At 55.6% G+C, this 68,554-nt stretch overlaps 2 protein-coding genes across 2 annotated transcripts in view; one reads left to right on the top strand and one right to left on the bottom strand.

Moving 5' to 3' along the window:
* The window catches only part of LOC126037484 (uncharacterized), a 20,184-nt gene extending 15,634 nt beyond the window's left edge, over positions 1-4,550 (top strand). The window contains exons 9-13 of the mRNA XM_049797807.1: positions 1-26; positions 505-605; positions 1,127-1,231; positions 1,502-4,082; positions 4,464-4,550. The exon at positions 1-26 is cut by the window's left edge and continues 112 nt beyond it. Coding sequence (XP_049653764.1) covers positions 1-26; positions 505-605; positions 1,127-1,214 — 215 coding nt within the window. The 3' untranslated portion in view covers positions 1,215-1,231; positions 1,502-4,082; positions 4,464-4,550. The remainder of the gene's footprint in view (positions 27-504; positions 606-1,126; positions 1,232-1,501; positions 4,083-4,463) is intronic.
* A 20,162-nt stretch (positions 4,551-24,712) lies between these two features.
* LOC126037495 (electroneutral sodium bicarbonate exchanger 1-like) lies at positions 24,713-35,641 on the bottom strand. The gene is made up of 10 exons (XM_049797831.1): positions 35,433-35,641; positions 31,022-31,135; positions 30,522-30,683; positions 29,656-29,907; positions 28,780-28,848; positions 28,063-28,236; positions 27,826-27,963; positions 27,250-27,350; positions 26,625-26,729; positions 24,713-26,354 (listed from the first exon to the last, which is right to left on the bottom strand). Exons 2-6 carry the CDS (start codon positions 31,085-31,087, stop codon positions 28,177-28,179), a joined length of 609 nt encoding a protein of 202 aa, XP_049653788.1. The 5' UTR covers positions 31,088-31,135; positions 35,433-35,641; the 3' UTR covers positions 24,713-26,354; positions 26,625-26,729; positions 27,250-27,350; positions 27,826-27,963; positions 28,063-28,176.
* Between the last annotated feature and the right edge of the window lie 32,913 nt (positions 35,642-68,554).

Below are 68,554 nucleotides of genomic sequence, written 5' to 3'. Positions count from 1 at the left end.
GAAATGAAGCTGGAGAAGAAGAAGAGGTAAGGCTTGCTGTGTCCTCGGGGCTGGACATCTCCGTGTGTCTGTGAGATTGCCTGTTTCTCTTACAGCTTGTCTGGAAATGTTGGGGGAAGATCAGCACTCAATCGAAATAGATCCCAATAGCCTGTAACTTTTGTAACCTTTGTTTCCTCAAGTAGCAGTGAGCTGAACGCTTGAATACAGGTGTAATTTTTAAAACGAGTCGTTTTTCACAAAGGTCATTATCATTATGATGATTATTATTAGATGCTGCTGCGGCTGCTGCTGCTGGCAAGACTTGCTCATAATCATGTTTTGAACACACAGTCCCCCTGCCCCGAAATCTTTGGAGTGAACGGTTTCTCCCCTGCTGCACTAATACCTATAGCTGCCAAGGGGCAGAAGCGGAGGGCAGACTGCTAAGTTTGTGCTGGGCATTCAGCTTATCTCCACTTTGATCAGAGACAGAGAACGTGATTTGTCCCTTTTTTACATCAGGAGTCCAGGAGGGCCATGGAAGCTGCTGCTGCTGCAAGTTCAGTTCAGCTGAACGTGGGGAAGACCAGTGACGTGGATATCCCAAAGCAAAGCAGTGACGGGTAAAGCCCCACCAAGCGCCAGGACCCCCGGCAAGATTAGCTTGATGGTGTTTGGCAGAGTTTTCTCCACTTGCCTCTTTGTGGGGCATCCCACAGAAACCAGCAGGCAGCTTGGTGGGAAAATCGAATTCGGGGGCAGGGCTGCAGGAAGTGATTGCAAGGCTCTGACCGCAAGCAGAGTGGCTGCAGCACTCGCGTTTGACCCCCAAACCTTGCCTCATCAGTGCTTTTACGGTAGCTGGAGATCCTCATACTTAACACATGAGGAGTTGCAGGCGTGATCTGTACCAGCAGTGGCTTAGGAACCCGGACCGGGGCTAAGCCCCAGCAAGAGCCTTTGCACAGAGCTGTTGCTCTGCAGCTCCCCGGCTTGCCTCCCAAAACTCCTCATCCAGCAAAACCTCCCACGGTTATGCAGAGCTTTGATTCTCGGGGCTCCGCTGCTCCTCTTGCTGATGCTAATGCCCTTGGTGGCATCAGTTCCCATAATCACGGATTGCTATGTAAAATATTTATTGCAGGACTGATCCTTCTGAAATTGTTATCCTGGATGAAATGTCACAAACGACCATATGGAAGGCTCTCACTTTGAAGACAGAAACCCTTTGAATCCAGGGAGGAAAAAGGTAAAGGATTGCATGTGATCGTGACCGTGCTCCTCTGCAAGCGACGGCGCACGCCTACGCTTTTCCCATGCTTTGGCCAGCAAGGCTGAGCAAACGGCCTGTCCCTGGGAACAGGCAGTGAGGACCGTGGCATGCAAACCAACTCCTCTCTGCTGGGGTGGTCTCCCAAACAGGGCTGAATCAGCAGCAGCTGGCAGGTCTTCCACTGATGATGCTCTCCCTCTTTTTCTCTTCCCTTCGCCTTTCCCCACTCCCGCTTTTCACGTTTAGGAATCTTGACTTTGAAGGAGAGGAGTGAGAGCATGACTCGGGGATGTGCCAACGCAGACAGAGGGAGAAAGCGCTTTGTTTCAGTTGGAGGATTCCCATTAAAGCCATGCAGATGTTTTCAGTTATCCTTGGTGTGCTTCAGGCATTCAGTATCTCTAGACCAGCAAGCTGAGGGGAACGTCACAGTCAAGGGGAGTTTGGTGGTGTTCAGTCTGTGTGCGTACGTGCGTGTGGGGGTGTGGGTTTGTAGTGGTAGAGGGACTGCTATGGCTTTATCATTCAGTGCTCTTCTTTTAATACCTAATTCCTCCTCTTTGTTTTCCTTCTCTTTTTTCCAAATGTAAACTGGGAATGTCCAAAATAATTTTCTGTTATATTTGATGCATTCTCCACTTTCTTCTTGATCACAACCGGGTTTTTGGTCTGGTTTGGGGTCCTGGCTTTAATTCATTCTTATGTCTCTTACTGGTACGAGAGGGATGCCCTCTGTGGCAGGGCAGCATAGAGAGCGTCCAAGCAGTTGGCCTAAGGTGAAAGAAAAGCATTTGCTCCCTGCGCTCCAGTTTTACCTCTCTTGGTTGGTTTGGTTTGGGGTTTGTTTTTTTTGCTTTGGCTCTGCCATCAGCCTGGGAGCTGCAAAATGCAGAACTGCCACCTTCTTGTCCCCTGGCTGTAAACTGCATCTAAGGGAGCACTTCAGGTATTTGATTTTGAATACACCATATGGTCACAGGAGCGGCCAGATGAGACCTGGGGCTCTGTGTCCCTGGGCTGCTCCCTCTGTTGTTTCTCCACTTTCCTTCTGTATTGGATCTGGCTGAGTTGGAGTTCCTTTACCCCACAGCAGCCCTCGTAGTGCTGTGCTCTGTACTGGTAGCTAGAAAGCTGTTGATAACACAGCAGTGTTTTGGCCATGGCAGACAGCCAGAGCACACCCACACACCCAGACATCCAGGCGTCTTCCACATGGAGGCCACTTCCCACCTCGGCTGGCCAACGCAACACGCTGCCTACCTTCTTCAAGGACGTCAGCAGTTTGATGCTGACGAAGCCCATCTTGTTCTTCTGGACATGTTTCAGGAAGAAAGCATCCTTGGCCAGGTTCTTGTCAGAGAGGTGGAATTCCACCCTGGACACAACCCTCCTGGCCAGCTGCCGGTCAGGGACGGGGTAGCTGTAGTCCAAGAGATCAGCCCCCAGAACATCGCTCGCATCGCAGAAGCTCCCGGAAAAGCAGGGACACGGGTGTGACTTGGTGGCCTTTGGGATGTGCAGCACTGCCCGGTCCCAGCCACAGCAGTGCAGATGGCAGAGTCTTGAGGAGCGGGGTGGCTCAGCTGCGCTCTGAAATGAAATGGAGTTTTATGCTTTTAGAAGCGCGCTTGCCTTCATGCCCCCAGCATCGGTCCCTGCCACAAGTTACGCAGCACATGGCATTGCACAATCTTGCAGCCAGAGGTGCCTCACGAACAGAGCGCAATCTCTTTGATTACCAGGATACAGGCCAGGAGAGATCTTTGGCCTCCGGTTCACGGCAGTTGTCCCGACTCCCCCAGGCCACACACTGTTCACACAGCGGGAGCGAGAGGCCTGTGTCCTTGGTACCCTTGGGGTGTCCTTGCTAGTGCCGAATCCTCCAAGCACGAGGAGGGGATGTACTAACCCCATCCCTGGGATCCCGTAGAGCGCAAACAGCCCCAGCGCCCTGACACCGGACGTTGGGCAGAATCCAGTCCTTTTCTGGGAGCACGCGGCAGCGGGTACTGTCTCCTCCGGGGTGTCACGCACCCAGGGAAAGGGCCACCCCCTCCCAGGGGGATCCAGAGCTGCTGCTTTTCCCAGCAGGAGACTGAAAGACCTGACAGCACTACTGGAGCGAGGGCTGGGGGAAAGCGTGCCACCAAGCAACATTGCATGACCTTCCTTCATGCCCTCGACGTCCTTTTTCCTATTTCTGCCTCGCTCCGGTCAACGCAGCGAACAGAAGCGCGGGCAACGGTCACAAACGCATTTGCCATCTGGCGCAAGGAGGCTGTGGCTGCAGCTTGGTGCCCACTCGGCTCGGCTGAATCAACTTGTTCTTCTTCCCCCACCGGAAAAATACTGTTGAAAGCCAAGAGCATTTGCACCCGCAGACCCCGAGAGCCGCCTGTAGGCCCCGGGGCCACCCCAGCCTCCCTTAACCCTTTCCCTCCCCAGGAGGAGCTGGGGAGGCTCTTGGGGGTGGGGCGGAACACAGGGAGCCCCCGCATTCCTTCCGGGGAGACACCAAAGAGTCCTTGGTAGCTAACAGCCAGAAGGGACCATGGCACGGCCACCAAAGCAGCTCCCACTGCCTGGGCCCTGGGGCCCCCCAGCGCTCCAGCTTTTCCAGCCATTCGTGCTCCCCAAAACCTTCTACCCTTGAGGTAGGGACCGACCCCAACCCCTGCAGCCCAGGGATGCTCTTGGAGGACAAGAGCAGAGGTGACCGCCGGCCATCGCTCCTGTCTCATTCTCTCAGGCTCAGCCAACCCATGCCGCCTGCCCACACGGGAGCAGCCCTTCCCTGCAGCCCGGGCCCCCCAGGCACCACCAGCAGGTATGGCACCCCAGTCTGCTCTGGCCCCTTCGCCATCCCCATCACACCCGTTCCCCCGGCACTTTTCGCGTGGGGGTTCAGCAAGCCCCGGTGAGCATCCTTGCCCTCGCCCGGGCGGCGCGTGCCCAGTAAAGCCCATCTGCAGAGAATTCCCCAAATATTTGGGGCCACCTCTCCCCTTTCACCTCCTAGATGCCAGTCTCCTCCCCGATTTGCAACCCTGTCCCACCGGCACAGCGGCTCACCCCGTGGGGATCACCCCGGCCACAAGCTCCCCACGCCTCTGGCCCAGAGCTGGGGGATGTCGGCCATCGGGGCCGGCTCGGCGGGTGCCCCTGGACAGTTCCCCCGGCCCAGCACAGCTCCCCCTCACCCACACAGGTCTGCAGAGGGCTCCATGTGGCTGCCTCTTCGACCCCCGGGTCTTCCGCATCCAGTGGACAACCACCGACCTGCCTCCACCGGCCACCGCCATGCTTGGCCAAGGCGCCGCTTCTCTGCCGGGTGCTGCCCTGTGGGGTCCCGGGGGCTGCGGGGCCCCCCAGGGCCAACCACGATACCTCACACCCTACAAAAACCAGAGGAGTGGGGTGGCCCCAGACCCTCTGGAGCTGCCAGTGTCCATCCCTGGCTACCAGCACATCAAGGGGCAGCTGGCACAGATCAACATCGCCAGCACAGCCACCCCTGTGGGGGCACCCCCGGGCAGCGATGTCCACACCAGCCCCTGCGCTGCCGCCAACAACGAAGCCCTTGGGGACACTGCTGGCAACCTTGCAGTGTCCGAGGAGATGCTCCTGGAAGAGACCCTAAGGCTCTTCGGTTGCGCCCTGGATAGAGTGGGGGTCAGCCAGGATGCTCCCAGCAGAGGTTCCGTGCCTGAGGATGCTGCTGGCACCAGCACAGACACCCCCGACCACGACTTCAGCTCGCTCTCGCTGCCTGAGGAGATGCTCACCCCCGACTACTGCATCCCCGAGCTCAGCGACGCCATGCTGAGCCTCAAACTAGTCAACGGCGGCGGGATGGAGCCCCAGGAGCCGTGGCAGGGTGCGGGGATGGACCTGCCACCGTCCCCACCTGCCACGGCAGGCAAGCGGAGGAAGAGGCAGGCGCAGAGCTCCTTGCCAATGGCACCCAGCAAGCGCAGGGCTCTGGCAGCCAACGTGAGGGTGTGTGTGTGTGGGGGGGATTAGACAGGGGTGAGAGGGATGGAGATGGCGGGAGTGGGGGGTGGGAGAGGAGGGGTGGGGTATATGGCAGGGGGGGTGGGCGGGGGTGGCTAGGGAGGGGTTAGACCAGCTTGGATGGGACCTTTTCTCTTGTCTTTTTAATTAAAAGCTCCTTCTCCAGAACTGCTCGGTGCCTGTGTGGGACGGGGAGGGAGCACAGGGGACCCCAAGAAACAGCCCCCAAGAGGTGCAAAAGCCCCACTGAGCCCCAAATCTGAGCCAGCAAGCCACGAGGGGAACCCAGCCACCCCCAGGGCCCAGTCTCCACCAGCTGGGCAGGCGATGGTGGGGGGGTGGGAACGGGAACAACTCCCCTCTCCCCTTCCCCAGGGGAAGCAGCCCTTTGGTGGGGAAGCCAGGACAGACAGGTCCCTGCAGGACTCACGGACACGGCCCCACGCAGAAAGCAGCACAGAGCCCCTGCGACAACGACAGACCTTGGGGGCCGGGGGGGACACGGGCACACACGACAACAAGGGCTGCAAGGCCTTCGTCTTGAACACCACCAGCGTCCCCTCCAGCGGGGACAGGGCTCGGTGCACAGCCCTTCAAAGCCTCAAGACCATCACGGCCTTCCTCGGGTCGCACTGACCTCAGCCCCCAAGAGCCCAGCTTTGCCTCACTGACACAGCAACATAACCCCAAATCACCCCAAGAATGGCGAGGGAGGGAGCTGCAGGCCAGGCAGGGACCCTCCTCCGCTTGTCTGGCTGTGCCTTGGGCAGCCGCAAGACCAGGAAGCGGGGAGAAAAAATCAGAAGGGAAAAAAAAAAAAAAAATCACTGCACCGGCCAGAAAGTGCCTGAAAACTTCATCCCTCTTCATTGCCCATTTCCCATGCGAGCTCCACAACCTGGGAGCAACGCAGCCAATAGAACCTTCGAGAAGCAGACTCACAGCCTGCTGCAGCTGGCCCTGCTCGAGCAGCCGAGGTGGGCTGGATGATCTCTAGAGGTCTCTTTCAGCATCCATTCTGTGCTGCTGTGACTCTGTCTCTGTCGTGGTTTAACCCCAGCCAGCAACTAAGCACCACCCAGCCGCTCACTCACTCCCCCCCCACCCAGTGGGTTGGGGGAGAAAATCCGGAAAAAGAAGTAAAACTCGTGGGTTGAGATAAGCACGGTTTAATAGAACAGAAAGGAAGAAACTAATAATGATAATACTAATAAAATGACAACAGCAATAATAAAAGGATCGGAATGTACAAATGATGCGCAGTGCAATCGCTCACCACCCACCATTCACACCCAGCTCGTCCCCGAGCAGCGATTCCCCCCCCACTCCCCAGTTCCTATACTAGATGGGATGTCGCATGGTATGGAATACCCTGTTGGCCAGTTTGGGTCAGGTGCCCTGGCTGTGTCCTGTGCCAACTTCTTCTGCCCCTCCAGCTTTCTCGCTGGCTGGGCATGAGAAGCTGAAAAATCCTTGACTTTAGTCTAAACACTCCTCGGCAACAACTGCAAACATCAGTGTTATCAAGGTTCTTTGCATACTGAACTCAAAACATAGCACTGTACCAGCTACTAGGAAGACAGTTAACTCTATCCAAGCTGAAACCAGGACACTTTTAACCACTTAACATTCCGTGAGAAATACTGCAAGAGCTCAAGAAGAAAGAGCAGAAAGACAGGAGACAGGTGAAAGCCTAGAGCGCCAGCTAGACGGAATGAAAGACCCTCTTCCTTCTCTGAAGCTTCAGCAAGGCTTCCTTCACCTGCTTGTTCCTCCGACTGTCAATGACGGGGTTCAAACTGGGGCTGACGAGACTGTAGAAAAGGGAAAGAACTTTCTCCCTCCCAGAGGAGTTACCGCTCCTGGGCCCCGCGTACACGAAGATGGCGTTTCCATAAAAGACACCCACCACGGTCGGGTGGGAGCCACAGGTGGAGGTGGTTTCGTGCCATCCTGGCACAGAGCGGATGCGCAGATCGGTGGCCAGGCTGTCCAGGGAGCAAATCGGGATTAGGGCTAAAGGGAAGAGGAAGAAGCACACACAAACAGCAAAGATCAGGACTTTATTGGCAGGAGCGGCAGGGCAGGCCAGCTTTGAGACAGCAAGAATTTCACAGGAGAAGTGGACAACCTCGCAGGGGCCACAGAAAGGCAGGTGTAAAGCCAGAGAGGCTTGCAGTGTACCAAATACAAACACCAAAGCCCACAAAACCGTGGCAAGGGTGAGGCGCAGCCTCCAGATCACGATGAGGGCATAGCACAGGGGACGGCAGATTGCCACATAGCGAACGTGAGACATGATGGCCAGCAGCACGCACGCCGTAAGTGCAAAGATTAAATAAAGATGGCTCTGTGCCCCACACCCAGCAAAGGAGGGGGTTCTGCCTTGTCCAAGGAGGCTCCTTAGCATACGGGGGACATTGCTGGAGGCGTAGCAGATGTCCGCGATGGAGAGGTGGCAGAGGAAGAAGTACATGGGGAGGCAGTAGTCCAGGCAGATAAGCAGAAAGACAAGTGCGTTTCCCATCAGAGTGGCAGAGCAGAGGGCAGAGAAAAGGCCAAAGAGGCAGCGCTGCAGGGCTGGGGTGCTGCAGAACCCCAGGAGGACGAATTCTGTGACCGTCGTTTCATTCTGCACGCTGTGCTGGAGGTGAGGCAGCACAAACTGCGACCACGGAGATCTGGAAGCGAAGGAGCAAGGAAAAGGAAAGAAAAAGGAGAGTTTTCCTAAGAATGTTGCGCAGGAGGAACCGCTGCACCGGCTCACCAGCGCCTGGTTCTGCTTCCCCAGCATGAATGACACGTCTGTCCAGGGCACCTCCCCCAGCACCCAAAACAGACTGCACCCCTGCACAGCGCAGCCCACCCTGCCTGCACCCCCCCATCACTCCAAACCACGCTACACCCGCACAGGCTGCACAAACCTGAACGGCACCACCCAGCTGATCACTGCGCCCACCCCACGGCTGGACCTCCCAGACAAGTGGCCCCCAGCCCCTCACTGACCATCCCTGACCCATCCCTGACCCCATCCCTGACCCCCTCATCGACCCCATCCCTGACCCCCTCATCGACCCCATCCCTGACCCATCACCAGACCCCTCTCCCCCTCCCCTTTCCCCCTTCCTTCCTTCCTTCCTTCCTTCCTTCCTTCCTTCTTCCCCCGCTCCCCCGTTCCCGTCCCCTTCCCGCCCGTACCCACCTGCCGGCCCCGCCGCCGCTGCCGTCCGCCTTGCTCCCCGCTGCTGGGCCGAGCTCGCCGCAACGGCCCGACCCGCAGCCTCCCGCTGCCCACCGGCCTCTCGCCTCACCTCCCGCCCGTCCCCACGCACCGACCCCTCTGTGCCCACGCCACCTCGCTCCCGGCCCCACCACCCCGGGCGTAGCGCGTCCCCCAGCACCCCGGCCCGGGCCCCCGCGCCCGCTCAGACGACCCAGCAGGCCCGGGCTGAGCCCAGCGGGGGCGTAGGCCCTGGGGAGGGGGGGAGGGGGGACTCCCCCCCTCCCTCGTGCCAGCGAACGGCCGATGGAACCCTGCCGCCTGCCGCGGCAGCCGTAACCAGGGCAAGCCAGCAGACCCCAACGGTCGCAGATCACTGTGGCTGAGCGCACAGGAAGGCCTCTGGTGTCCCGGTGTGCCCACCTGCCTTCGAGCGAGGGGAGCCCGGCGGGCCTTGTCCTGCGCCTCCTGAGGACGAGGGAAGAGCCTCGGCGTGCCTGAGGGGCTGGGGGCTGCTCCCCGGCTCGGCCTGGCCATAGGTGGGGGTGGCACCAGGCCCTGGGAGGGAAGGGACAGAGGACAGAGGGGTGTCTGCGACAAGGGGGATGCCCCCATACAGACAAACCCCAGCCCCATAGCGGGAGGAGGAGGAAGAGGGAGCCAGTCCCGTCCCCCCAGGGCGAGGAGGGGTCCATGTGCTCTGGGGCAGCCAGAGGGCTTCTGGGGAGGGGGGATCAGGGGGCTTAGGGGAGTGACATTGGGGTACTTTGCGACACCCTGTGGCAGCCAGCCCTGCTCCCGCAGTGTCTGGGAGGACAGTGTTGGGACAGGATGGGAGCGAGGAGCCCCTGAGCACAGCCACCTCTGCCCCCACCACCCCTGGGGTGGCAGGGGGTCCTCCTCACCCCTTTCCTCCCTCCCTCCTGCAGGATGGTGGAGAGACCCCCTGGCCACGTTAGGCAGGCCTGGGTGGAGAAGGCTGGAGCTGCCCCGGCTCCCAGATCCAGGCCAAAGCCCCATGAGATGTCCGAGGTCCAGCTGCTGCGGGCAGGTGAGTGTGCGGGTGCTGTGGAGCAGGGGGCTCCCCAGCCTGCCCTGCCTTGTCCTGGGCCAGGCTCACATCCCCCAGCCAGGCTGGCATCAGAGCTCCCACAGCGCAGTGGCCGGGAAGGGAGCTCTGTTCTGGCGTTCTGGGACAGGGACTCTCCCTGTGCCCTGGTGCCAGCGCATCCCTTACCAGACCACAGCAGGGCCCCCTCCCTGTGCTGCCCTCCAGCATCACACCCTCTCTCCTGGGGCACACAGGGGACACCGGTGTCCCAGCCTTGAGCAAGGGCTTGTGGCATCCCTGGGAGCTGGGCAGAGGGCTCGGGTTTTCCCTGCTGCTTGCCCCCCAGCCCTTCCTGCTCTCTCTTGGCCAGATCTGTGCTGCTCTGCCTTGGCTTTGCCCAGGGAGGAAGACAATACCCTGGACATCATTCGAGCCTTCCTCAGGAGCAGACCAAAGGTATCCGTGGCCACTTCTATGAGGCTGTGCCCGTGTCTCCCAGCCTGTCTTTCGGCCCCTGTCCCGTGCTCAGGAGGTGCTGGGGGCTGTGCTGGGCCCCCCACCTGGCTGTCTCTCCCCCCTGACACTGTCTGTCTGTCTGTCTCCTCCCTGGCTGGCAGCAAGAGGCCCAGAAGCTGAGGTTTCTGGCCTCCATCTGCACCGTCTGCAGCACCACCAGCGTGGACACCGCTGCGTGGGACATGCTTTACTTCTGCCAGCCGGAGGTGGTGGAGACCATCGAGGTGAGGGGACGGCCAGTCAGGCTGAGGCAGGGGCAGGGGCAGGGGCAGGGGCAGCAGGCAGCGACACAGCCCCGGGGGCAGATGAGAGCTTGGCCAGGCAGGGGGGTTGCGGATGAGCACTGCTCCAGGTCTCCATCCTTGGAGATGCTCCAAAGCCACCTGGGCGGCCTGGCTGGATGTTTGCAGGTCCCTTGGCCAGCCTGTGGCTCTGTGACGGGCACAGCCCTTCCAGCCATGGGGCTTGGGACCACTGGGTGCCAGGATGGGGGCACCTGGGCTCTGCCAGCCCCACAGGCTCTTGCTGGGCGAAGGAAACTGCCCCATCCTGAGCTGTCCCACGCTGCTGTGCTCCCCAGGTGCTGCTGCAAGAGGAGCCCGCTGGCCCCCAGGGCATTATGGTGCAGCAGCAAGCCATGCTGGCCATCATCTCCATGAGGTACCTGCCCCAGCCCCCAGCTTGGTGGCCCCGATGGCACCGGTCCCAGGTGGGGGGCATCCCCAGTCGTGGGTCTGAGAGGGAGGCAGAGAACAGGGCAGGGGGTGCCACAGGGTTTTCCCCGCAAAGGCAAGTGCCAGTGTGATGGAGGGTTGAGGGGTCCCCCATGGCATGGGGCTCAGCTCAGGTCTCTAAGCCCAGGGTCTGCCTCCTCCTCTGTCCCCGCAGCAGAGCGGGGCTGCTTCTGCAGGAGAAGAAGAACAGCCTCCTGTATGCCTGCTTCTGCAACATCTTCCACCTGCCTCCTCAGGAGGACACTCAGGGCCCTGATGCTTCACTCTGCTCCAAGGTGTGCCAGGGGGTGAACCATGGGGAGTTCCCTGGCTGCGAGGCCCCTTCCTGGGCACCGCAGGGCCATGGCCGTCCCCTGCCAGGCTTCCAGGGCTGCCCCCAAGACTCTGTCCCCCTCACAGACCCTGGCCACGATGGACAGCATGCTGCAGGTGCTGGTACGCAGTGCCGGCACCCTTGGCATCGTGGAGCTGCAGAACATCTTGGAGGTCTGACCTTGGCACAGGGTCCCCATGGGCAGTGACCCCTGGCTTGAGCGGTGCCCACCCCCAGCACCTGGTGCAAGGAGGGGGGCAGGGAATGTCTCTCCTTACCAGCCATGCCCCCCCCCCACCCCCCTGCCTCCTGGCTCCCGCCAGAGCCCCTTCTCCTGCCCCAGCCCACGCCACCTCTGCAGCCTTGCCCGCTGCCCGTCCTCCCCAACACTGCCTCCCAGATGGACCTGCCTGTCTGGCAAGGGGAGCCCAGCCCTGGGGCTTTCCCCCTCCAGCTTCACCATGGGCCATATCCCAGAGCCCCCACCACAGGTCCCCAGTGAGGTGGTCACCCCAAAGCCTTGGAGTCCTTGGGTGGGAGGCAGAGGGATGTTTTTTGGTGGGGAGTGAATGGAAGGCAGCAGAGGCAGCAGCAGAAGCGGGATGCAGTGACCTGCCTGCCCGCAGCAGGTTGCTGTGAGGGGCGAGAAGGACACATGCCCCATCCCAGGCACTGCCCCAGAGCAAGCCTGGCTGTGCCATGCTGTGCCATGCCACCTCCCTGGCACACCAGCAGCTTTTCTCCTCCCAGCTGCTGCTGCCCTTCACCGATTCCCAGCTGGCAGAGGTGCAGGAGAGGGCCATGGCACGGATCGCCAGGCTGGTGAACTTCATCACCACCTACTCCCTGCCGCAGGTACCGAGCTCCTGGTCTGGGCAGCCCCAGTGCCCTGTCCCTGTGCCCCTGAGCCCCGGCACCTCCCAGGGAAGCTGGGCACCCAGCCAGCAGGTCGGGAGCAGGGGTCTTTGCCCTGCCCCTGTCCTGTCGATGCTCTCTCCCAGGGCAGGGCAGGGCAGGGCAGGGCTGCCCCGGGCACAGGCAGGAACCTGGGTCCGGCAGCCCTGCCCTGCTCTTGGCTGCTGCCTAGCTGCTCTGGGAGCAGCTGGGGCTCCCGTTGTGCTCACACTGCCTCTCTTCCCCCAGGTCTGCCCCTGCTTTGCCCAAGCCACAGTCCGCAGGCATCAGCGCTCCAAGACACATCAGTTTGTAATGCTGGGGAAGCTGGTGGGGCACCTCACCCTCTGTTGCACCTGCAAGGACAAGGGGATGCGTCCTGAGGCTGCAGAAGCTCTCTATCACCTGCACACGTTTGTCCTGCAGCAGAGAAGTAAGACAAGCTGTGTCGGGCTGGATCCCCCAGGCATGGGCAGTCAGGGGCCACTCTCCTTGACGAGAGAAAGCCTTATCCAACCTGCCTGCCTGCCTGCAGTCTGAAAAGTCATTTTGCCTTGCCCCCGCTCACAATAGCCCTGGACCCTCCCTGGGTATCTGCTCCCTGGACCTGTCTGGTGCCCTTTTTCTTTGCCAGCAACTTTTCTGCCCAATGCTCTCAGACTGCACTTCCACTTCTGCACCCTCTCTCTAAGCACCCCGTTTTTGCTCCCCCCCAGGCAGGTGGCCCTGGCTGCATGGCACAGAGCAGCTGCAGCTCCAGGAGGACTGGCAAGCAATGAAGCCCTGGCAGCTTTTGAAAATCAGCCACACCCGCAAAATCTTCTTGGTAAGAAGTGCCTTTGGCTCAGTGTGAGTGAAGGGACACCCGATGCGTGGGAATGACAGGGGCTCACGCTGTTCCCTAGGCAAAGGCCCTCAGGGAGCTTCAGTCCCCTGCGGGACCCTGATGCCCACCATCAGTCTCCTCCCCAGCGCAGCCTGGCTCCGTGCCCCGCTCTCACTGCACAGTCAAGATGCTCTGGGTGAGGCAATAAATCTCCCCTCCTCTCCTTCATCCTGCAGATGTTCACAAAATACCTCCAGTCCTCCGACCAGGCAGACATCATCCTCATGGCTATCAAGAGCTTGAGACACCCAAGCGCCTACAGCATCAGGCTGGCTGCCCACATGGTGGATGTCCTTGTGGCGGACCGTGCCTTCCAGCCGGGGCAGGTGAATAGCCCATGGGTGGCACAGCTGATGCTCCAGCCCACTGGGGGACTGTTCCTCCCCTGGCTCTGTGCCTGGCTAGCACTGACGCCGTCTCGAGCTGGCATACCGCACTAGGAACGGAAGCAGCTCCCAGTAGGAGCTGGGGAAATGGCCGCGCTCACCATGCTGACATCCCCACTCCCACCCGTGTCTCCCCTCCAGGTGCTGAACGTCGTGTGGGCCATCTACAGAAGCCGGCCCTCCGTCAGGGCGGTGGTAGCCCGCAAAAGCCTGGACAGGGCCCTGGTGGTGCTTGTGCGCAAACACCCCAGGGAGTTGGTGGCCAGCCTGCTGCAGTGCTCCCCGACGTGCACCCGGTAAGGGGACCACCAGCCTTTGGGGGCTCCTCTCACACTAGGAGAGGGGCCCCAAGACCCTCCCGAGGGATTTCAGCCCGGCCATCCTCTGGGGTGTCCCTGCTGACAGAGCCCCGTGTCCCTGCAGTGTCGCCAGGGCCATGTGGAGGACGATGATGTCTGACCTCCGGGCTGCGGACAAGGTGCTGAGGGAGCTGCTCAGCTTGCTGGTGAACCAGTCACTGCGCAAGACCTCCACCTCCACCAAGGACAACCCGCGCATCCTCTCCCTGGCTGTGAGTTGCTGGACGAAGCCTTGCTGACCTCCGGGGCTGATCTCAGCTGTCCGGGGCCCCTGCTCCCCTTCCCTGCCCGCCCCAAGGCTTTACCTCCCCAGGGATGAGGGGACATCTCAGCGTCCGGGTGTCTTCTGCAGGCAACCAGGGCGATAAGCGAGATCCTCCTGCAGTCTGTCTGCCTCTGGCAGGTGGAGGCAATTTTCCCCCAGCTTTTCCTGGCGCTGCTTTTCCAAGCGTCATTCACCACGGAGCTGACGCTGCAGGAAGTGCACATCTTCTGGACGGAGCACCGACAGGATCAGCTCACTCCCATCAGGTGCTCCATCCCTTTCCTCTCATCCCTGCCAACCACCCGGAGCCAAGCCAGGGTGGGAGCTAAGCATTTCTCCTTGTGCAGGTCTGCGGTGCAGTCCCTGAAAGTGCTGCTCTGCAGCATGGGTTTTGAGAACCAGGTACTGGCCATCGAGGCGCAGGGTGGCTGGGACACCCTGCTCAGCTCCCAGACCCACCTCATGGGAGTGCGCATTATCGCCAGGTGAGAGCCCCTTCTCCCTGCTCCTTGGGGACAGGGTACCCCATGCCACCCCCTCCCTTGGGGCTGATGGCAGTGGGGTCCCCATTACTTGGAGAAAGTGGTACAGACTGGCGATGTCCAGGCTGGTGCAAACCCCCAAAAGATGTGCCTGCCTGGCTCAGGCCTGACAGTGCCTCCTTCCCCGTCAGGGAGATGATGAAGATGCCAAGGCGCCTGCGCTCCGCCATCTTCTGCCATCTGGTAGAGCTCCTCAGGACAGAGGACCCCACCTGGCAGATGGTCGCTATGGTCTTCTTCATTGAGGTGAGCCTGATGGCACCACTCCAAGCTCCCCCCGATGCTCGGTTCTCCCATGCCCACCACTGTGGGGAAAGCTGGGGCAGTGGGTGGGCTCTGGTTGGTACCATGGAGGAGCAGATGAGCAAGCAATGTGCTGTGGTGTGGGGCACGGGGACTCTCTGCAATCCCTGCTGCCTCTCTCCGTCTGGGCTTGGTCTTGCCCTGCGTCCTTGTCCTGAGCTGATGGTTGGAGCCAGCACCACACCTCACCAGCTCCCACTGCCTGTGTTTCAGATGCTGGACTTTACCAACATCAGTGAAGAGCTGGTCCGTGCCCTGGAAATCTTCCCCATTTATCTGCAGAGCCAGTGCCTGGGGATGCCCAGCCTGGTGCTCAGGGCCATCCTCAGGCTCACCGAGAGGCCTGACACAGTGAGTAGGGGGCAGCCGGGACAGCAGCCCAGGGTGGAACAGTGGGTAACGTGGCAGCTCAGGCTTTCCTGGGCATTGTGGGCTGTGCTGGCTGCTGCCAGCTCTCCTGCCTCCCCGGCCCTCTGCCCCATGGCTGTGCCATGCCAAGGAGAGAAGCAGCAGTGCTGACGGGAACGGGCTCCCACTGCCAGCACGTCCCAGCAGGGATGCTGGCGGCAGAGCAACCGGCCTGAGTGTGGGGTCTGCAGGGCCTGGCCGTGAGGTGTTGAGCCCCAGGGTGAAACACAGCAGCCATGGCAGGGGCTGCTGGCAGCTTGGGCAGCTTTCCAGGCAGCGCCAGTCACCCACCAGCCTATCCAGGGGGGTCTGGTGGAGAAGGGGGCAGCCGAAGGGCTGGCAAGGAGCCAGTGCTGTCTGTCCTCCCCCTCTGTGCCCTGCTCTTCCCATGGGCATGCTGGTGAGCCCTGTCTGCCGGGACCTTGCCCTCGTAACCTGCACTGCCTGCAGAGAACCCAGTGGGCAGGCCGGTGTTCGTGGAGAGGGTTTTCACCCCTGTGATCGGTGGCTCCTTTACAAAAAGGAGGTGGCATGTCTCACACAGGAAAGGAAAGCCCTTATCCTGCTGCCGTACGTTATGGACCAGCTGCTGGATGATGACAGTGATGCCAGCGCCGCGGCCCTGCCCGTGCTTGGCAACATGCTCTGGCTGCTGGAGGGGAAGAGACTCAGCCTCACTGCCCTGGCACTGGCTGGAAAGCTCCTGCTGCTTTTCAACAATGTAAGGCTGGGGGAGAGCCCCATGTCCCCCTTCCTGGGCACCTCCATTCATGCCTCCCACTGCAGCCCCTGTGCTCTGCAGGGGGATGCTTTGCCCTGCAGTCCCCAGACCCCGTTGCTGCCCTTGGTGGCTCCGTGCTGTGTCACAAACCCCCCACCAAGGACTCACTCCGGCTCGGCCTCCCTGCCGCAGCGGGGGACAGTGGTGGCAGGATGGCAGCAGGCGTGCTGAGCCCCACCAATGCACACCCTGCTCTGGCAGCATCCTCCAGCCTTCTGCAGGGCCTCCCTCTCTGGCCCTCAGCCCCGGAGACCCCAGTCTCCCTGGGCAGACCATCTGCATGCCGCAGCTCGCTGCCTTTTGCAGCAGGGCTGCCTGCAGCCATTTTGGGGATGTCTGTCTCCATGTCAGCCCCTTGCTTGCCATGGGCTTGTGGCTGAGGTCCTCCTCCCCTCTTCCCCCAGGAGCTGGACACGGTGCGGGAGCTCTCCATCCATCTCTTCCAAATTGCAATGGGGCTCGTGGTGGGTGCTGAAAAGAAGAAGATGAAGAAGGTGGTGTGGGACAGCCTGCTGCCGCTGCTCTTTCACCTGCATGACCAGGACGAGAGTGTGGCCAAGGTGGGATTCCCAACCTGACTGGTCCTTTGGGGAGGGCAATGCTGACACTGCACTGTGAGGTCTAGCTTGTTGAGTCCCTAGGAACAGGCAGAGCCCCCCTCCCTGCCCACTGCTGCCTTTTTCCTCCTGCTGCCTGGTGGATGGGGAGGTGGGTCCCTTTCCCACCCGGCTCCCTCCACACAGCCCCTGGCATGGGTCCCTGCAGCCCCAGAGACTGGACTACGGCTCCGCAGCAGCCTGGGGCCACCAAAGCTGAAACGCTGAAGCCCCGACAGGCTTCCAGCCAGAGAGGGTGGCTGCCCTCCTCTTCCCCTGGGGTGCTGAACCTGCTGGCAGCATCAGTCCCCAGCTGGTGCGTCTTCCCTGCATGGGCCAGGACAGGCTCTGAGCCCCACCAGGAGGGAGGACACAGGGTCCTGTGCCCCCCATGGTGGTGGTAGCATCTGTGCTGCTCACCAGGCCTCCCAGGAAGCCCTCCGCAGCGCTGGCCAGTTCCTGAAGTGGAGGCAGCTGGTGCGACTGGCCGAGACGGCGCAGGCATGGAGGATCTGCGAGTGCTTGGTAAGCATAGCCCAAACACCCCTGGGATCTGCCCTGGGTAAGCCCTGCCCGTGCCCAGCAGAGGGGACCAAGGGCAGTGTCCCCACAGCTGCATGCACCCTCCTGGAACAGGCTCTGCTCCAGGCTGTCCTCACCTCCGGGGTCCCAAAGGGGACCCCGCCACCAGGATGGCACCCTAGCATTGCCTGGGAGCCCTCTGCTCCCTCCGAACCCCAATGCGGAGAGCGGAGAGCTGGGAATGTCCTGCTGGGGAGAAGAAGGGTGGTCCTTGGTGGAGGGATGGCCCAACGGGGGGGCCATCTCTGTGCCAACTCTGCACCCTTCTCTCCAGCTGGCCAGGAAGAGGAGCAGGGCCACGTACTACCTGTGGAAGAGCCAGACCTACCTGCGGAGCCCGCAGGAGTCCCTGCGGCTGGAGGCTGTCAGGTTCATCGGTGAGCCCCTAGCCCCAGGGTCCCTTTCTCTCCCAGGGTCCCTGTGTCCCAGTGCAGGACCTGTGGGGCACCCCTTCACTCTCTCCCACTCCTGCCTGCACAGGTAGGGCTGGCAGGAGGCTCATCCATCCCCTCCCCGATGCTGCACCCTGGGGTCAGCCCTCCCCAGGGAACTGTGTGGCCAGACAGGCTGGCTGGTGGGTCCCTGATGGCCAGTGGGTCCCTGGCATGCTGTGTCCCCCCAGGACTCCTTGGACGGGATGTGGATGAGCACAAGAACGAGCACAAGTACATCAGAGAGAGTGAGTGAAGGCAGCGGGGAGGAGGAAGGACCTTGGCATGGAGCTCCCCCCCCAGCCTGGGCAAGGGGGGCTCTGCTCCCAGCACATCTGTGGGAAGAGGGGTGTTTCGGGAGGGGCGTATTCCTAACCAGCAGCTTCCAGCTGAGCCATCTGCCCCCTGGTTCCCTCCTGGCCCTGGGAATCGTGAGGTGCAATGTGCCCTGCCTGGAAGGGATATGGGGCTGTCACCTCACCTCTGCTGCTTTGTCCCCACAGTCCTTCAAGGCCCAAGCAAAGACACCAGCCCCTTGGTCTCCTCCCTGGCAACTCAGACACTCCTCATCCTGGGACGAGGAAGGCTGAAGTCGAGGTTTAACCTACCACGGCTGAGTTTACAGATGACGAGGGCACGGATGAGGTCACACTCAGTCCCCAGCGAGGACTCTGCTCAGGCAGAGACAACGCTGGAGCCCCAGCCCTAGGATGCTCTGCAGGCTGGGGTATCTCCTCTTCCTGAGGTCTAACAGGAAAGGAGACACCTCAGCTGGAGGAGGACACGGCAGCCTCCGGAGAGTGGCAGGACAGCCACTCTTTCCAGTGGTCTAGGACAACGCCTGTCCACGCGCTTCATCTTTGCCACAAAGCACCAGCTGCTCTGCTGGGCTGTTGAAACAGAGGGAAGGAGAAGGCCACGCCAAAGCTGAAGCCAAAGTTGAAACTGAAGCCTTCCCTCCCCTCTGCGGGGCCACGCCGGGGCGAATCCCTTTTTCTGCCTCCCACCGTCCAAGGATCCTGTGCTGCTTTGGGCTGACGTGGCCGAGCTCGGGAGCTACAAAGCCACCAATGCTCTGACTCCAGCAGCATCCTCCCCTCCACGTCCCCAGCAGGAAGGGCAGCTCTGCCTCCTGCCCGCACCGCCAGCTGCGCAGCCACTCCTGCCTGGGGATGTCAGAAGTCACAAGAGCCAGCAGGCCCGGGGGAGTTGTGGTAGCAGAGGGCCCTGCTTGCCACAGCACTTTGCCATCTCCTTCTCCAGGTTCGGGCACCAGGATGTCATCACGGGGCTGGACAGCCTGAGCCGGGAGTGCTGTGTGACGGCAGGGGGCCGGGACGGTACCGTGCGGCTCTGGAAGATCCCGGAGGAGTCGCAGCTTGTGTTTTACGGGCACCAGTAGGTCTGGGGCGGGAGAGGGGGCTGCAGGCAGGGGCGTCAGGCTGGGGCAGCGGTGTGCAGGTGCCAAGCATCACTAGGAGCCTGCCGGCACTGTGGGGATGCTGATGCCCCGGTGAGCCCTTGTCTCCTAAATAGGATCCCAAAGCATGCTCATAACTGATGGCAGTTGCCCCTTCTCTTCACAGGGGCTCCATCGATTGTATCCAGCTCATCAGTGAGGAGCACATGGTGTCAGGCGCCGATGACGGGTGAGCACAGGGCCGGGGTGGTGCCTGGGGTGCGCAGGCGGTGCCCCCCTCGGCCCCCTCGCCCCTTCCCTCCCTGGCAGGTCCCTAGCCCTGTGGGGGCTAACGAAAAAGAAGCCGCTGGCACTGGCCCGGCAGGCACATGGCATGCAGGATGCCCAGGGCCTGCAGCAGCCATACTGGATCTCAGCAGTGGCCGCCCTGCGCAACAGGGACCTCCTGGCTACAGGTGTGTGGCAGCTGCTTTGGAGTGGGGGTGTGGAGAGGGGGGCGTCCTGCTCCCTTACCTGGGTGGGAGTGCACGGCAGTCTTCTCTCTCTGCCCCAGGCTCCCACAGCGCCAGCGTGAAGCTCTGGAAGTGCGGTGAGGGATTTCGGAAGCTGGAGCCCCTCTGGGACATCCCGTTGGTATGGATGGGGAGGTGGGGGATTGGAGCTGGGCTTGGGGCATCTCTGGGCGGGGGCTCCCCTCCCTGGGCGGCAGGAGGAGGCTGCCAGAGCCCCTCACCCTGCCCTGTCCCCTCCAGGTGGGTTTTGTTAACAGCCTCAAGTTCTCTGCAGCCGGTGACTTCCTGGTGGCTGGCCTTGGACAGCAGCACCGGTACTGTCCCCCCTCCCTGGTGCTGCCCAGGGGCACAGCCCCCCCCTGCTCCTCCAAGGGCTTGGCGGAGGGTAGCCCCCATCTCTCTCATCTGCAGGCTTGGCTCGTGGTGGAGAGTCAAAGAGGCCAAGAACAGCATCTGCATCGTCCCTCTGAAGCAGAGGGCTGCAGCCCCCAGTCCCGAAGCCCCTGACAGCCCTGAAGCCCCCGACAGCTCCTAGCCCCTGGCCCCAGAGGCGCTGGAGCCAGGTCACCAAACCCCTGTCCCTGGAGCTGCGCCCCGAGTCCTTTGTGCAACCATCTTCCTGGAGCCGGCAGGACGTGAGCAGGGGGTGTCGCATGGCCCCCTGATCCTGCTGGCCCCCCTATCATGATGTGGCTCTGCCCTCTGCGAGGCTCTGCCCCTTTCCCTCAGGTTCAGCCTGACCTGAGCTCTGGAAGAGTCTTATTTAAAAAAAAAAACAAACCAAACCCACTTTATTTACATAAATTACAAAATAAAATAATCACACTTTTGCTCACACTAAGAATCTACTCTTAAAAACGCGGTTGGGCTCAGCACAGCAAGGAGCCACAGCAAGGTCGTTGCTAGCAGAGCCTTGTGCTCTTAACACAGCGTTCCATTTTTATAGCTCTCATTTTTGTAGCTTAAACCATGATAGAGACAGAGTCACAGCAGCACAGAATGGATGCTGAAAAAGACCTCTAGAGATCATCCAGCCCACCTTGGCTGCTCGAGCAGGGCCAGCTGCAGCAGGCTGTGAGTCTGCTTCTCCAAGGTTCTATTGGCTGCGTTGCTCCCAGGTTGTGGAGCTCGCATGGGAAATGGGCAATGAAGAGGGATGAAGTTTCCAGGCACTTTCTGGCTGGTGCAGTGATTTATTTTTTTTTTTCCTTCTGATTTTTTCTCCCCCCTTCCTGGTCTTGCGGCTGCCCAAGGCGCAGCCAGACAAGTGGAGGAGGGTCCCTGCCTGGCCTGCAGCTCCCTCCCTCGCCATTCTTAGGGTGATTTGGCATTATTTTGCTGTGTCAGTGAGGCAAAGCTGGGCTCTTGGGGGCTGAGGTCAGTGGGACCCGAGGAAGGCCGTGATGGTCTTGAGGCTTTGAAGGGCTGTGCACCGAGCCCTGTCCCCGCTGGAGGGGACGCTGGTGGTGTTCAAGACGAAGGCCTTGCAGCCCTTGTTGTCGTGTGTGCCCGTGTCCCCCCCGGCCCCCAAGGTCTGTCGTTGTCGCAGGGGCTCTGTGCTGCTTTCTGCGTGGGGCCGTGTCCGTGAGTCCTGCAGGGACCTGTCTGTCCTGGCTTCCCCACCAAAGGGCTGCTTCCCCTGGGGAAGGGGAGAGGGGAGTTGTTCCCGTTCCCGTCCCCCCCCCACCATCGCCTGCCCCGCTGGTGGTGACTGGGCCCTGGGGGTGGCTGGGTTCCCCTCGTGGCTTGCTGGCTCGGATTTGGGGCTCAGTGCGGCTTTTGCACCTCTTGGGGGCTGTTTCTTGGTGCCCCCTGTGCTCCCTCCCCCTCCCACATAGGCACCGAGCGGTTCTAGAGAAACAGCTTTTAATTGAAAAGACAAGAGAAAAGGTCCCATCCAAGCTGGTCTAACCCCTCCCTAGCCACCCCCGCCCACCCCCCCTGCCATATACCCCACCCCTCCTCTCCCACCCCCCCCACTCCCCCCATCTCCATCCCTCTCACCCCTGTCTAATCCCCACCCCCACACACACCCTCACGTTGGCTGCCAGAGCCCTGCGCTTGCTGGGTGCCATTGGCAAGGAGCTCTGCGCCTGCCTCTTCCTCCGCTTGCCGGCCGTGGCAGGTGGGGACGGTGGCAGGTCCATCCCCGCATCCTGCCACGGCTCCTGGGGCTCCATCCCGCCGCCGTTGACTATTTTGAGGCTCAGCATGGCGTCGCTGAGCTTGGGGATGCAGTAGTCGGGGGTGAGCATCTCCTCAGGCAGCAAGAGCGAGCTGAAGTCACGGTCTGGGGTGTCTGCGCTGGTGCCACCAGCGTCCTCGGGCACGGAGCTCCTGCTGGGAGCATCCTGGCTGACCCCCACTCCATCCAGGGAGCAACCGAAGAGCCTTAGGGCCTCTTCCAGGACCATCTCCTCGGACACTGCAAGGTCGCCTGCAGTGTCCCCAAGGGCTTCGTTGTTGGTGGCAGCGCAGGGGCTGGTGTGGACATCGCTGCCCAGGGGTGCCCCCACAGGGGTGGCCGTGCTGGGGATGTTGATCTGTGCCAGCTGCCCCTCGCTGTGCTGGTAGCCAGGGATGGACACTGGCAGTTCCAGAGGGTCTGGGGTCACCCCACTCCTCTGATTTTTGTAGTGTGTGAGGTATCATGGTTGGCCCTGGGGGGCCCCGCAGCCCCCGGGACCCCACAGGGCAGCACCTGGCAGAGAAGTGGCGCCTTGGCCGAGCGTGGCGCTGGCCGGTGGAGGCAGGTCGGTGGTTGTCCACTGGATGCGGAAGACTCGGGGGTCGAAGAGGCAGCCACATGGAGCCCTCTGCAGACCTGTGTGGGTGAGGGGGAACCGTGCTGGGCCGGGGTGGCTGTCCAGGGGCACCCGCTGAGCCGGCCCTGATGGCCGACATCCCCCAGCTCTGGGCCAGGGGTGTGGGGAGCTTGTGGCCGGGGTGATCCCCACGGGGTGAGCCGCTGTGCCGGTGGGACAGGGTTGCAAATCGGGGAGGAGACTGGCATCTAGGAGGTGAAAGGGGAGAGGTGGCCCCAAATATTTGGGGAATTCTCTGCAGATGGGCTTTACTGGGCACGCGCCGCCCGGGCGAGGGCAAGGATGCTCACCGGGGCTTGCTGAACCCCCATGCGAAAAGTGCCGGGGGAACGGGTGTGATGGGGATGGCGAAGGTGCCAGAGCAGACTGGGGTGCCATACCTGCTGGTGGTGCCTGGGGGGCCCGGGGGGCCCGGGCTGCAGGGAAGGGCTGCTCCCGCGTGGGCAGGCGGCACGGGTTGGCTGAGCCTAAGAGAATGAGACAGGAGCGATGGCCGGCGGTCACCTCTGCTCTTGCCCCCCAAGAGCGTCCCTGGGCTGCAGGGGTTGGGGTCGGTCCCTACCTCGAGGGTAGAAGGTTTTGGGGAGCACGAATGGCTGGAAAAGCTGGGGCGCCGGGGGGCCCCATGGCCCAGGCAGTGGGAGCTGCGTTGGTGGCCGCGCCATGGTCCCTTCTGGCTGTTGGCTGCCAAGGACTCTTTGGCGTCTCCCCGGAAGGAATGTGGGGGCTCCCTGTGTTCCGCCCCACCCCCAAGAGCCTCCCCAGCTCCTCCTGGGGAGGGAAAGGGTTAAGGGAGGCTGGGGTGGCCCCGGGGCCTACAGGCGGCTCTCGGGGTCTGCGGGTGCAAATGCTCTTGGCTTTCAACAGTATTTTTCCGGTGGGGGAAGAACAACAAGTTGATTCAGCTGAGCCAAGCGGGGACCAAGCTGCAGCCGCAGCCTCCTTGCGCCAGATGGCAAATGCGTTTGTGATGGTTGCCCACGCTTCTGTTCGCTGCGTTGACCGGAGCGAGGCAGAAATAGGAAAAAGGACCTCGAGGGCACGAAGGAAGGTCACGCGGTGTCGCTCGGTGGCATGCTTTCCCCCAGCCCTCGCTCCAGTAGTGCTGTCAGGTCTTTCAGTCTCCTGCTGGGAAAAGCAGCAGCTCTGGATCCCCCTGGGAGGGGGCGGCCCTTTCCCTGGGTGCGTGACACCCCGGAGGAGACGGTACCCGCCGCCGCGTGCTCCCAGAAAAGGACTGGATTCTGCCCAACGTCCGGTGTCGGGGTGCTGGGGCTGTTTGCGCTCTACGGGATCCCAGGGATGGGGTTAGTACATCCCCTCCTCGTGCTTGGAGGATTCGGCGCTAGCAAGGACACCCCAAGGGTACCAAGGACACAGGCCTCTCGCTCCCGCTGTGTGAACAGTGTGTGGCCTGGGGGAGTCGGGACAACTGCCGTGAACCGGAGGCCAAAGATCTCTCCTGGCCTGTATCCTGGTAATCAAAGAGATTGCGCTCTGTTCGTGAGGCACCTCTGGCTGCAAGATTGTGCAAGGCCATGTGCTGCGTAACTTGTGGCAGGGACCGATGCTGGGGGCGTGAAGGCAAGCGCGCTTCTAAAAGCGTAAAACTCCGTTTCATTTCAGAGCGCAGCTGAGCCCCCCTGCTCCTCAAGACTCTGCCATCTGCACCGCTGTGGCTGGGACTGGGCAGTGCTGCACATCCCAAAGGCCACCAAGTCACACCCGTGTCCCTGCTGCTTTGCCGGGAGCTTCTGCGATGTGAGCGATGTTCTGGGGGGTGATCTCTTGGACTGCAGCTACTCCGTCCCTGACCGGCCGCTGGCCAGGAGGGTTGTGTCCCAGGTGGAATTCCACCTCTCTGACGAGAACCTGGCCAAGGATGCTTTCCTCCTGAAACATGTCCAGAAGAACAAGATGGGCTTCGTCAGCATCAGACCACTGCTGTTCTTCAAGAAGGTAGGCAGCGCGTTGCGTTGGCCAGCCGGGGTGGGAAGTAGGGGTAGGAATGCCTACTTTCTAAAACTCCAAAATGAGTCTTAGAGAGTTTCTTCGACCGGCTTTTCGGTATCATGGGTCCCCATCCCCGAGTCCCTGCTGAGCGTCCCCCCCAGCAGACTGCTGCTGGCCTGAGAGCTGCTGCCCCTGGAGCAGGACGTGCTGCACAAGGACCCCTCGGCCCCCTCCTGGCCCGGCAGCAACTTCAAGCCCAGCAATTTCAGCAATGCCTTCACTGGATTGCTCCTCGCCAGCAAAGTCTTCCCTCCGCTCGGGACAGGCTTGGGCACAGGCAGCTGCTACGGCCTCTGCCCCAGCACTGAGAGCACTCGTGGCTGCGGCTGGGGGAGTGGGGTGGGTGCCTGGGCACCCTGGCCCAGCAGCCCCTCGCCAGATGCCAAACCTCTTGCCGGCAGTCCTCCGGCAGCGGCGTGGGTGCCTGAGCCCCTCGGCCTGCGGGATGCGGTGCTTTGCCTGCCCCACTGTTGTCCCAAAAGTGGGGTCGTTTACCCGGGGTGCAAAATGCCAATATAAACACAGCAGAGCAGAGGTATTTTATTCCGGTTCATGTTTACGCAAAGATGGGGGCTAGGTGGTAATCCGCAACACTAGCACCCCTCATGCCTAAAGGGGCAAGCAATTTATACAGTTCAGTTATACATATTCGATTTCCAAAGTTCTTCCCAAAACTATTGCCGGGAGTAGCTTATCTTGCACAGTTTCTATTGGGCTACAGTTTCCCTGCTTGGAATTAAAGGTCCAGTGTTCTTTTCTTCTACAGCACATGCTCAAGGAGAGTGGGGGGGTAAGTCTTTTTGGTGTGGAATTGAGTTGGTGGTCATGATCTCCCCCTGCCACCTTTCTTCACCTTTCCTCCAGTATTCAAAGATGCTTCTGACTTCATGCCTATTAGCAATTATTCAACTTTTTGGCGCCTCCTGGGGTAGGATGTTCCCTTCTTCTCAGTTTTTTAGTTCTTCTTCAGGGGCACAGTTGTTAGCAAGGCATGCGTTGATCATACAAAGGGGATCTTGTTTCACAAGAGCTTTGTGGCCTTTTTCGTGTGGCTTAAGTACATCATTTCTTAAGTACATCATTTCCCCCTGTGGTGGGTTGACCCTGGCTGGATGCCAGGTGCCCACCAAAGCCGTTCTATCACTCCCCCTCCTCAGCTGGACAGGGGAGAGAAAATATAACAAAGAGCTTGTGGGTCGAGATAAGGACAGGAGAGATCACTCACCAATTACCGTCACAGGCAAAAGAGACTCCGCTTGGGGAAAATTAACTCAATTTATTACAAATCAACCAGAGCAGGGTAATGAGAAATACAACCAAATCTCAGAGCACCTTCCCTCCACCCCTCCCTTCTTCCCGGCACAACTTCACTCCCGGATTCCCTACCAACCCCCCCCAGTGGCACGGGAAGACGGTTAATGGGGTTTACAGTCAGTTCATCACACATTATTGTGATACTTGCCAAACCAACCAAGAAAGGTAAAACTGGAGCGCAGGGAGCAAATGCTTTTCTTTCACCTTAGGCCAACTGCTCGGACGCTCTCTATGCTGCCCTGCTGCAGAGGGCATCCCTCTCGTACCAGTAAGAGACATAAGAGTGAATTAAAGCCAGAACTCCAAACCAGACTAAAAACCCAGTCGTGATCAAGAAGAAAGTGGAGAATGCATCAAATATAACAGAAAATTATTTTGGACATTCCCAGTTTACATTTGGAAAAAAGAGAAGGAAAACAAAGAGGAGGAATTAGGTATTAAAAGAAGAGCACTGAATGATAAAGCAGTAGCAGTCCCTCTACCACTACAAACCCACACCCCCACACGCACGTACGCACACAGACTGTACACCACCAAACTCCCCTTGACTGTGACGTTCCCCTCAGCTTGCTGGTCTAGAGATACTGAATGCCTGAAGCACACCAAGGATAACTGAAAACATCTGCATGGCTTTAATGGGAATCCTCCAACTGAAACAAAGCGCCTTCTCCCTCTGTCTGCGTTGGCACATCCCCGAGTCACGCTCTCACTCCTCTCCTTCAAAGTCAAGATTCCTAAACGTGAAAAGCGGGAGTGGGGAAAGGCGAAGGGAAGAGAAAAAGAGGGAGAGCATCATCAGTGGAAGACCTGCCAGCTGCTGCTGATTCAGCCCTGTTCGGGGCACCACCACAGCAGAGAGGAGCTGGTTTGCATGCCACGGTCCTCACTGCCTGTTCCCAGGGACAGGCCATTTGCTCAGCCTTGCCGGCCAAAGCGTGGGAAAAGTGTAGGCGTGCGCCGTCGCTTGCAGAGGAGCACGGTCACGTTCACGTGCAATCCTTTACCTTTTTCCTCCCTGGATTCAAAGGGTTTCTGTCTTCAAAGTGAGAGCCTTCCATACGGTCATTTGTGACATTTCATCCAGGATAACAATCTCAGAAGGATCAGTCCTGCAATAAATATTTTACATAGCAATCCGTGATTATGGGAACTGATGCCACCAAGGGCATTAGCATCAGCAAGAGGAACAGCGGAGCCCTGAGAATCAAAGCTCTGCATAAGCGTGGGAGGTTTTGCTGGATGAGGAGTTTTGGGAGGCAAGCCGGGGAGCTGCAGAGCAACAGCTCTGTGCAAAGGCTCTTGCTGGGGCTTAGCCCCGGTCCGGGTTCCTAAGCCACTGCTGGTACAGATCACGCCTGCAACTCCTCATGTGTAAGTATGAGGATCTCCAGCTACCGTAAAGGCACTGATGAGGCAAGGTTTGGGGGTCAAACGCGAGTGCTGCAGCCACTCTGCTTGGGGTCAGAGCCCTGCAATTGCCTCCTGCAGCCCTGCCCCCAAATTTGATTTTCCCACCAAGCTGCCTGCTGGTTTCTGTGGGATGCCCCACAAAGAGGCAAGTGGAGAAAACTCTGCCAAACACCTTCAAGCTAATCTTGCCGGGGTTCCTGGCGCTTGGTGGGGCTTTACCTGTCACTGCTTTGTTTTGGGATATCCACGTCACTGGTCTTCCCCACGTTCAGCTGAACTGAACTTGCAGCAGCAGCAGCTTCCATCACGCTCCTGGACTCCTGATGTAAAAAAGGGACAAATCACGTTCTCTGTCTTTGATCAAAGTGGAGATAAGCTGAATGCCCAGCACAAACTTAGCAGTCTGCCCTCCCCTTCTGCCCCTTGGCAGCTATAGGTATTAGTGCAGCAGGGGAGAAACCGTTCACTCCAAAGATTTCGGGGCAGGGGGATTGTGTGTTCAAAACACGATTATGAGCAAGTCTTGCCAGCAGCAGCAGCAGCAGCATCTAATAATAATCATCATAATGATAATGACCTTTGTGAAAAACGACTCGTTTTAAAAATTACACCTGTATTCAAGCGCTCAGCTCACTGCTACTTGAGGAAACAAAGGTTACAAAAGTTACAGGCTATTGGGATCTATTTCGATTGAGTGCTGATCTTCCCCCAACGTTTCCAGACAAGCTGTAAGAGAAACAGGCAATCTCACAGACACACGGAGATGTCCAGCCCCGAGGACACAGCAAGCCTTACCTCGTCTTCTTCTCCAGCTTCATTTCTGGCATCGTCCAACTTCTTCTTCCTTTCTGGCATAAGGTCATCCAGAGAGCTGAGCTCTCGCTTTGAGAAGCAGAAATCCATCGCTTTCCGGACAAAGACGAGAGCCAAAACCTTCACGAATAAGAGGGAAGATGCAGTGAGCTCAGAGACGATGCCACCTCTCACTCCAACGCTGCAAACACCCCGCTGCCGAGCGGTGGCAGCTCTTACCATCATGGGAAAGATGATGGCGGCACGGGACACCTTGATGGTCCAGAGCAGGACGAGGCAGGTCAGCTGGATCGCCGTGAAGAAATGCACCTTTCGCAAGGGCACGTGCCGCAGTTAGATGAAATCCGGCTGGTGTTTCGCCGGCATCCAAAACAGCTTCAAGCGATCAAAGAACTGCGAAATAAAAGGGAAAGGTTGCCACCTTGGGACTGCGGCAAGTTGCTGGCCCTCTCGAGACGTGGAGGCACTTTGCAGCATCTCGCTTGCCGTCAGAAATCCTGGATCCCACCGCGTTCCTCCTGGGAGCAGCACCCATTTTCCCTTCGCTCCATCTAGCAACCGGCTTGCCCCTGAGAGCTGCCCACCAAACGGCAACTATTTCATGCCATTCCATTATTAGCATTTCTCAGCCCACTGAATCCCCCCGCAAGGATTTCCACCAGTGGTAGAAACTGCCTTCCCTTTGCACCAAATTCCCCCGCTTTTCACGTAACCAAACACTGACCTGCCCTAAACCCTGCAACAGAGAGCGCTGAACTTGCCTGGTCCTCCCAGCCCTCTATACCTCCTGTGCCTCCACCAATCTCTTTCTTACACAAAAGAGTTTCATTGCTTGCTCTGCGAGAAGTTTTTCCCATGCCACTGCTTTTTTCCCTGCTGCTACGGAGACAAAATACCAGGGAGCCGACATGCTGCACGCTGTAAAAGAGTCCGTACCTGAATTCCTCTGAGCGACGACACACCCATGTAGAGAAAGACGCCATAAAGCACAGGCATTGGTATAAACTGGGGGGGGAAAGAAAAAAAAAAAGAAAGAATGCAATCGTTTCTTTTTCTGTATTGCATTTTCAGTATTACCACCCTCTTCCACAGGCACTGCCTAAAATTGCTTGAAGCTTTTTCCATTCAGGCTTAGAGATGGGTCAGATTTTAACCATTGTTTTGCCATTTTGTGCGCACGAGTGAGCTAAGGCTCTGCTTTAGGCTGAACTTGGGAGTTACCTCTCCTCAGAATAATCCTATTTTCCAGAAAGGTTGGAGGAAAATAGGCGATTTCACCCGTGCTACCCTATGCCGCATTCTCTGGCGGTAGAAGAAACACTTCTGCCTATTCTTGGGGCAACAGGCAAAGGCCACAGGCCTCCTTTTAGCCTAGAGACGAGATTACTTTGTGGGAGGAACGTGCAAGGAAGCCCACGGGGATGACCTCAGTGTGTTTAGCTCCTGGGAACGGCTGCTCCGGGGCATTTGGGGAGCAAATTGCAGCCACTAAAGGGCTGCCTGTTTGAAAGACAGCAGATGTGCTGGTCTGAATATGCTCAACTGTAACCCATAAACATGGGCGGGCCTGAAAGACACCCAAAAATTCAAGCAGTTGCATTGCTCGCTCATCTCGAGCACACCAAACGGGGGCCTGAAGGGCTGCAAAGCCTAACCGAGGCTGGTTCCCACCGTGGGTCAAGCCCCAAGGGTTGGGATCACCTCCTCCTCCTCCGCTCCACAACTAACTACTCAGGCCTGCAGAGAAGGGACTGTTTTTCTGTAACCTCCAACAAGCTCGCGGTTGTTGGGTGGTTTGCATTTTCCTCTCACCTTTAACACAGAAGTGAAGAAGACGGAGCAGCCCATGAACACAAAGATCAGCAAGCCAGTGACTCTCTGCTCTCGTATCCCCAGAAACTTGGGTTGTTCTCCTGGAGCTGAGCAGTCAGACTCTACTTTGAGGCTATTCACGTGGGTGATGGACAGGACGGTCGCAGCCACAAACCAGGGCAGCCCCATCACAGAGCACACCCCGAGCATCACGGCCACCACAAAAAGGTCCAGGTGGTACCCGCATCCTTTCTGCAGGCAGGAAAACAAGAAACAGAGCATCCCATAGCACAAGAGCAAGGATAACGTCGCAAGTCAGACTCAAACCCTGCTCGAGCACAAGTCAACTTCTTCAGAATTCAAAACAAGAAATGGAAACAAGCAAGGGTGTATGCAGGCTTTGCACAAGCACCTGGCATGAAAATCTGGCAGGAGTTCAGACACAAGGGATACGCAGAGCTTGTGCGATACATACTTCTCCAAAAAAAAAACCAACCCACAACCCAAAAGCACCAAACCATTTTTTCCACTTACAAAGAAAATTCTACCACTTGCGAGGAAGGTGTGACTCTGAGTTATCCCTGGCAGCGCATCAAAACAATTCATTCCCCGCACCTGCTGCTGCTGCCATTTTAAAACAAAAACGCACTTCTCTATTGCTCCAAGATTAATTTGCTCCTCCAAAAGGTTGCTCATCTATACTGCCCTGTCACTTGCTCCCTGCATCATCGTTAATCCAGGAGAGCATCCTGCCACGCAGCCTGACCTTGTCCCAAACCAATGCCTTCAGAAAGCATCGGGAATAAGAGCTTCTCCCCAGACCTGCAGCCCAGAACGGGCTGGAGTCATCTCTCACAGGCCCTTACCTTCAGCTTGTGCTCCTTCCTGTTCACAATAACGGCACTGATCTGATGGTCCATGAATATCAAGATGGTGCAGAGCAGAGCTGGGACGAGCGCAGCCAACACCGTCCACCAAGGGTTGGGTCCTATGGGGTTGATGAACCACCCGCGGTCGTCTCTGGTAGGCTGCAACAAAGCCCACACATCAGCATCGTCTCCCAGCCCAGGCACTCCACTGGCTTTCATTTTCCCCTCCCTCCTTGTGTCAGAGCACCTCCCAGCCCTGGCTTCATGTCCCCCTCTCCCATGGGCTTCAGCAGTGCCAGTCTCCTCCTAGCAAGCAGCTCTAGATAGTTCCCCTGTAGGTATCTAGTTTTGGGGCCATCTTCTCATTTCCAGGAGGAAGCAAGGCACTTGGAGGTGGAAGAGGAGATGGTCACACCACCAGCATCTCCTCCAGACTCAGCCCTGCCCTGCCCCAGCATCACCTTGTGGCACCCCCACGTGCCAAAACACCCCGTTACCTTGAACGCATGGGGGACCTGGAGCTTCGGCAATGGGATCCCAACCACAAAGTCAAGGAGCACCATGATGACGATGGTGAGGAAAACAGCAAAGTCGCTCACTGTGGACCGTACCTGGGGCGAGAAACCAGAGGTGAGAGGGGCATGGCAAACAGGGCCGTAACGTGAGATGCAAGAGTTGCAGACATGCACAACGTTAAGGCTGCTTAACCACATCCCACCACCCCTCTGAGCACATGCAGCCTGATCCCTTGCTTAGATACTGCTGCTGTGTTTGTCCCTGTGAGATCTGGGGTCAGACAATAAAAAAAGCTTAACTAGGCCGACAAGGGTTGGTTTAAGTCAAAACCTAAAAATAATATTAAAAATAAGAAAACACATGTCTGCCACTACAGCTACACTCACAGCTACAATGGCAACAAGGCACTGAGGCATCCTTTAGTCCTCAAAAGGAAGTTCCTCACTTGAATCTACTTTCTGCTCGAGCACATAATGCGCAGAAGGTAGGGGAAAAAATAACAAAAAAAAATAACATTACAGTTTGCAGGAGTCATGGAAGAGCAGGTTGCAGATATTTTGCTTTTCCTCCTCCCCTTCTTCCCCCTGCTCCCTCCCATCACCTTAGAGCACGCTGCCCTAACAGATTCACAGAAACTGAAGTGAACGAATATCTTAACCCTGAATTAACATAGAAGCAATACTATACTATGGAGAGTGGAGGTGTGCTTTTAAATTTAACAAGTTCTACATTTAAGAAGCCTCCTCCTTGCCAGCACAACACATGCAAGTATTGACCTGTTTCAAAAATAAACATATTCCCCTTTTTCGGAATATTGACCCAATTCAGTTACAAAGGAACTGTAATTCAGCCCCAACAAACTCCTGCTTTATAAACGGGAAACTTTTTCTAGGAATACCTTTCAGTATTTTCAAAATTGAAAAAGAAAAAGAAATTAACCAATAATTTTCTGTATCAGTTACGATCAGCACATTTTCTTCAATAATATTTGCAATGCTACTACTGTACTCTGAAGATTTGTTTCAACTTAACTAACAGGAGCATTTTTAAACAGGCAGTATATTGGTCTCATTTCCTCAGGAACGGCAGGGGCTTTCTTCTGTCTCAGGAAGAAGATGACAACAACAGAACTCATCAGCTGTCACCAAGCTTGGCCACAAAGTAATGGCGTCATTAAAAGAACGTCCCCTGGCTTCCACAGCTTCCCAACTATTAACTACATCTTTTGTAAGCCAGCTTCTCAAAGTTGTTCACTGCCAGGTATCGGCCAACAATAAAATGCACAGGGAGAGAAAGTCTCAAAGGAAAGCTGAACCCATTCAGAAGTAAACAAATGTCGCACAAGTGTCACTTGGAAATAAGGAAATAGGGTGGAGTGTAAGGAATTACGGCATGCAAGTGTTCTCTGGTATATGGTCTGGCAGGCAGCCATTCTCATATCCTCCACATTCAGGGGCCCCAGCCAGAACTCGGTCAGAGATGAGAACTCTCCTTCCTCTTCAGAAAGGCCCTCTCCTCGCTTAATATGGAACAAGTTAATGAAAGGAGTTACACAGCGCGCCACAGCAGAAGGACAGATATCACCCACCCAAGACTCACGCTGTGGTCATGAAGCCTTCATGAATCACCAGGGACACAAAAGTACGATTCAGGAAGGGACGCTGAAGAGGGTGGAAAGAATGGAAGAAAGCAAGGGGCGATGACAGGCTGCCAAACTCAAACAAATGCAGTGCTCTCTGTACCATCAGGAGATCAAACACCTGCAGGCTGCTCAGAAACGTACGCACACTACTGGCAGCACTGTCCAAAGGGATTACGCTGAGGGAAAGAGCTTGGTCACAGACAAGAGCAACATTTCAAGCATCTTCTGAACACCACACGACACCACAAGACAGACAACACACCTTCCTCTCCAAAATCAACACAGAGAACAAAACAAGGAGGAAGGTTAATCCTCCTAGATCTGACGCTATTCCAGCAGAATGCTAATAAGCAAAGCTAAAGAAACAACTGCGTTTCAATTCATCCCAAAATAAAGTCATGCAGCAGAATTTCAAAGACTCGGCCTACTTCTCCAAAGGAAAAAGGAGACTAGTGTGGCACGAGATTTAATGCAGCTTCAGGTCTGGAGACAGCCTAATTGGCGTGGTGTTCATAGCACAGTCTCTTCAATTCTGCAGCAGCTAACAACAGTCACTTCCAGAGTAAAGCCAGGCCCTGGCAATGCCTGTGCACATCTCATTGCCAAAGCAAATTCACTCACACTCATAAAACCACTCTCTAGGCAGAGGCTTGAGTCATTGCCTATGGCATTTTAGCCCTGCTGCAACCTCACTGGCATGAAAACAGCCCTTTCGGGATGCCACGACACTGTTCTGTTCCTCTGATGCAGGGATACTTTCCTGGCTCAAAAGGATCTCAGTCCTAGTTTCTGCACGGGTGCCACCACCTGAAAAGAGACTTAACCTCAACAGTTCAGAACATTTTCCAAAAGCCTCTGAGGGCATCAACCTTGAACTGCTGTCCGATGATGATCACAGCCTTGCAACAACATACACAGGGAGCCAGATTATGCTGAGCCACGGCTTTTTTATTAATACTCATGAATACTATCATTATTCATTTTTTATCAGAGGCTGAGACACCAACAACAACTCATAAAGTTTCAGACCAAGTTTGAGCCCTACAGAACACTCCTTCAGCAGGACCCAATCTAGAGGCACCTGCTTAAAAATACAACCCTTAAACCTAAGCAGCTCCAGCTCCTTTTTCAGAGCACCTCAAACTTCTGGAATTATTACAGATCGCAGCCTCCAGCAATTCCCAGTCCCCTCTCAAACTAAAAGCTCCAGAGCTCCTCGACTGAGCTGGTCAAGGTTTTGCCCACTCACAGAAGCACTTGCCCATCATCTCTGTCTGCCTGCCTGACTAGCAGACACAAGCAGATTCCTCCAGGGCAATACCCTCAGGGAAAGTCTCTTTTTCACTTCTAAAGGACCATCCTCCTCACTTGTTTTACATCTTCCCCAGCTGACCAGGCTGCTCAGCACCCTGTGCTTTAGTTACTTTGCTGGCTGCTAACTCAAACTTCCCATTGCAGCCTTACCACACAACTGTTACCTCCCACAACCTTCCTATTCATTGTCCCCTGCACACCCAAAGGCCGCTTTCCTTTCTCTGCCTTGCATGCCAGCAGTACCACAGACTAAAACACTCTCCCTTCACTCTCCTTTCTCAGGCTTGACACTACAGTGCCTTCTAGAAACTGAGAGCAGCAGTTATCCTAAAAGGCCTGCTCAGCCCCTCTGCCTGCAGCAGAGGCACGCTCTTCTTTCCAAACAACAGGACAGGTTTGTCACAAAGACGTCGGAAAGAGGAGTGGCAGCGCAAGGGGAACCTCGTGAAAGAAAAAATCCCAAGAGCACAACAAACAACTGCTGCCACTGAGAGTTTCCAAAGACTCTTTCCACATCCACACTTGAGCGCCAGATTGCCAGGCCAGCAAAAGGCACATTGCTACCAGCAGACAGCCCAAGAAAGAAGGACATACTTTGCGTACAGAGCTCCACGGCTGTGCTGGTTTTGACTGGCAGAGAGTTAATTTTCCCCACAGTAGCTTGCACGGGGCTACGTTTTGGATTTGTGCTGAAAGCAGTGCTTACACAGCATCAAGGCCTTTTCTGCCCCTCACCCCACCCCACCAGGGAGTCGGCTGCGGGTGCACAAGAAGCTGGGGGGGGCACAAAACTGGGACAGCTGACCCCAACTGACCCAAGGGATATTCCAGACCACAGGATGTCACGCTCAGCAATATAACTGGGGGAAGAAGGAGGAAGGGGGGACATGCCCAAGTAACTGTTAGGCGTGATGGAACCCTGCTTTCCTGCAAACTAAACACCTGCCAGACAATGGGAAGCAGTGACTGAATTCCTGACTTGGCTTTGCTCGCGTGCACAGCTTTTACTTGTTAAACCATCTTTATCCCAACACGCGAGTTGATTCACCCTTCCGATCCTCTCCCTCCTCCCACTGCGGGGCAGCGAGCGAGCGGCCGTGCAGGGCTTAGCTGCCGGCTGGGGTTAAACCACTACAGAGGCTCGAGAGCTTCTCAGCTGAACGCTTTAAACAACATTTCAAAACACCGTCAGTAAAACCAGCCTCTTTTCCCACTGAAGCACGAAACCCACGCACGGCACTGGAACAGGAGCGCTTTTTACAGCTCCCATTACTCCCATTACACTCCCGTGCAAGCGCAGTAGCCCCTCGGAAGCGACCGCTTTCACGGTCAGTGAAAGAGGGCAGGAAAAGAGCAGCCCCCCCAGTCCCGTCCGAACTGAGGGTCTCCTAGGAACCTAGGAACCTCCTGGTTTCAGGCAACCGACAGGTAGGTACCTGCTGTCGAGGACGTCCTCCGTTCTCCCAGCCGAGGGAAGGAAGCAGCAGAGCCAACGGGACGCGACTGCTCTGGAAACGCCACTGCCGACCTCCCTGAAGCTCCCTCCAGGGCCTCTTGCCCCGGGGGCTGCCAAGAACGCCCGGGCAGGACTGTGTCGCAGCCCGCCACCCACGCCAGGCTGGGAGGGAGGGAGGGAGGGAGGGAGACCCCCGGCGGCTGCGGGTCCCTTCCCTGCGGGGACAGCCGGCAGAAACTCCTTTCTCTCCACACACAGCCGCACGTCTCCGCGGTGCCCGCCGGCCTCCGCCGGACAGCCACCAGCGGCAGGCAGTCCCCTGCTGCCCCCGCAGCCCCGGGGGCGGCAGGGAGGGGCCGGGACCGGCCGGGCCTGCGGGGGGAAGGCCGGGACCCGGCGCCCCGGCCTGCCGCGAGGGGAGATGCCGCCACCGCCGCCGCCGCCGCCTCAGCCCCGCTGCCGGCCTGCGAGGCCCCCGGGCAGCCCCGGCGCTGGCGACCGCCGGGCAGCCCACCGCTCCACGGACGGGGAGGAGCCCCCGCCACGGCCACCGGCCCCGCCGCGCCCGCCGCCCGCCCTTGCCTCAGGCGGGGCCGGGCCGGGGCTGCGGCCGGAGCGGAACCGAGGGCAGCCGAGCGCAAACGAGAGGAGACGAACCCAGCCGAGAGGAGCCGAGCCCAGACGAAGAGATGAGCCGAGCCCAGCCGAAGGGAGTCGAGCTCAGCCGAAGGGAGCCGAACAGAAACGAGATGAGCCGAACGGAGCCGAGCCCGGCCCGGGCGCCCCCCCTCTCTGCTCCATCTCCCCACGCTGCTCGGCACTGGCTCCTGCTGCTGCTGCTGCTGCGCTGCAGAGGCAGCTGCATTTTGGGGCTTGGAGCGCTTGGGGTTCCAGCGTGAGCCCGAAGCATCAGAGGAGTTGGCCTGTACCTCGTGGCAGGTCTTGCAGCTGCTTTCAGGGGGGTCTGGGCTCTGCCCAGGCCTCTCGAGTCAACGTTGACTCTGGTGCTTAATGACAGTCTGCTGGCAGTGGCCCTGGTAGCTCAGCCCTTTCTCTCCCCAGTTGCGATGATGTCAGCAAAAAAGGACTGTGGTGGTTTCAGCCCAGCTGGCGACCAAGCACCACGAGGCTGCTCGCTCGCTCACTCCCCCGTGGCTTTGTCCCCGCAGCAGCTGCAGCTGCAGCAGGATCGCGCCGCTTTCCATCCCCAGGGTGCGGGGCAGGGCTGCCCAAAGGGAGCCCGAGGGGTCGCGGGCCGAGACCAGCGGAGAGCCGCCAGGGAAACCGCCGCCTCCGTCCATCGCACGGACGGGAGCCGCAGCAGCCGGAGAACGCTCCCGAGTCGTGCCGCTCCCAGGGCAAGCCCAGGCACCGCTTCACGCGTGGGACGGGACATGCCGTCCCGAGAGCGGGGCTAGCGGTCAGGATGCTGACCAAGCAGGAGCTCTCCTTCAGCGGGTCCCGGGACATCCCTGCTGAGCTCAGCCGAATCCTCCTCGCTGGGCAGCAGCTGGCAGGACAAAGAAACCCGGGTGGGCGCAGGACAGAGACACGGCGAGAGCGACCTGCCCTTCCCGGGAAAGAGGAGTCAGCCACGGCTCTCCCGGGACTGATGCCCCATGCCCACCCGTGCCTTTGCACCAAACAGGCTGGAAAAGGTCCCTGGCTGCCGACCCCAAACGCGCTCCCCCGCAGGAGCTCCCCGGACCCTGCTCGGGGCACCAGGGCTGGGCTCAGGAAGGAGTTTTTTTCCCCCGGGCAGATTGGCACAGCTCCCGGGGGGAGTTTCCCCTTCCTCTGCAGCACTGAGCACAGCCCCTTGCCGGGGTCCTCGGGGCCATTTCTGGCCAGCGAGTCCCTGCTGTTGCAGGAGCAGGAGTCCAGCTGTGCCCTCCAGCCCTCTGCCTCTCTTGGCAGGGGAACCTCACGCACCTCCACGTCTCCAAGTCACCTGCAAAACAAGGAGCCTCAAGGAAGCCAACTTTGCCCTGGTGCTTTTAAGCTGGCACACTGCCGTGGGGAGAAGAGAAAGCCGGGGGGTTTCTTATCTATCTATCTATCTATCAATCTATCATCTATCTATCCCTGCTGGGAGGGAATGAAGATGAGGGAGCCAGGCTCTTCTCAAGAGTGCCCAGTGAGAGCACCAGCGGCAACAGGCACAAATTAAAACACATGATATGCTCCAGCTGCACATGAGAAAACAACTTTTTCCTGTCAACGTGGTCAAACACTGGCACAGGTTGCCCAGGGAGTTTGCAGAGTCTCCGTCCTTGGCGATGTTCAAAACCCAAGGGCACATTGTCCCGGGCAACCTGCTCTAGGTGAGCCTGCTTGAGCAGGCAGGTTGGACCAGAGGAACTCTACAGGTCCCTTCCAACCTCCACCCTCCTGTGTGAGTCCGTGCTTTGGTTTCACTCCTAAAGCACCTGAACTCAGCCCTGATGCCTGCGGGAAAGGATGCTGGGACAAGGCAAGATCCCAGACTCCTCCCCGAGGACTCATCACAAAAACCCATCTACCTACTCCAGAATATCGTATGGCAGACACACTCAGAAGAGAGAAAAGATCCTTTTATTGCAAACATCAACTGCGGCGGGGGACGGGCCTGGGAGTCACAGGGCTTCAGCCAGTAACAGGGTAACGGCACCTACAACGACAGAGTCAGAGAGCACTGATAAACCCATGAAGGCAGGAATAGGCATGACTCGCTTCCCCTTTCTTTAGGGAACACCGTTGACGAGGAATTGTTCATAGCCCAGAAGAGAGAGCTATGGCTGGCATCAACCAGGGCACAGCTCTGGCGCCTTATGCCCACGGGAAATGCCCTTAGAGACCTGCATGCATGCACAGATGCACAGGGCCCCTGTGCCACGCAGCAGGGCTCGATGGGGAGCCCCTGGGGAGCGGCCATGGAGTTATTTCCAAGCCCCGCGCAGCACCGTCCCTTGCCAGCAGGTCGGACTGACTTGCAGCAGCGCTGAGAGTTGGGAAAGATGGGCAGCAGAGCCTGGTACACACCTGGGCTTCCTGAACTGCTGGACCTTCCTGCATCTTTTCACCGGTCCGTCCCCAAAAACGTTTTCTCTCTTCCTCCTCCTCTTTTCTGCGTGTCTGTCACTCTTCTCTCCCCAGACCTGTTTTCTCTTTCGTTTTTTCTTTTTCTCCTTGTCCTGGGGAGAGCCTGCAAACCTTTTCATCCCACAGCGGTATGAGGTAGGGAAAGGCACGACCCACTGGAGTCGGTTCTGATTTTAACCAAAGCGAGCTCGTTTTACCATCTTTCCTCTGACAGGTTTGCCAGCTCTTCTGGGCGCACCAGGGGCTCTGCCGCGCTCTCAGGGGTGGTTGGAGCCAAAGCAACGGGTACCTACAACAGAAATGAATTAGAATTAGAATTCTAATTAGAATTATAATTCTAACTTAGAATTCTTCAGAGCTCTTTTCTTTCATCATTTCATGCGCTTATAAGCGACTGTAATGCCACCTGCACGTGCTTTGCAGACAGTCTATTTATCACAGGCAATCCAAAAGCACCTGTACCGTTGCTTTAATAAAGTGCGCCGCTCATTAATCTAGTCGTGATAGTTCGTTCGTGCAACCAAACTCCCTAAGTCTGGTCATTCTCGTGCATTGAAGACAGCTAAGCCGAGAGTACAGTGCGCTATTAAGGGCATCCCTCATTGTGATAGCTCAGCATATTGAACGCGACCGCCCTTAGAGCGTCGAATTGGACATCGCTCAGAAAGAAATTAAACCTAGCCGTCCCCAGCCCCTCTGACATCTGAGGATAAGCTGGAATGCAAGGCAGTTTATTTTCTGCCAAACTTCTGGACTCAGTAACGCCACACAGCCCGCGGGGCTGGCACCCCAAAGGCCTTCCTCCCAAGGATGCTGGGCCGAGGGGCGGCAGGCAGCGCTGCGCACAGGGGGCCCCCTCACCCCCCACCCCATGTCACAATGCCACCACCCGGCAACGCAGCAGTCACAATGCCCCGGGGCACTATAAAAGGGGCAGCCTCCCCTGTCCCACTGCCAGTCTGCCTGGCAGGCGGCCCAGACACATCCCAGAGGAAGTCCGTGAGGAGCCGCTGGAATTCCTTGCCCAGTGCTGAGGGAGGAAGACCAGAGGCTGGACCAGGCTGCTAGAGACATGAAGAACCACCAAGCCCTGGAGGTGCCCGAGGCCATCAGGCTTGTTTGCATGGAGAGCTGTGGCAAGACCAAGGGAATGTCTTCTTGAGGAGCACTGCAGAGCTCGCCGTCCTCACTCCCTGCGGAACCAGTGGCAGCAGCCGTAAGAAGTGGGATGCAGAGATGTTGCCAGGGCTCCCAGTGCTTTGGAGCACCCGCTGGTGGCCCAAAGGCGCGGGAAGGATTCTTGCCCCCAAGGTCAATCAGGCCGGGGGCACTTGGCCACTCTTGGAAGCCCCAAGATGGCTCCAGGTTCAGGGAGAACAGGGCTTGGGCATCCTCTGGGGGGCCTGACCGGCCTGCGGGACCAGGAGGCAGGTCTTGCTCACACGTGCTCAGGGAATAGCCGATTGCCAGCTCTGGGGTCAAGAAGGAATTTTACCCTGGCGCAGATTGGCACTGGGCCCCAGGAGTTTTTGCCTTCCTCTGCAGCACTGAGCAGGACCACTTGTCAGGCCTCCTCCGCTCCGTTTTGGCTAGGTTACTGCCTGCTGCTCGTGCAAGATCTCAGGTAGCAGCCCCAGACTCCTAAAAGGAAACTACCCTTGAGATTTTTCTCTTTTGGAGCAAGCTCGCCCCTTTGGGATCCACCTGTGTCTCCTCCCAGGCATCTCCAGAGCCTTTTGGCCTCTTCATAGGTATCTTTTCTTAGGATCTAAGGTCTGAAAAGCAGACGCGAAAAGATTCTGGGAGATGCCTGGGAGGACTCTCAGGTCGATCCTGGAGGAGAGCTTCCTGCAAAAGAGAAGAATGATCTAGGGTAGCCTCGTTAGACAAGTCTGGGGCTGCTACCTGGGATCTCCGGTCCTCATAAGAAAAGCCCAAAAGACTCTAGGAGACGTCTGGAAGGAATCAAAGGGGATCCCTGAGGGCACAGGCTCCGCCAAAACAGAAAAAAACCTCAACGGTAGCTTCCTTGGAGGAGTCTGGGGCTTCTACCTGACCCCTTAGGTAGGTAAAGCAGAGGACAGAAGACTGTGGGAGATGCCTGGGAGGAGTCTCAGGTGCCTGTCGGAGTTGAGAGATTTCTCTACAGGAGAACAAAAATGTCTCGAGCTACTTACTTGGAGGAGTCTGGGGCAGGTAGCTGGGATCTCCGGTCCTGAACGCAGAGGTCAAAACATTCTGGGATGACGCCTGGGAGGAGTCTTGGGTCGATCCCGGAGAAGAGAACTTCCTGCAAAAGAAAAGAATCATCTAGGGTAGCCTCATTAGACAAGTCTGGGGCTGCTACCTGGGATCTCCGGTCCTTATAAGAAAAGGCCAAAAGACGCTAGGAGACGTCTGGAAGGAATCACAGGGAATCCCGGAGGTCAGAGGCTCCTCGAAAAAAAGAAAAAAACCTCAACGGTAGCTTCCTTGGAGGAGTCTAGGGCTTCTACCTGAGCCCTTAGGTTGGTAAAGCAGAGGACAGAAGACTGTGGGAGATGCCTGGGAGGAGTCTCAGGTGGCTGTCGGAGTTGAGAGATTTCTCTACAGGAGAACAAAAATGTCTCTTAGCTACTTACTTGGAGGAGTCTGGGGCAGGTAGCTGGGATCTCCGGTCCCGAACGCAGAGGTCAAAACGTTCTGGGATGACGCCTGGGAGGAGTCTTGGGTCGATCCCGGAGAAGAGAGCTTCCTGCAAAAGAGAAGAATCATCTAGGGTAGCCTCATTAGACAAGTCTGGGGCTGCTACCTGGGATCTCCGGTCCTTATAAGAAAAGGCCAAAAGACGCTAGGAGACGTCTGGAAGGAATCACAGGGAATCCCGGAGGTCAGAGGCTCCTCGAAAAAAAGAAAAAAGCCTCAACGGTAGCTTCCTTGGAGGAGTCTGGGGCTTCTACCTGACCCCTTAGGTAGGTAAAGCAGAGGACAGAAGACTGTGGGAGATGCCTGGGAGGAGTCTCAGCTGGCTGTCGGAGTTGAGAGATTTCTCTACAGGAGAACAAAAATGTCTCGAGCTACTTACCTGGAGGAGTCTGGGGCAGGTAGCTGGGATCTCCGGTCCCGAACGCAGAGGTAAAAATGTTCTGGGATGACGCCTGGGAGGAGTCTTGGGTCGATCCCGGAGAAGAGAGCTTCCTGCAAAAGAGAAGAATCATCTAGGGTAGCCTCATTAGACAAGTCTGGGGCTGCTACCTGGGATCTCCGGTCCTTATAAGAAAAGGCCAGAAGACGCTAGGAGACGTCTGGAAGGAATCACAGGGAATCCAGGAGGGCAGAGGTTCCTCCAAAAAAGAAAAAAGCCTCAACGGTAGCTTCCTTGGAGGAGTCTGGGGCTTCTACCTGACCCCTTAGGTAGGTAAAGCAGAGGACAGAAGACTGTGGGAGATGCCTGGGAGGAGTCTCAGGTGCCTGTCGGAGTTGAGAGATTTCTCTACAGGAGAACAAAAATGTCTCGAGCTACTTACTTGGAGGAGTCTGGGGCAGGTAGCTGGGATCTCCGGTCCTGAACGCAGAGGTCAAAACATTCTGGGATGACGCCTGGGAGGAGTCTTGGGTCAATCCCAGAGAAGAGAGCTTCCTGCAAAAGAGAAGAATCATCTAGGGTAGCCTCATTAGACAAGTCTGGGGCTGCTACCTGGGATCTCCGGTCCTTATAAGAAAAGGCCAAAAGACGCTAGGAGACGTCTGGAAGGAATCACAGGGAATCCAGGAGGGCAGAGGTTCCTCCAAAAAAGAAAAAAACCTCAACGGTAGCTTCCTAAGAGGAGTCTGGGGCTTCTACCTGACCCCTTAGGTAGGTAAAGCAGAGGACAGAAGACTGTGGGAGATGCCTGGGAGGAGTCTCAGGTGGCTGTCGGAGTTGAGAGATTTCTCTACAGGAGAACAAAAATGTCTCGAGCTACTTACTTGGAGGAGTCTGGGGCAGGTAGCTGGGATCTCCCGTCCCGAACGCAGAGGTAAAAATGTTCTAGGATGACGCCTGGGAGGAGTCTTGGGTCGATCCCGGAGAAGAGAGCTTCCTGCAAAAGAGAAGAATCATCTAGGGTAGCCTCATTAGACAAGTCTGGGGCTGCTACCTGGGATCTCCGGTCCTTATAAGAAAAGGCCAAAAGACTCTAGGAGACGTCTGGAAGGAATCACAGGGGATCCCAGAGGGCACAGGCTCCTCCAAAAAAGAAAAAACCTCAATGGTAGCTTCCTTGGAGGAGTCTGGGGCTTCTACCTGAGCCCTTAGGTAGGTAAAGCAGAGGACAGAAGACTGTGGGAGATGCCTGGGAGGAGTCTCAGGTGCCTGTCGGAGTTGAGAGATTTCTCTACAGGAGAACAAAAATGTCTCGAGCTACTTACTTGGAGGAGTCTGGGGCAGGTAGCTGGGATCTCCCGTCCCGAACGCAGAGGTAAAAATGTTCTAGGATGACGCCTGGGAGGAGTCTTGGGTCGATCCCGGAGAAGAGAGCTTCCTGCAAAAGAGAAGAATCATCTAGGGTAGCCTCATTAGACAAGTCTGGGGCTGCTACCTGGGATCTCCGGTCCTTATAAGAAAAGGCCAAAAGACTCTAGGAGACGTCTGGAAGGAATCACAGGGGATCCCAGAGGGCACAGGCTCCTCCAAAAAAGAAAAAACCTCAATGGTAGCTTCCTTGGAGGAGTCTGGGGCTTCTACCTGAGCCCTTAGGTAGGTAAAGCAGAGGACAGAAGACTGTGGGAGATGCCTGGGAGGAGTCTCAGGTGCCTGTCGGAGTTGAGAGATTTCTCTACAGGAGAACAAAAATGTGTCGAGCTACTTACTTGGAGGAGTCTGGGGCAGGTAGCTGGGATCTCCGGTCCTGAACGCAGAGGACAAAACATTCTGGGATGACGCCTGGGAGGAGTCTTGGGTCGATCCCAGAGAAGAGAGCTTCCTGCAAAAGAGAAGAATCATCTAGGGTAGCCTCATTAGACAAGTCTGGGGCTGCTACCTGGGATCTCCGGTCCTTATAAGAAAAGGCCAGAAGACGCTAGGAGACGTCTGGAAGGAATCACAGGGAATCCAGGAGGGCAGAGGTTCCTCCAAAAAAGAAAAAAGCCTCAACGGTAGCTTCCTTGGAGGAGTCTGGGGCTTCTACCTGACCCCTTAGGTAGGTAAAGCAGAGGACAGAAGACTGTGGGAGATGCCTGGGAGGAGTCTCAGGTGCCTGTCGGAGTTGAGAGATTTCTCTACAGGAGAACAAAAATGTCTCGAGCTACTTACTTGGAGGAGTCTGGGGCAGGTAGCTGGGATCTCCGGTCCTGAACGCAGAGGTCAAAACATTCTGGGATGACGCCTGGGAGGAGTCTTGGGTCGATCCCAGAGAAGAGAGCTTCCTGCAAAAGAGAAGAATCATCTAGGGTAGCCTCATTAGACAAGTCTGGGGCTGCTACCTGGGATCTCCGGTCCTTATAAGAAAAGGCCAGAAGACGCTAGGAGACGTCTGGAAGGAATCACAGGGAATCCAGGAGGGCAGAGGTTCCTCCAAAAAAGAAAAAAACCTCAACGGTAGCTTCCTTGGAGGAGTCTGGGGCTTCTACCTGACCCCTTAGGTAGGTAAAGCAGAAGACAGAAGACTGTGGGAGATGCCTGGGAGGAGTCTCAGGTGCCTGTTGGAGTTGAGAGATTTCTCTACAGGAGAACAAAAATGTCTCGAGCTACTTACTTGGAGGAGTCTGGGGCAGGTAGCTGGGATCTCCGGTCCTGAACGCAGAGGTCAAAACATTCTGGGATGACGCCTGGGAGGAGTCTTGGGTCGATCCCAGAGAAGAGAGCTTCCTGCAAAAGAGAAGAATCATCTAGGGTAGCCTCATTAGACAAGTCTGGGGCTGCTACCTGGGATCTCCGGTCCTTATAAGAAAAGGCCAAAAGACGCTAGGAGACGTCTGGAAGGAATCACAGGGAATCCAGGAGGGCAGAGGTTCCTCCAAAAAAGAAAAAAACCTCAACGGTAGCTTCCTAAGAGGAGTCTGGGGCTTCTACCTGACCCCTTAGGTAGGTAAAGCAGAGGACAGAAGACTGTGGGAGATGCCTGGGAGGAGTCTCAGGTGGCTGACGGAGTTGAGAGATTTCTCTACAGGAGAACAAAAGTGTCTCGAGCTACTTACTTGGAGGAGTCTGGGGCAGGTAGATGGGATCTCCGGTCCCGAACGCAGAGGTCAAAACATTCTGGGATGACGCCTGGGAGGAGTCTTGGGTCGACCCCGGAGAAGAGAACTTCCTGCAAAAGAGAAGAATCATCTAGGGTAGCCTCATTAGACAAGTCTGGGGCTGCTACCTGGGATCTCCGGTCCTTATAAGAAAAGGCCAAAAGACTCTAGGAGACGTCTGGAAGGAATCACAGGGGATCCCGGAGGGCACAGGCTCCTCCAAAAAAGAAAAAACCTCAATGGTAGCTTCCTTGGAGGAGTCTGGGGCTTCTACCTGACCCCTTAGGTAGGTAAAGCAGAGGACAGAAGACTGTGGGAGATGCCTGGGAGGAGTCTCAGGTGGCTGTCGGAGTTGAGAGATTTCTCTACAGGAGAACAAAAATGTCTCGAGCTACTTACTTGGAGGAGTCTGGGGCAGGTAGCTGGGATCTCCGGTCCCGAACGCAGAGGTCAAAATGTTCTGGGATGACGCCTGGGAGGAGTCTTGGGTTGATTCCGGAGAAGAGAGCTTCCTGCAAAAGAGAAGAATCATCTAGGGTAGCCTCATTAAACAAGTCTGGGGCTGCTACCTGCGATCTCGGGTCCTTATAAGAAAAGGCCAAAAGACTCTAGGAGACGTCTGGAAGGAATCAAAGGGGATCCCGGAGGGCAGTGTGTCCTCCAAAAAAGAAAAAAGCCTCAACGGTAGCTTCCTTGGAGGAGTCTGGGGTTTCTACCTGACCCCTTAGGTAGGTAAAGCAGAGGACAGAAGACTGTGGGAGATGCCTGGGAGGAGTCTCAGGTGCCTGTCGGAGTTGAGGGATTTCTCTACAGGAGAACAAAAATGTCTCGAGCTACTTACTTGGAGGAGTCTGGGGCAGGTAGATGGGATCTCCGGTCCCGAACGCAGATGTCAAAACGTTCTGGGATGACGCCTGGGAGGAGTCTTTGGTCGATCCCAGAGAAGAGAGCTTCCTGCAAAAGAGAAGAATCATCTAGGGTAGCCTCATTAGACAAGTCTGGGGCTGCTACCTGGGATCTCCGGTCCTTATAAGAAAAGGCCAAAAGACGCTAGGAGACGTCTGGAAGGAATCACAGGGAATCCCGGAGGTCAGAGGCTCCTCGAAAAAAAGAAAAAAACCTCAACGGTAGCTTCCTTGGAGGAGTCTGGGGCTTCTACCTGACCCCTTAGGTAGGTAAAGCAGAGGACAGAAGACTGTGGGAGATGCCTGGGAGGAGTCTCAGGTGCCTGTCGGAGTTGAGAGATTTCTCTACAGGAGAACAAAAATGTCTCGAGCTACTTACTTGGAGGAGTCTGGGGCAGGTAGATGGGATCTCCGGTCCCGAATGCAGAGGTCAAAACGTTCTGGGATGACGCCTGGGAGGAGTCTTTGGTCGATCCCAGAGAAGAGAGCTTCCTGCAAAAGAGAAGAATCATCTAGGGTAGCCTCATTAGACAAGTCTGGGGCTGCTACCTGGGATCTCCGGTCCTTATAAGAAAAGGCCAAAAGACTCTAGGAGACGTCTGGAAGGAATCACAGGGGATCCCAGAGGGCACAGGCTCCTCCAAAAAAGAAAAAACCTCAATGGTAGCTTCCTTGGAGGAGTCTGGGGCTTCTACCTGAGCCCTTAGGTAGGTAAAGCAGAGGACAGAAGACTGTGGGAGATGCCTGGGAGGAGTCTCAGGTGCCTGTCGGAGTTGAGAGATTTCTCTACAGGAGAACAAAAATGTCTCGAGCTACTTACTTGGAGGAGTCTGGGGCAGGTAGCTGGGATCTCCGGTCCTGAACGCAGAGGTCAAAACATTCTGGGATGACGCCTGGGAGGAGTCTTGGGTCGATCCCAGAGAAGAGAGCTTCCTGCAAAAGAGAAGAATCATCTAGGGTAGCCTCATTAGACAAGTCTGGGGCTGCTACCTGGGATCTCCGGTCCTTATAAGAAAAGGCCAGAAGACGCTAGGAGACGTCTGGAAGGAATCACAGGGAATCCAGGAGGGCAGAGGTTCCTCCAAAAAAGAAAAAAGCCTCAACGGTAGCTTCCTTGGAGGAGTCTGGGGCTTCTACCTGACCCCTTAGGTAGGTAAAGCAGAGGACAGAAGACTGTGGGAGATGCCTGGGAGGAGTCTCAGGTGCCTGTCGGAGTTGAGAGATTTCTCTACAGGAGAACAAAAATGTCTCGAGCTACTTACTTGGAGGAGTCTGGGGCAGGTAGCTGGGATCTCCGGTCCTGAACGCAGAGGTCAAAACATTCTGGGATGACGCCTGGGAGGAGTCTTGGGTCGATCCCAGAGAAGAGAGCTTCCTGCAAAAGAGAAGAATCATCTAGGGTAGCCTCATTAGACAAGTCTGGGGCTGCTACCTGGGATCTCCGGTCCTTATAAGAAAAGGCCAGAAGACGCTAGGAGACGTCTGGAAGGAATCACAGGGAATCCAGGAGGGCAGAGGTTCCTCCAAAAAAGAAAAAAACCTCAACGGTAGCTTCCTTGGAGGAGTCTGGGGCTTCTACCTGACCCCTTAGGTAGGTAAAGCAGAAGACAGAAGACTGTGGGAGATGCCTGGGAGGAGTCTCAGCTGGCTGTCGGAGTTGAGAGATTTCTCTACAGGAGAACAAAAATGTGTCGAGCTACTTACTTGGAGGAGTCTGGGGCAGGTAGCTGGGATCTCCGGTCCTGAACGCAGAGGTCAAAACATTCTGGGATGACGCCTGGGAGGACTCTTGGGTTGATCCCAGAGAAGAGAGCTTCCTGCAAAAGAGAAGAATCATCTAGGGTAGCCTCATTAGACAAGTCTGGGGCTGCTACCTGGGATCTCCGGTCCTTATAAGAAAAGGCCAAAAGACGCTAGGAGACGTCTGGAAGGAATCACAGGGAATCCAGGAGGGCAGAGGTTCCTCCAAAAAAGAAAAAAACCTCAACGGTAGCTTCCTTGGAGGAGTCTGGGGCTTCTACCTGACCCCTTAGGTAGGTAAAGCAGAAGACAGAAGACTGTGGGAGATGCCTGGGAGGAGTCTCAGGTGGCTGTCGGAGTTGAGAGATTTCTCTACAGGAGAACAAAAATGTCTCGAGCTACTTACTTGGAGGAGTCTGGGGCAGGTAGCTGGGATCTCCGGTCTCGAACGCAGAGGTCAAAACGTTCTGGGATGACGCCTGGGAGGAGTCTTGGGTCGATCCCGGAGAAGAGAGCTTCCTGCAAAAGAGAAGAATCATCTAGGGTAGCCTCATTAGACAAATCTGGGGCTGCTACCTGAGATCTCCGGTCCTTATAAGAAAAGGCCAAAAGACTCTAGGAGACGTCTGGAAGGAATCACAGGGGATCCCAGAGGGCACAGGCTCCTCCAAAACAGAAAAAAGCCTCAACAGTAGCTTCCTAAGAGGAGTCTGGGGCTTCTACCTGACCCCTTAGGTAGGTAAAGCAGAGGACAGAAGACTGTGGGAGATGCCTGGGAGGAGTCTCAGGTGGCTGTCGGAGTTGAGAGATTTCTCTACAGGAGAACAAAAATGTCTCAAGCTACTTACTTGGAGGAGTCTGGGGCAGGTAGCTGGGATCTCCGGTCCCGAACGCAGAGGTCAAAATGTTCTGGGATGACGCCTGGGAGGAGTCTTGGGTTGATTCCGGAGAAGAGAGCTTCCTGCAAAAGAGAAGAATCATCTAGGGTAGCCTCATTAAACAAGTCTGGGGCTGCTACCTGCGATCTCGGGTCCTTATAAGAAAAGGCCAAAAGACTCTAGGAGACGTCTGGAAGGAATCAAAGGGGATCCCGGAGGGCAGTGTTTCCTCCAAAAAAGAAAAAAGCCTCAACGGTAGCTTCCTTGGAGGAGTCTGGGGTTTCTACCTGACCCCTTAGGTAGGTAAAGCAGAGGACAGAAGACTGTGGGAGATGCCTGGGAGGAGTCTCAGGTGCCTGTCGGAGTTGAGGGATTTCTCTACAGGAGAACAAAAATGTCTCGAGCTACTTACTTGGAGGAGTCTGGGGCGGGTAGATGGGATCTCAGGTCCCGAACGCAGATGTCAAAACGTTCTGGGATGACGCCTGGGAGGAGTCTTTGGTCGATCCCAGAGAAGAGAGCTTCCTGCAAAAGAGAAGAATCATCTAGGGTAGCCTCATTAGACAAGTCTGGGGCTGCTACCTGGGATCTCCGGTCCTTATAAGAAAAGGCCAAAAGACGCTAGGAGACGTCTGGAAGGAATCACAGGGAATCCCGGAGGTCAGAGGCTCCTCGAAAAAAAGAAAAAAACCTCAACGGTAGCTTCCTTGGAGGAGTCTGGGGCTTCTACCTGACCCCTTAGGTAGGTAAAGCAGAAGACAGAAGACTGTGGGAGATGCCTGGGAGGAGTCTCAGGTGGCTGTCGGAGTTGAGAGATTTCTCTACAGGAGAACAAAAATGTCTCGAGCTACTTACTTGGAGGAGTCTGGGGCAGGTAACTGGGATCTCCGGTTTCGAACGCAGAGGTCAAAACGTTCTGGGATGACGCCTGGGAGGAGTCTTGGGTCGATCCCGGAGAAGAGAGCTTCCTGCAAAAGAGAAGAATCATCTAGGGTAGCCTCATTAGACAAATCTGGGGCTGCTACCTGAGATCTCCGGTCCTTATAAGAAAAGGCCAAAAGACTCTAGGAGACGTCTGGAAGGAATCACAGGGGATCCCAGAGGGCACAGGCTCCTCCAAAACAGAAAAAAGCCTCAACAGTAGCTTCCTAAGAGGAGTCTGGGGCTTCTACCTGACCCCTTAGGTAGGTAAAGCAGAGGACAGAAGACTGTGGGAGATGCCTGGGAGGAGTCTCAGGTGGCTGTCGGAGTTGAGAGATTTCTCTACAGGAGAACAAAAATGTCTCGAGCTACTTACTTGGAGGAGTCTGGGGCAGGTAGCTGGGATCTCCGGTCCCGAACGCAGAGGTCAAAATGTTCTGGGATGACGCCTGGGAGGAGTCTTGGGTTGATTCCGGAGAAGAGAGCTTCCTGCAAAAGAGAAGAATCATCTAGGGTAGCCTCATTAAACAAGTCTGGGGCTGCTACCTGCGATCTCGGGTCCTTATAAGAAAAGGCCAAAAGACTCTAGGAGACGTCTGGAAGGAATCAAAGGGGATCCCGGAGGGCAGTGTTTCCTCCAAAAAAGAAAAAAGCCTCAACGGTAGCTTCCTTGGAGGAGTCTGGGGTTTCTACCTGACCCCTTAGGTAGGTAAAGCAGAGGACAGAAGACTGTGGGAGATGCCTGGGAGGAGTCTCAGGTGCCTGTCGGAGTTGAGGGATTTCTCTACAGGAGAACAAAAATGTCTCGAGCTACTTACTTGGAGGAGTCTGGGGCAGGTAGATGGGATCTCCGGTCCCGAACGCAGATGTCAAAACGTTCTGGGATGACGCCTGGGAGGAGTCTTGGGTCGATCCCAGAGAAGAGAGCTTCCTGCAAAAGAGAAGAATCATCTAGGGTAGCCTCATTAGACAAGTCTGGGGCTGCTACCTGGGATCTCCGGTCCTTATAAGAAAAGGCCAGAAGACGCTAGGAGACGTCTGGAAGGAATCACAGGGAATCCAGGAGGGCAGAGGTTCCTCCAAAAAAGAAAAAAACCTCAACGGTAGCTTCCTTGGAGGAGTCTGGGGCTTCTACCTGACCCCTTAGGTAGGTAAAGCAGAAGACAGAAGACTGTGGGAGATGCCTGGGAGGAGTCTCAGGTGGCTGTCGGAGTTGAGAGATTTCTCTACAGGAGAACAAAAATGTGTCGAGCTACTTACTTGGAGGAGTCTGGGGCAGGTAGCTGGGATCTCCGGTCCCGAACGCAGAGGTCAAAACATTATGGGATGACGCCTGGGAGGACTCTTGGGTTGATCCCAGAGAAGAGAGCTTCCTGCAAAAGAGAAGAATCATCTAGGGTAGCCTCATTAGACAAGTCTGGGGCTGCTACCTGGGATCTCCGGTCCTTATAAGAAAAGGCCAAAAGACGCTAGGAGACGTCTGGAAGGAATCACAGGGAATCCAGGAGGGCAGAGGTTCCTCCAAAAAAGAAAAAAACCTCAACGGTAGCTTCCTTGGAGGAGTCTGGGGCTTCTACCTGACCCCTTAGGTAGGTAAAGCAGAAGACAGAAGACTGTGGGAGATGCCTGGGAGGAGTCTCAGGTGGCTGTCGGAGTTGAGAGATTTCTCTACAGGAGAACAAAAATGTCTCGAGCTACTTACTTGGAGGAGTCTGGGGCAGGTAGCTGGGATCTCCGGTCTCGAACGCAGAGGTCAAAACGTTCTGGGATGACGCCTGGGAGGAGTCTTGGGTCGATCCCGGAGAAGAGAGCTTCCTGCAAAAGAGAAGAATCATCTAGGGTAGCCTCATTAGACAAGTCTGGGGCTGCTACCTGAGATCTCCGGTCCTTATAAGAAAAGGCCAAAAGACTCTAGGAGACGTCTGGAAGGAATCACAGGGGATCCCAGAGGGCACAGGCTCCTCCAAAACAGAAAAAAGCCTCAACAGTAGCTTCCTAAGAGGAGTCTGGGGCTTCTACCTGACCCCTTAGGTAGGTAAAGCAGAGGACAGAAGACTGTGGGAGATGCCTGGGAGGAGTCTCAGGTGGCTGACGGAGTTGAGAGATTTCTCTATAGGAGAACAAAAGTGTCTCGAGCTACTTACTTGGAGGAGTCTGGGGCAGGTAGATGGGATCTCCGGTCCCGAACGCAGAGGTCAAAACATTCTGGGATGACGCCTGGGAGGAGTCTTGGGTCGACCCCGGAGAAGAGAACTTCCTGCAAAAGAAAAGAATCATCTAGGGTAGCCTCATTAGACAAGTCTGGGGCTGCTACCTGGGATCTCCGGTCCTTATAAGAAAAGGCCAAAAGACTCTAGGAGACGTCTGGAAGGAATCACAGGGGATCCCGGAGGGCACAGGCTCCTCCAAAAAAGAAAAAACCTCAACGGTAGCTTCCTTGGAGGAGTCTGGGGCTTCTACCTGAGCCCTTAGGTAGGTAAAGCAGAGGACAGAAGACTGTGGGAGATGCCTGGGAGGAGTCTCAGGTGGCTGTCGGAGTTGAGAGATTTCTCTACAGGAGAACAAAAATGTCTCAAGCTACTTACTTGGAGGAGTCTGGGGCAGGTAGATGGGATCTCCGGTCCCGAACACAGATGTCAAAACGTTCTGGGATGACGCCTGGGAGGAGTCTTGGGTCGATCCCGGAGAAGAGAGCTTCCTGCAAAAGAGAAGAATCATCTAGGGTAGCCTCATTAGACAAGTCTGGGGCTGCTACCTGCGATCTCCGGTCCTTATAAGAAAAGGCCAAAAGACGCTAGGAGACGTCTGGAAGGAATCACAGGGAATCCAGGAGGGCAGAGGTTCCTCCAAAAAAGAAAAAAGCCTCAATGGTAGCTTCCTTGGAGGAGTCTGGGGCTTCTACCTGACCCCTTAGGTAGGTAAAGCAGAGGACAGAAGACTGTGGGAGATGCCTGGGAGGAGTCTCAGGTGCCTGTCGGAGTTGAGAGATTTCTCTACAGGAGAACAAAAATGTCTCGAGCTACTTACTTGGAGGAGTCTGGGGCAGGTAGCTGGGATCTCCGGTCCTGAACGCAGAGGTCAAAACATTCTGGGATGACGCCTGGGAGGAGTCTTGGGTCGATCCCAGAGAAGAGAGCTTCCTGCAAAAGAGAAGAATCATCTAGGGTAGCCTCATTAGACAAATCTGGGGCTGCTACCTGAGATCTCCGGTCCTTATAAGAAAAGGCCAAAAGACTCTAGGAGACGTCTGGAAGGAATCACAGGGGATCCCGGAGGGCACAGGCTCCTCCAAAAAAGAAAAAACCTCAACGGTAGCTTCCTTGGAGGAGTCTGGGGCTTCTACCTGACCCCTTAGGTAGGTAAAGCAGAGGACAGAAGACTGTGGGAGATGCCTGGGAGGAGTCTCAGGTGGCTGTCGGAGTTGAGAGATTTCTCTACAGGAGAACAAAAATGTCTCGAGCTACTTACCTGGAGGAGTCTGGGGCAGGTAGCTGGGATCTCCGGTCCCGAACGCAGAGGTAAAAATGTTCTGGGATGACGCCTGGGAGGAGTCTTGGGTCGATCCCGGAGAAGAGAGCTTCCTGCAAAAGAGAAGAATCATCTAGGGTAGCCTCATTAGACAAGTCTGGGGCTGCTACCTGCGATCTCCGGTCCTTATAAGAAAAGCCCAAAAGACTCTAGGAGACGTCTGGAAGGAATCACAGGGGATCCCAGAGGGCACAGGCTCCGCCAAACCAGAAAAAACCTCAACGGTAGCTTCCTAAGAGGAGTCTGGGGCTTCTACCTGACCCCTTAGGTAGGTAAAGCAGAGGACAGAAGACTGTGGGAGATGCCTGGGAGGAGTCTCAGGTGGCTGTCGGAGTTGAGAGATTTCTCTACAGGAGAACAAAAATGTCTCGAGCTACTTACTTGGAGGAGTCTGGGGCAGGTAGCTGGGATCTCCGGTCCTGAACGCAGAGGTCAAAACATTCTGGGATGACGCCTGGGAGGACTCTTGGGTTGATCCCAGAGAAGAGAGCTTCCTGCAAAAGAGAAGAATCATCTAGGGTAGCCTCATTAGACAAGTCTGGGGCTGCTACCTGGGATCTCCGGTCCTTATAAGAAAAGGCCAAAAGACTCTAGGAGACGTCTGGAAGGAATCACAGGGGATCCCAGAGGGCACAGGCTCCTCCAAAAAAGAAAAAGCCTCAACAGTAGCTTCCTAAGAGGAGTCTGGGGCTTCTACCTGAGCCCTTAGGTAGGTAAAGCAGAGGACAGAAGACTGTGGGAGATGCCTGGGAGGAGTCTCAGGTGGCTGTCGGAGTTGAGAGATTTCTCTACAGGAGAACAAAAATGTCTCAAGCTACTTACTTGGAGGAGTCTGGGGCAGGTAGATGGGATCTCCGGTCCCGAACACAGATGTCAAAACGTTCTGGGATGACGCCTGGGAGGAGTCTTGGGTCGATCCCGGAGAAGAGAGCTTCCTGCAAAAGAGAAGAATCATCTAGGGTAGCCTCATTAGACAAGTCTGGGGCTGCTACCTGCGATCTCCGGTCCTTATAAGAAAAGGCCAAAAGACGCTAGGAGACGTCTGGAAGGAATCACAGGGAATCCAGGAGGGCAGAGGTTCCTCCAAAAAAGAAAAAAGCCTCAATGGTAGCTTCCTTGGAGGAGTCTGGGGCTTCTACCTGACCCCTTAGGTAGGTAAAGCAGAGGACAGAAGACTGTGGGAGATGCCTGGGAGGAGTCTCAGGTGCCTGTCGGAGTTGAGAGATTTCTCTACAGGAGAACAAAAATGTCTCGAGCTACTTACTTGGAGGAGTCTGGGGCAGGTAGCTGGGATCTCCGGTCCTGAACGCAGAGGTCTAAACATTCTGGGATGACGCCTGGGAGGAGTCTTGGGTCGATCCCAGAGAAGAGAGCTTCCTGCAAAAGAGAAGAATCATCTAGGGTAGCCTCATTAGACAAATCTGGGGCTGCTACCTGAGATCTCCGGTCCTTATAAGAAAAGGCCAAAAGACTCTAGGAGACGTCTGGAAGGAATCACAGGGGATCCCAGAGGGCACAGGCTCCTCCAAAACAGAAAAAAGCCTCAACAGTAGCTTCCTAAGAGGAGTCTGGGGCTTCTACCTGACCCCTTAGGTAGGTAAAGCAGAGGACAGAAGACTGTGGGAGATGCCTGGGAGGAGTCTCAGGTGGCTGACGGAGTTGAGAGATTTCTCTACAGGAGAACAAAAATGTCTCGAGCTACTTACTTGGAGGAGTCTGGGGCAGGTAGATGGGATCTCCGGTCCCGAACGCAGAGGTCAAAACATTCTGGGATGACGCCTGGGAGGAGTCTTGGGTCGACCCCGGAGAAGAGAACTTCCTGCAAAAGAAAAGATTCATCTAGGGTAGCCTCATTAGACAAGTCTGGGGCTGCTACCTGGGATCTCCGGTCCTTATAAGAAAAGGCCAAAAGACTCTAGGAGACGTCTGGAAGGAATCACAGGGGATCCCGGAGGGCACAGGCTCCTCCAAAACAGAAAAAAGCCTCAACAGTAGCTTCCTAAGAGGAGTCTGGGGCTTCTACCTGACCCCTTAGGTAGGTAAAGCAGAGGACAGAAGACTGTGGGAGATGCCTGGGAGGAGTCTCAGGTGCCTGTCGGAGTTGAGAGATTTCTCTACAGGAGAACAAAAATGTCTCGAGCTACTTACTTGGAGGAGTCTGGGGCAGGTAGCTGGGATCTCCGGTCCCGAACGCAGAGGTCAAAATGTTCTGGGATGACGCCTGGGAGGAGTCTTGGGTTGATTCCGGAGAAGAGAGCTTCCTGCAAAAGAGAAGAATCATCTAGGGTAGCCTCATTAAACAAGTCTGGGGCTGCTACCTGCGATCTCGGGTCCTTATAAGAAAAGGCCAAAAGACTCTAGGAGACGTCTGGAAGGAATCAAAGGGGATCCCGGAGGGCAGTGTTTCCTCCAAAAAAGAAAAAAGCCTCAACGGTAGCTTCCTTGGAGGAGTCTGGGGTTTCTACCTGACCCCTTAGGTAGGTAAAGCAGAGGACAGAAGACTGTGGGAGATGCCTGGGAGGAGTCTCAGGTGCCTGTTGGAGTTGAGGGATTTCTCTACAGGAGAACAAAAATGTCTCGAGCTACTTACTTGGAGGAGTCTGGGGCAGGTAGATGGGATCTCCGGTCCCGAACGCAGATGTCAAAACGTTCTGGGATGACGCCTGGGAGGAGTCTTGGGTCGATCCCAGAGAAGAGAGCTTCCTGCAAAAGAGAAGAATCATATAGGGTAGCCTCATTAGACAAGTCTGGGGCTGCTACCTGGGATCTCCGGTCCTTATAAGAAAAGGCCAAAAGACTCTAGGAGATGTCTGGAAGGAATCACAGGGAATCCAGGAGGTCAGAGGCTCCTCGAAAAAAAGAAAAAAACCTCAACGGTAGCTTCCTTGGAGGAGTCTGGGGCTTCTACCTGACCCCTTAGGTAGGTAAAGCAGAGGACAGAAGACTGTGGGAGATGCCTGGGAGGAGTCTCAGGTGGCTGTCGGAGTTGAGAGATTTCTCTGCAGGAGAACAAAAATGTCTCGAGCGACTTACCTGGAGGAGTCTGGGGCAGGTAGCTGGGATCTCCGGTCCCGAACGCAGAGGTAAAAATGTTCTGGGATGACGCCTGGGAGGAGTCTTGGGTCGATCCCGGAGAAGAGAGCTTCCTGCAAAAGAGAAGAATCATCTAGGGTAGCCTCATTAGACAAGTCTGGGGCTGCTACCTGCGATCTCGGGTCCTTATAAGAAATGCCCAAAAGACTCTAGGAGACGTCTGGAAGGAATCACAGGGGATCCCGGAGGGCAGAGGTTCCTCCAAAAAAGAAAAAAACGTCAACGGTAGCTTCCTTGGAGGAGTCTAGGGCTTCTACCTGACCCCTTAGGTAGGTAAAGCAGAGGACAGAAGACTGTGGGAGATGCCTGGGAGGAGTCTCAGGTGGCTGTCGGAGTTGAGAGATTTCTCTACAGGAGAACAAAAATGTCTCGAGCTACTTACTTGGAGGAGTCTGGGGCAGGTAGCTGGGATCTCCGGTCCCGAATGCAGAGGTCAAAACGTTCTGGGATGACGCCTGGGAGGAGTCTTGGGTCAATCCTGGAGAAGAGAGCTTCCTGCAAAACAGAAGAATCATCTAGGGTAGCCTCATTAGACAAGTCTGGGGCTGCTACCTGCGATCTCCGGTCCTTATAAGAAAAGCCCAAAAGACTCTAGGAGACGTCTGGAAGGAATCACAGGGGATCCCAGAGGGCACAGGCTCCGCCAAAACAGAAAAAACCTCAACGGTAGCTTCCTAAGAGGAGTCTGGGGCTTCTACCTGACCCCTTAGGTAGGTAAAGCAGAGGACAGAAGACTGTGGGAGATGCCTGGGAGGAGTCTCAGGTGGCTGTCGGAGTTGAGAGATTTCTCTACAGGAGAACAAAAATGTCTCGAGCTACTTACTTGGAGGAGTCTGGGGCAGGTAGCTGGGATCTCCGGTCCTGAACGCAGAGGTCAAAACATTCTGGGATGACGCCTGGGAGGACTCTTGGGTTGATCCCAGAGAAGAGAGCTTCCTGCAAAAGAGAAGAATCATCTAGGGTAGCCTCATTAGACAAGTCTGGGGCTGCTACCTGGGATCTCCGGTCCTTATAAGAAAAGGCCAAAAGACGCTAGGAGACGTCTGGAAGGAATCACAGGGAATCCAGGAGGGCAGAGGTTCCTCCAAAAAAGAAAAAAACCTCAACGGTAGCTTCCTTGGAGGAGTCTGGGGCTTCTACCTGACCCCTTAGGTAGGTAAAGCAGAAGACAGAAGACTGTGGGAGATGCCTGGGAGGAGTCTCAGGTGGCTGTCGGAGTTGAGAGATTTCTCTACAGGAGAACAAAAATGTCTCGAGCTACTTACTTGGAGGAGTCTGGGGCAGGTAGCTGGGATCTCCGGTCTCGAACGCAGAGGTCAAAACGTTCTGGGATGACGCCTGGGAGGAGTCTTGGGTCGATCCCGGAGAAGAGAGCTTCCTGCAAAAGAGAAGAATCATCTAGGGTAGCCTCATTAGACAAATCTGGGGCTGCTACCTGAGATCTCCGGTCCTTATAAGAAAAGGCCAAAAGACTCTAGGAGACGTCTGGAAGGAATCACAGGGGATCCCAGAGGGCACAGGCTCCTCCAAAAAAGAAAAAAGCCTCAACAGTAGCTTCCTAAGAGGAGTCTGGGGCTTCTACCTGACCCCTTAGGTAGGTAAAGCAGAGGACAGAAGACTGTGGGAGATGCCTGGGAGGAGTCTCAGGTGGCTGACGGAGTTGAGAGATTTCTCTACAGGAGAACAAAAATGTCTCGAGCTACTTACTTGGAGGAGTCTGGGGCAGGTAGCTGGGATCTCCGGTCCCGAACGCAGAGGTCAAAATGTTCTGGGATGACGCCTGGGAGGAGTCTTGGGTTGATTCCGGAGAAGAGAGCTTCCTGCAAAAGAGAAGAATCATCTAGGGTAGCCTCATTAAACAAGTCTGGGGCTGCTACCTGCGATCTCGGGTCCTTATAAGAAAAGGCCAAAAGACTCTAGGAGACGTCTGGAAGGAATCAAAGGGGATCCCGGAGGGCAGTGTTTCCTCCAAAAAAGAAAAAAGCCTCAACGGTAGCTTCCTTGGAGGAGTCTGGGGTTTCTACCTGACCCCTTAGGTAGGTAAAGCAGAGGACAGAAGACTGTGGGAGATGCCTGGGAGGAGTCTCAGGTGCCTGTCGGAGTTGAGGGATTTCTCTACAGGAGAACAAAAATGTCTCGAGCTACTTACTTGGAGGAGTCTGGGGCAGGTAGATGGGATCTCCGGTCCCGAACGCAGATGTCAAAACGTTCTGGGATGACGCCTGGGAGGAGTCTTGGGTCGATCCCAGAGAAGAGAGCTTCCTGCAAAAGAGAAGAATCATATAGGGTAGCCTCATTAGACAAGTCTGGGGCTGCTACCTGGGATCTCCGGTCCTTATAAGAAAAGGTCAAAAGACGCTAGGAGACGTCTGGAAGGAATCACAGGGAATCCCGGAGGTCAGAGGCTCCTCGAAAAAAAGAAAAAAACCTCAACGGTAGCTTCCTTGGAGGAGTCTGGGGCTTCTACCTGACCCCTTAGGTAGGTAAAGCAGAGGACAGAAGACTGTGGGAGATGCCTGGGAGGAGTCTCAGGTGGCTGTCGGAGTTGAGAGATTTCTCTACAGGAGAACAAAAATGTCTCGAGCTACTTACCTGGAGGAGTCTGGGGCAGGTAGCTGGGATCTCCGGTCCCGAACGCAGAGGTAAAAATGTTCTGGGATGACGCCTGGGAGGAGTCTTGGGTCGATCCCGGAGAAGAGAGCTTCCTGCAAAAGAGAAGAATCATCTAGGGTAGCCTCATTAGACAAGTCTGGGGCTGCTACCTGCGATCTCGGGTCCTTATAAGAAATGCCCAAAAGACTCTAGGAGACGTCTGGAAGGAATCACAGGGGATCCCGGAGGGCAGAGGTTCCTCCAAAAAAGAAAAAAACGTCAACGGTAGCTTCCTTGGAGGAGTCTAGGGCTTCTACCTGACCCCTTAGGTAGGTAAAGCAGAGGACAGAAGACTGTGGGAGATGCCTGGGAGGAGTCTCAGGTGGCTGTCGGAGTTGAGAGATTTCTCTACAGGAGAACAAAAATGTCTCGAGCTACTTACTTGGAGGAGTCTGGGGCAGGTAGCTGGGATCTCCGGTCTCGAACGCAGAGGTCAAAACGTTCTGGGATGACGCCTGGGAGGAGTCTTGGGTCGATCCCGGAGAAGAGAGCTTCCTGCAAAAGAGAAGAATCATCTAGGGTAGCCTCATTAGACAAATCTGGGGCTGCTACCTGAGATCTCCGGTCCTTATAAGAAAAGGCCAAAAGACTCTAGGAGACGTCTGGAAGGAATCACAGGGGATCCCAGAGGGCACAGGCTCCTCCAAAACAGAAAAAAGCCTCAACAGTAGCTTCCTAAGAGGAGTCTGGGGCTTCTACCTGACCCCTTAGGTAGGTAAAGCAGAGGACAGAAGACTGTGGGAGATGCCTGGGAGGAGTCTCAGGTGGCTGACGGAGTTGAGAGATTTCTCTACAGGAGAACAAAAATGTCTCGAGCTACTTACTTGGAGGAGTCTGGGGCAGGTAGATGGGATCTCCGGTCCCGAACGCAGAGGTCAAAACATTCTGGGATGACGCCTGGGAGGAGTCTTGGGTCGACCCCGGAGAAGACAACTTCCTGCAAAAGAAAAGAATCATCTAGGGTAGCCTCATTAGACAAGTCTGGGGCTGCTACCTGGGATCTCCGGTCCTTATAAGAAAAGGCCAAAAGACTCTAGGAGACGTCTGGAAGGAATCACAGGGGATCCCGGAGGGCACAGGCTCCTCCAAAAAAGAAAAAACCTCAATGGTAGCTTCCTTGGAGGAGTCTGGGGCTTCTACCTGACCCCTTAGGTAGGTAAAGCAGAGGACAGAAGACTGTGGGAGATGCCTGGGAGGAGTCTCAGGTGCCTGTCGGAGTTGAGAGATTTCTCTACAGGAGAACAAAAATGTCTCGAGCTACTTACTTGGAGGAGTCTGGGGCAGGTAGCTGGGATCTCCGGTCCCGAACGCAGAGGTCAAAATGTTCTGGGATGACGCCTGGGAGGAGTCTTGGGTCGATCCCGGAGAAGAGAGCTTCCTGCAAAAGAGAAGAATCATCTAGGGTAGCCTCATTAGACAAATCTGGGGCTGCTACCTGAGATCTCCGGTCCTTATAAGAAAAGGCCAAAAGACTCTAGGAGACGTCTGGAAGGAATCACAGGGGATCCCAGAGGGCACAGGCTCCTCCAAAACAGAAAAAAGCCTCAACAGTAGCTTCCTAAGAGGAGTCTGGGGCTTCTACCTGACCCCTTAGGTAGGTAAAGCAGAGGACAGAAGACTGTGGGAGATGCCTGGGAGGAGTCTCAGGTGGCTGTCGGAGTTGAGAGATTTCTCTACAGGAGAACAAAAATGTCTCGAGCTACTTACTTGGAGGAGTCTGGGGCAGGTAGCTGGGATCTCCGGTCCCGAACGCAGAGGTCAAAATGTTCTGGGATGACGCCTGGGAGGAGTCTTGGGTTGATTCCGGAGAAGAGAGCTTCCTGCAAAAGAGAAGAATCATCTAGGGTAGCCTCATTAAACAAGTCTGGGGCTGCTACCTGCGATCTCGGGTCCTTATAAGAAAAGGCCAAAAGACTCTAGGAGACGTCTGGAAGGAATCAAAGGGGATCCCGGAGGGCAGTGTTTCCTCCAAAAAAGAAAAAAGCCTCAACGGTAGCTTCCTTGGAGGAGTCTGGGGTTTCTACCTGACCCCTTAGGTAGGTAAAGCAGAGGACAGAAGACTGTGGGAGATGCCTGGGAGGAGTCTCAGGTGCCTGTCGGAGTTGAGGGATTTCTCTACAGGAGAACTAAAATGTCTCGAGCTACTTACTTGGAGGAGTCTGGGGCAGGTAGATGGGATCTCCGGTCCCTAACGCAGATGTCAAAACGTTCTGGGATGACGCCTGGGAGGAGACTTGGGTCGATCCCAGAGAAGAGAGCTTCCTGCAAAAGAGAAGAATCATATAGGGTAGCCTCATTAGACAAGTCTGGGGCTGCTACCTGGGATCTCCGGTCCTTATAAGAAAAGGTCAAAAGACGCTAGGAGACGTCTGGAAGGAATCACAGGGAATCCCGGAGGTCAGAGGCTCCTCGAAAAAAAGAAAAAAACCTCAACGGTAGCTTCCTTGGAGGAGTCTGGGGCTTCTACCTGACCCCTTAGGTAGGTAAAGCAGAGGACAGAAGACTGTGGGAGATGCCTGGGAGGAGTCTCAGGTGGCTGTCGGAGTTGAGAGATTTCTCTACAGGAGAACAAAAATGTCTCGAGCTACTTACCTGGAGGAGTCTGGGGCAGGTAGCTGGGATCTCCGGTCCCGAACGCAGAGGTAAAAATGTTCTGGGATGACGCCTGGGAGGAGTCTTGGGTCGATCCCGGAGAAGAGAGCTTCCTGCAAAAGAGAAGAATCATCTAGGGTAGCCTCATTAGACAAGTCTGGGGCTGCTACCTGCGATCTCGGGTCCTTATAAGAAATGCCCAAAAGACTCTAGGAGACGTCTGGAAGGAATCACAGGGGATCCCGGAGGGCAGAGGTTCCTCCAAAAAAGAAAAAAACGTCAACGGTAGCTTCCTTGGAGGAGTCTAGGGCTTCTACCTGACCCCTTAGGTAGGTAAAGCAGAGGACAGAAGACTGTGGGAGATGCCTGGGAGGAGTCTCAGGTGGCTGTCGGAGTTGAGAGATTTCTCTACAGGAGAACAAAAATGTCTCGAGCTACTTACTTGGAGGAGTCTGGGGCAGGTAGCTGGGATCTCCGGTCTCGAACGCAGAGGTCAAAACGTTCTGGGATGACGCCTGGGAGGAGTCTTGGGTCGAACCCGGAGAAGAGAGCTTCCTGCAAAAGAGAAGAATCATCTAGGGTAGCCTCATTAGACAAATCTGGGGCTGCTACCTGAGATCTCCGGTCCTTATAAGAAAAGGCCAAAAGACTCTAGGAGACGTCTGGAAGGAATCACAGGGGATCCCAGAGGGCACAGGCTCCTCCAAAACAGAAAAAAGCCTCAACAGTAGCTTCCTAAGAGGAGTCTGGGGCTTCTACCTGACCCCTTAGGTAGGTAAAGCAGAGGACAGAAGACTGTGGGAGATGCCTGGGAGGAGTCTCAGGTGGCTGACGGAGTTGAGAGATTTCTCTACAGGAGAACAAAAATGTCTCGAGCTACTTACTTGGAGGAGTCTGGGGCAGGTAGATGGGATCTCCGGTCCCGAACGCAGAGGTCAAAACATTCTGGGATGACGCCTGGGAGGAGTCTTGGGTCGACCCCGGAGAAGACAACTTCCTGCAAAAGAAAAGAATCATCTAGGGTAGCCTCATTAGACAAGTCTGGGGCTGCTACCTGGGATCTCCGGTCCTTATAAGAAAAGGCCAAAAGACTCCAGGAGACGTCTGGAAGGAATCACAGGGGATCCCGGAGGGCACAGGCTCCTCCAAAAAAGAAAAAACCTCAACGGTAGCTTCCTTGGAGGAGTCTGGGGCTTCTACCTGACCCCTTAGGTAGGTAAAGCAGAGGACAGAAGACTGTGGGAGATGCCTGGGAGGAGTCTCAGGTGGCTGTCGGAGTTGAGAGATTTCTCTACAGGAGAACAAAAATGTCTCGAGCTACTTACTTGGAGGAGTCTGGGGCAGGTAGCTGGGATCTCCGGTCCCGAACGCAGAGGTCAAAATGTTCTGGGATGACGCCTGGGAGGAGTCTTGGGTCGATCCCGGAGAAGAGAGCTTCCTGCAAAAGAGAAGAATCATCTAGGGTAGCCTCATTAGACAAATCTGGGGCTGCTACCTGAGATCTCCGGTCCTTATAAGAAAAGGCCAAAAGACTCTAGGAGACGTCTGGAAGGAATCACAGGGGATCCCAGAGGGCACAGGCTCCTCCAAAACAGAAAAAAGCCTCAACAGTAGCTTCCTAAGAGGAGTCTGGGGCTTCTACCTGACCCCTTAGGTAGGTAAAGCAGAGGACAGAAGACTGTGGGAGATGCCTGGGAGGAGTCTCAGGTGGCTGTCGGAGTTGAGAGATTTCTCTACAGGAGAACAAAAATGTCTCGAGCTACTTACTTGGAGGAGTCTGGGGCAGGTAGCTGGGATCTCCGGTCCTGAACGCAGAGGTCAAAATGTTCTGGGATGACGCCTGGGAGGAGTCTTGGGTTGATTCCGGAGAAGAGAGCTTCCTGCAAAAGAGAAGAATCATCTAGGGTAGCCTCATTAAACAAGTCTGGGGCTGCTACCTGCGATCTCGGGTCCTTATAAGAAAAGGCCAAAAGACTCTAGGAGACGTCTGGAAGGAATCAAAGGGGATCCCGCAGGGCAGTGTTTCCTCCAAAAAAGAAAAAAGCCTCAACGGTAGCTTCCTTGGAGGAGTCTGGGGTTTCTACCTGACCCCTTAGGTAGGTAAAGCAGAGGACAGAAGACTGTGGGAGATGCCTGGGAGGAGTCTCAGGTGCCTGTCGGAGTTGAGGGATTTCTCTACAGGAGAACAAAAATGTCTCGAGCTACTTACTTGGAGGAGTCTGGGGCAGGTAGATGGGATCTCCGGTCCCGAACGCAGATGTCAAAACGTTCTGGGATGACGCCTGGGAGGAGTCTTGGGTCGATCCCAGAGAAGAGAGCTTCCTGCAAAAGAGAAGAATCATATAGGGTAGCCTCATTAGACAAGTCTGGGGCTGCTACCTGGGATCTCCGGTCCTTATAAGAAAAGGTCAAAAGACGCTAGGAGACGTCTGGAAGGAATCAGTGGGAATCCCGGAGGTCAGAGGCTCCTCGAAAAAAAGAAAAAAACCTCAACGGTAGCTTCCTTGGAGGAGTCTGGGGCTTCTACCTGACCCCTTAGGTAGGTAAAGCAGAGGACAGAAGACTGTGGGAGATGCCTGGGAGGAGTCTCAGGTGGCTGTCGGAGTTGAGAGATTTCTCTACAGGAGAACAAAAATGTCTCGAGCTACTTACCTGGAGGAGTCTGGGGCAGGTAGCTGGGATCTCCGGTCCCGAACGCAGAGGTAAAAATGTTCTGGGATGACGCCTGGGAGGAGTCTTGGGTCGATCCCGGAGAAGAGAGCTTCCTGCAAAAGAGAAGAATCATCTAGGGTAGCCTCATTAGACAAATCTGGGGCTGCTACCTGAGATCTCCGGTCCTTATAAGAAAAGGCCAAAAGACTCTAGGAGACGTCTGGAAGGAATCACAGGGGATCCCAGAGGGCACAGGCTCCTCCAAAACAGAAAAAAGCCTCAACAGTAGCTTCCTAAGAGGAGTCTGGGGCTTCTACCTGACCCCTTAGGTAGGTAAAGCAGAGGACAGAAGACTGTGGGAGATGCCTGGGAGGAGTCTCAGGTGGCTGTCGGAGTTGAGAGATTTCTCTACAGGAGAACAAAAATGTCTCGAGCTACTTACTTGGAGGAGTCTGGGGCAGGTAGCTGGGATCTCCGGTCCCGAACGCAGAGGTCAAAATGTTCTGGGATGACGCCTGGGAGGAGTCTTGGGTTGATTCCGGAGAAGAGAGCTTCCTGCAAAAGAGAAGAATCATCTAGGGTAGCCTCATTAAACAAGTCTGGGGCTGCTACCTGCGATCTCGGGTCCTTATAAGAAAAGGCCAAAAGACTCTAGGAGACGTCTGGAAGGAATCAAAGGGGATCCCGGAGGGCAGTGTTTCCTCCAAAAAAGAAAAAAGCCTCAACGGTAGCTTCCTTGGAGGAGTCTGGGGTTTCTACCTGACCCCTTAGGTAGGTAAAGCAGAGGACAGAAGACTGTGGGAGATGCCTGGGAGGAGTCTCAGGTGCCTGTCGGAGTTGAGGGATTTCTCTACAGGAGAACAAAAATGTCTCGAGCTACTTACTTGGAGGAGTCTGGGGCAGGTAGATGGGATCTCCGGTCCCGAACGCAGATGTCAAAACGTTCTGGGATGACGCCTGGGAGGAGTCTTGGGTCGATCCCAGAGAAGAGAGCTTCCTGCAAAAGAGAAGAATCATATAGGGTAGCCTCATTAGACAAGTCTGGGGCTGCTACCTGGGATCTCCGGTCCTTATAAGAAAAGGTCAAAAGACGCTAGGAGACGTCTGGAAGGAATCACAGGGAATCCCGGAGGTCAGAGGCTCCTCGAAAAAAAGAAAAAAACCTCAACGGTAGCTTCCTTGGAGGAGTCTGGGGCTTCTACCTGACCCCTTAGGTAGGTAAAGCAGAGGACAGAAGACTGTGGGAGATGCCTGGGAGGAGTCTCAGGTGGCTGTCGGAGTTGAGAGATTTCTCTACAGGAGAACAAAAATGTCTCGAGCTACTTACCTGGAGGAGTCTGGGGCAGGTAGCTGGGATCTCCGGTCCCGAACGCAGAGGTAAAAATGTTCTGGGATGACGCCTGGGAGGAGTCTTGGGTCGATCCCGGAGAAGAGAGCTTCCTGCAAAAGAGAAGAATCATCTAGGGTAGCCTCATTAGACAAGTCTGGGGCTGCTACCTGCGATCTCGGGTCCTTATAAGAAATGCCCAAAAGACTCTAGGAGACGTCTGGAAGGAATCACAGGGGATCCCGGAGGGCAGAGGTTCCTCCAAAAAAGAAAAAAACGTCAACGGTAGCTTCCTTGGAGGAGTCTAGGGCTTCTACCTGACCCCTTAGGTAGGTAAAGCAGAGGACAGAAGACTGTGGGAGATGCCTGGGAGGAGTCTCAGGTGGCTGTCGGAGTTGAGAGATTTCTCTACAGGAGAACAAAAATGTCTCGAGCTACTTACTTGGAGGAGTCTGGGGCAGGTAGCTGGGATCTCCGGTCTCGAACGCAGAGGTCAAAACGTTCTGGGATGACGCCTGGGAGGAGTCTTGGGTCGATCCCGGAGAAGAGAGCTTCCTGCAAAAGAGAAGAATCATCTAGGGTAGCCTCATTAGACAAATCTGGGGCTGCTACCTGAGATCTCCGGTCCTTATAAGAAAAGGCCAAAAGACTCTAGGAGACGTCTGGAAGGAATCACAGGGGATCCCAGAGGGCACAGGCTCCTCCAAAACAGAAAAAAGCCTCAACAGTAGCTTCCTAAGAGGAGTCTGGGGCTTCTACCTGACCCCTTAGGTAGGTAAAGCAGAGGACAGAAGACTGTGGGAGATGCCTGGGAGGAGTCTCAGGTGGCTGACGGAGTTGAGAGATTTCTCTACAGGAGAACAAAAATGTCTCGAGCTACTTACTTGGAGGAGTCTGGGGCAGGTAGATGGGATCTCCGGTCCCGAACGCAGAGGTCAAAACATTCTGGGATGACGCCTGGGAGGAGTCTTGGGTCGACCCCGGAGAAGACAACTTCCTGCAAAAGAAAAGAATCATCTAGGGTAGCCTCATTAGACAAGTCTGGGGCTGCTACCTGGGATCTCCGGTCCTTATAAGAAAAGGCCAAAAGACTCTAGGAGACGTCTGGAAGGAATCACAGGGGATCCCGGAGGGCACAGGCTCCTCCAAAAAAGAAAAAACCTCAATGGTAGCTTCCTTGGAGGAGTCTGGGGCTTCTACCTGACCCCTTAGGTAGGTAAAGCAGAGGACAGAAGACTGTGGGAGATGCCTGGGAGGAGTCTCAGGTGCCTGTCGGAGTTGAGAGATTTCTCTACAGGAGAACAAAAATGTCTCGAGCTACTTACTTGGAGGAGTCTGGGGCAGGTAGCTGGGATCTCCGGTCCCGAACGCAGAGGTCAAAATGTTCTGGGATGACGCCTGGGAGGAGTCTTGGGTCGATCCCGGAGAAGAGAGCTTCCTGCAAAAGAGAAGAATCATCTAGGGTAGCCTCATTAGACAAATCTGGGGCTGCTACCTGAGATCTCCGGTCCTTATAAGAAAAGGCCAAAAGACTCTAGGAGACGTCTGGAAGGAATCACAGGGGATCCCAGAGGGCACAGGCTCCTCCAAAACAGAAAAAAGCCTCAACAGTAGCTTCCTAAGAGGAGTCTGGGGCTTCTACCTGACCCCTTAGGTAGGTAAAGCAGAGGACAGAAGACTGTGGGAGATGCCTGGGAGGAGTCTCAGGTGGCTGTCGGAGTTGAGAGATTTCTCTACAGGAGAACAAAAATGTCTCGAGCTACTTACTTGGAGGAGTCTGGGGCAGGTAGCTGGGATCTCCGGTCCTGAACGCAGAGGTCAAAATGTTCTGGGATGACGCCTGGGAGGAGTCTTGGGTTGATTCCGGAGAAGAGAGCTTCCTGCAAAAGAGAAGAATCATCTAGGGTAGCCTCATTAAACAAGTCTGGGGCTGCTACCTGCGATCTCGGGTCCTTATAAGAAAAGGCCAAAAGACTCTAGGAGACGTCTGGAAGGAATCAAAGGGGATCCCGCAGGGCAGTGTTTCCTCCAAAAAAGAAAAAAGCCTCAACGGTAGCTTCCTTGGAGGAGTCTGGGGTTTCTACCTGACCCCTTAGGTAGGTAAAGCAGAGGACAGAAGACTGTGGGAGATGCCTGGGAGGAGTCTCAGGTGCCTGTCGGAGTTGAGGGATTTCTCTACAGGAGAACAAAAATGTCTCGAGCTACTTACTTGGAGGAGTCTGGGGCAGGTAGATGGGATCTCCGGTCCCGAACGCAGATGTCAAAACGTTCTGGGATGACGCCTGGGAGGAGTCTTGGGTCGATCCCAGAGAAGAGAGCTTCCTGCAAAAGAGAAGAATCATATAGGGTAGCCTCATTAGACAAGTCTGGGGCTGCTACCTGAGATCTCCGGTCCTTATAAGAAAAGGTCAAAAGACGCTAGGAGACGTCTGGAAGGAATCAGAGGGAATCCCGGAGGTCAGAGGCTCCTCGAAAAAAAGAAAAAAACCTCAACGGTAGCTTCCTTGGAGGAGTCTGGGGCTTCTACCTGACCCCTTAGGTAGGTAAAGCAGAGGACAGAAGACTGTGGGAGATGCCTGGGAGGAGTCTCAGGTGGCTGTCGGAGTTGAGAGATTTCTCTACAGGAGAACAAAAATGTCTCGAGCTACTTACCTGGAGGAGTCTGGGGCAGGTAGCTGGGATCTCCGGTCCCGAACGCAGAGGTAAAAATGTTCTGGGATGACGCCTGGGAGGAGTCTTGGGTCGATCCCGGAGAAGAGAGCTTCCTGCAAAAGAGAAGTATCATCTAGGGTAGCCTCATTAGACAAGTCTGGGGCTGCTACCTGCGATCTCGGTTCCTTATAAGAAATGCCCAAAAGACTCTAGGAGACGTCTGGAAGGAATCACAGGGGATCCCGGAGGGCAGAGGTTCCTCCAAAAAAGAAAAAAACGACAACGGTAGCTTCCTTGGAGGAGTCTAGGGCTTCTACCTGACCCCTTAGGTAGGTAAAGCAGAGGACAGAAGACTGTGGGAGATGCCTGGGAGGAGTCTCAGGTGGCTGTCGGAGTTGAGAGATTTCTCTACAGGAGAACAAAAATGTCTCGAGCTACTTACTTGGAGGAGTCTGGGGCAGGTAGCTGGGATCTCCGGTCCCGAATGCAGAGGTCAAAACGTTCTGGGATGACGCCTGGGAGGAGTCTTGGGTCAATCCTGGAGAAGAGAGCTTCCTGCAAAACAGAAGAATCATCTAGGGTAGCCTCATTAGACAAGTCTGGGGCTGCTACCTGCGATCTCCGGTCCTTATAAGAAAAGCCCAAAAGACTCTAGGAGACGTCTGGAAGGAATCACAGGGGATCCCAGAGGGCACAGGCTCCGCCAAAACAGAAAAAACCTCAACGGTAGCTTCCTAAGAGGAGTCTGGGGCTTCTACCTGACCCCTTAGGTAGGTAAAGCAGAGGACAGAAGACTGTGGGAGATGCCTGGGAGGAGTCTCAGGTGGCTGTCGGAGTTGAGAGATTTCTCTACAGGAGAACAAAAATGTCTCGAGCTACTTAC

The sequence above is a fragment of the Accipiter gentilis genome, unplaced genomic scaffold (genome assembly GCF_929443795.1).
Source record: "Accipiter gentilis unplaced genomic scaffold, bAccGen1.1, whole genome shotgun sequence".
NCBI classification, from domain to species: Eukaryota; Metazoa; Chordata; class Aves; order Accipitriformes; family Accipitridae; genus Astur; species Astur gentilis.
The sequence above is the reverse complement of the archived record's forward strand: the minus strand, read 5'-3'. Positions and strand labels throughout refer to the sequence as shown.

What these genes read in the sequence shown, in the direction of transcription:
- LOC126037495 (XM_049797831.1), bottom strand. Translation starts at nt 31,087, where the DNA reads ATGGTGCTCCTTGACTTTGTGGTTGGGATCCCATTGCCGAAGCTCCAG. An exon ending in TCTTCACTTCTGTGTTAAAG is followed by an intron (nt 28,849 to 29,655) that starts GTGAGAGGAAAA and finishes TTCCCCCCCCAG; the next exon opens with TTTATACCAATGCCTGTGCT. An exon ending in CGTCGCTCAGAGGAATTCAG is followed by an intron (nt 28,237 to 28,779) that starts GTACGGACTCTT and finishes TTTATTTCGCAG; the next exon opens with TTCTTTGATCGCTTGAAGCT.